Source organism: Helianthus annuus, chromosome 10 (assembly GCF_002127325.2).
Source record: "Helianthus annuus cultivar XRQ/B chromosome 10, HanXRQr2.0-SUNRISE, whole genome shotgun sequence".
Lineage (NCBI taxonomy): Eukaryota > Viridiplantae > Streptophyta > Magnoliopsida > Asterales > Asteraceae > Helianthus > Helianthus annuus.
In genome coordinates, this window is record NC_035442.2 from 102,313,792 (window position 1) to 102,385,880 (window position 72,089).

General features: G+C 37.1%; 1 protein-coding gene across 1 annotated transcript; it reads left to right on the top strand.

The window, feature by feature from the left end:
* Positions 1-9,407: 9,407 nt before the first annotated feature.
* On the top strand, positions 9,408-16,674 carry LOC110885243 (long chain acyl-CoA synthetase 6, peroxisomal). Its single transcript, XM_022132925.2, has 23 exons — positions 9,408-9,739; positions 10,190-10,250; positions 10,319-10,396; positions 10,482-10,553; positions 10,631-10,712; positions 10,804-10,909; positions 10,995-11,071; positions 11,179-11,223; positions 11,326-11,412; positions 11,506-11,595; positions 11,931-12,010; positions 12,423-12,516; positions 12,607-12,695; positions 12,786-12,874; positions 13,491-13,620; positions 13,712-13,830; positions 14,009-14,132; positions 14,226-14,312; positions 14,777-14,880; positions 14,971-15,056; positions 15,301-15,387; positions 15,831-15,917; positions 16,425-16,674. The coding sequence occupies exons 1-23, from the start codon at positions 9,619-9,621 to the stop codon at positions 16,521-16,523; spliced, it is 2,094 nt and encodes a 697-aa protein (XP_021988617.1). The 5' UTR covers positions 9,408-9,618; the 3' UTR covers positions 16,524-16,674.
* The last annotated feature ends 55,415 nt before the right edge of the window (positions 16,675-72,089 follow it).

Sequence of the window (72,089 nt, forward strand, 5' to 3'; positions counted from 1 at the left end):
AGATGTGGCAAACCCGCATTAAGGTGCCTATATATTTAACAAGCGTCTTTATCTTCTGCAATATTTTTAAACTATTTTTGTAGTTTAATATTTTATTCTTCTAAAAAGTGATTAAGACATGTTTATGCATAATTTCTACTTAAGAAAGTTAGGCGAAGTTTGGATTAGATAGTAACCCGACTTACATGGTTCGTTTAGGGGTGTTCAAAATGAATGGCCCCAAGCCAAGAAAACAGAAAATTCGGCCTTGTACCCTTTTTTTGCATCTTGGTTTGGTTCTTAGTGCTAGAGTTTTAAAAAAGCTTTTTTTCCGGTTGCAGATCCGTTTTAAAAGATGTCAATAGATGTATTGCGTATTTGCGTGTGTTAGGCTGCAATCTAGGAACTTTAGCGCTCGTAGCATTGGATTGTTTTACAATGAACTAATGAAAGATGTGCCTACAAAGGAAATCAAATGGGCCAAAGTATGGGTTAATTCGGGTCTCCTAACTACAAACATGTAAATAACTAGATTTAGATACTAACAAAAGCAGGTTAAACGAGTCAGAAGTTGCACAATGTCTTTTTTAATCACTAGGTGCCTTTTTTTAATTTTACACTTGCTTTTAAATGGTTATTTTACATTTAAAAGTAACTTTGATATTTATTTCAATAACAAATGATGTGTTGGGATGGTGGTCGCAAATGATGTATTATATTCTTTGACTGTTATGATATTGTTATGGAACAAATGATAATTATATTATTTTTTTCTGTAATGGGTTAGAGATTAGAATTCAAATGGTGTGAAATAAAAAATATTTATTGAATAACGAGTTTGTTGGAACATGTTAGTGGGTCGGGTTTAATCCGTATAGAATTTTAATCACGAGCCTCACCACTAGCACAAATAGAATTTTGATCTTGATTTTGATGAGAACTTAACATGGAACATGTCACTGGGTCGGGTTCAATCCGTATAAAAGGTTATTTGATTGACTTTCCATGTGGGTACCATGGATTCTTTTGATTAGTGATTCATAATTTAAATTCAAATTTCAAATTTAAATTAATAATGGGGTTAAAGATTTGGTGTAATTAGGGATTGATTAGCTGCATGATTTGATTGTAGATAAAGATGGTATGTTCTTAAAGAGGTGGGTTCAATCAACCTGGACAATCAATGCATAATTATATGTTAACGCTACTTATGTTATACTTCGTATTGATATATTTACATTTAATAATGCATGTTCTCCCTAAAGCTTATGTTATATACAATGTGGAGGGGCGATTCTCTATTTTATTAGAAACCCTGAGTAATCAATTGATAAGTTTAATCACTATGTTTGGGGTTTTATGTTTTTTCTTAAATTTTTTTATTGCAAATATATATAACTCCTCTGTTTTGATGTTTAGATGTACATGTATGAAGGCCCAAACAACGAGGAGTCGTTGTGAGAGGAACACATGCAATGATATTCTTAGTAAGGTACATCATCGATTAATATCATATTCTTCGTTATAATAAGAGGGCTCAAGTTCGAATCTAATCCAAACGGATTTTGTCGTAGTGGGCCTTCGGGCGGCCTTTTGATAGTGGGCTCCTGCTACTCATTTATATATAATTTTTATTTCAATATCATTATACGTTTATATTGAAAAATTCTTTCATTACAAAGTTCATCTCAATGCAAGTAGATATTATATGTTTGTGTTAAGCAACCCGCGAAACTCGCGGGATCTTAAACTAGTTTAAACTATTAATAACTCACATATATTCTTATGTATTTTACAATTAATACTGTTTGTATAGAATCTTAACTCGTTTAACCTGTGCATCCGTCCATTAACTCTTACTTTAAGCCATGCACATAAAAGGTATATACTTTTATTTCATTGTTTTCTCCGCCTCTCCATTTTAATATTGTAACTTTTTGATACCAAATTTGCCTCCTTCGTTTAATACAACTAACAAATAACTTTTTGTTTCCAATTATATATCAATAAAACCTTATCATCCATTTCTTTAATATTTTATATCTTCATCATGTTTGATATTTATATTAACTAGGATTGCAACCCGCCGGAATGCGGCGGGGATTCTTTAGTTATAACTAAGTCAATCTAGGACCCGCACGTTATGTTAAACCTGTCAAACGTGGAAAAAAATAGACGATGTAAAACCGTTCACCCACACACACACGTTGCGTCGTGTTAACTCGCAAAACGTAAAAACGTTAAACCAAAGACGCATGTTGCGATGTGTTAAGTCACACAATTTAGAACCAAGCATAAAGCGAAAAATTTGCAGAAAATGAAAACTATAACGGACCAAAGTTGAAAGTAACGATATTATGAGGATAGATTGCAAAAGATAAAAAGTTTTGGGTTAAAAGTAAAAAAACCAAATAATTTTGAGTTAAAAGTAATTTATGAAATACTTTTGGATGAAAAGTAAAAAAAAAATCAATTTTTTGGAAAACCCCCAAAGCCAACGTTACGACAACCATATGCATAACCATTTTTTCTTTGAAAACCCCGCAAAGCACACCCCGCCGTGCGGCAGAGCGTAAAACGGTGTCAAATAATACTAATGTCACACAACCGTTATCAACCACCAACACTGACTCGACCTAGGATATGTGTGTTGCGACGAACTTGTCAAACATGGAAAAATAGAGGTAAAAACGTTGAACCACACATGCACGTTGCGTCGTATTAACTCGAAAAATTTAGAACTATACGTAAAACGAAAATTTGCGAAAGATGAAAAGTATAAGTGACAAAAGTTGTGAAGTTAAATTGAAAATAATGAAAAGTTTTGGGTTAAAGTTAAAAAAACAAATTATGTAGGGTTAAAATTGTAAAAAGTAAAAACCTTTGGGTTAAAAAATAAAAATCAACTTTTTTTTTGGAAAACACCCAAAACACAATATACAAGTGATAATGCACAAAAAAGTTGCAAACTTGTATATGGAATAATATCTTCAACGTTTCCATATCGTAGGTGTTTGTCGTCTGATCTTGTCTCAAAGTAATAATTTATTTAAATTACTTTTCTGAGTTTTGGCCGTATATTGTTTCCCATATTTATAAACATCAAATCATCAATGATTAATAAAACTTGTTAAGTTTTTATAAAATAACTAGTTTACACTACGATGGGGCGGTTTTTTAAAAAAGAATTAAAAAAAACGCCTAAAAACGTCCGCAAACCATTACATGAGGCGTTTTTTTAAAAAAAAAAATCAAAAAAGCCCCCTTGGTGTGGTTTAAAAAACGCTGAAGGGGGAATGCTTGTCCAATCATATTTCCATTTGCATTAATTGGCCAATAAGAATTTTAAGTTCTTTTTTTAATTTTATTTTATTACAAAAAATAATGCCCAATAATGTCCCATCCCCACTACACCCATTTTAGAAAACGCCCAATAATGCTCATTTGCTGACTGGACCGTCACATGGCGTAAAATGCCCTAGGGTGGGGGCATTATCTTCCCCTTCCACTACACATGGTCTAAGAGAAAAAAAAAACAAAAAGAAGGGCACACACATGCTTTTACTTTCCTTTCAGCACCCTAGTATGCGGTATGGGGCGGGTTGGGGCGTGTGTTGGGTACAAACACCCAAGTCACCATCCCGGGTGGACTTGGGTTTCGGCGTGGCCCCTTGGCGGGGGTTTCAGCCCGGGCGTTGGGCATGTCTAGCGGTCTTCCGTGGCCGGCTATCATTGGCTGGGTTGGCTAGGTCATAGCGGCTAGGTTTAAAATTTAAAAAATAACCGTTTGGCCAAGCCAAACGGTTCACCCAAGGGCAGTGATATAAGTCACGAAGATGGGGTGGCGGTGGCCAACATCGATTTTAGAGGCAAGGAGCGGAATCCGTTTGACAAGCTCGCCCTGTTCGAAATCTACCCAACTCTTTAGGCTTTTTTTTTTTTTAATTTTGTAATCTTTTTTTTTTTGTAGGATTTTGTAATTTTTAGGAAATTTTAATAATAATTTTAGGCTTTTTTTTTTTAAATTTTGTGTGTATTTTTTAATTTTAAGCTTTTTTTCTTTTTTATAACACTGGCCAACCCAGCTTTAAACATTTCTCAATTATGCAAAATTCACTATAAATGGAAGTAAAACTAAAAAAAAAAAAAACAAGGAAAATTAACCGTGTAAACTTCACATCCAAAATTCACATAAATTCTTATTACATCACTGCAAAAAAGTTCCATTGATGATAGTTCACTAAAACATTCAAATACATAATTATAGAAACTTTCTGACTTACTGATAGGGCGGTTGCGGGTTCAGTCGAAGGGTGGTAGAGGTTTCAAGTGATGGGGTCTGGTGGTGTGGCCGACGATCTGAACAAGATGAGAAGAGGGTGTTAGCAATTTCATCAATACTTAATATACATTTTAACGTTAGTAGCAAAATTAATGATGAAGTATTTTATGATTAAGCAAACACTTGGGAATAAAAATGTAATTCTTAATCTTACTACACGAACAATCTATGTAATTAATTCTAGGAAAATTGGTTTTTAATAAACCAACCTTTACCCCATTGGTAAATAATAATCCTACCTACGTAATTGGTATACAATAATCCTACCTATCAACATGTTGGTACTCAATGAACTTCTGTTAATTTTTTTTAACTGAAGTTAGTTTTTAAGTTTTATTTATTACACAAACAGTCCCTGTAGTTGTATTTATTACACAAACAGTCCATGTAGTTGTAAAACTCGAACTAAACCCGAAAACCCGCTGAAAAACTCGAACCAAGCTGACCCGTAGACTTGTCTTGACCCGATACCCGTTGAATCTAACCCGGAACTCGAACTGGCATCTGAGATGAAACTGAAACTGAAATCTGACCCGCTTACGTGAACCCGGGTCCTGCGTCACTGTGATCGGCCAACATCTCCGACGGCCACCGCTCCTGCCGTCACTCTCCAGCACCATAATCGTTCATCATCTTCAACCTTGACAAATCCTCATCATAATCAACAACAGCAATCTCCATCAACAACTGAAAGTAAAGAACAGTGAGAGGGGTTCACCATAAACTTGTCGGATCGAACCACTGCCGCCATACGTCGTCGGGGAGCAAGAACCACCGTCGCCGACGGCGGATTTGTCGCCAGAAAACGGCATCTCTGCGCTCTCTCTCTCTCCTTCTGTCTCTCTCTCTCCCATATCTTCTCAGCTCTCTCTCTCTCTCTTTTCTGTGATATCGCCGCCGGAAATCGAGGGAGTCGAAGGGGTGTTTGGCTGTGGATGTTGTGGTTACCGGAAATAGACGGCACCGGAGTGTGGGTTACCGAGACCCGAGAAGGAGGGAAGGGGGGTGTCGTCGGCTGGACAACCGCCGCCGGCCTGTTAACCGGTGCCGGCTCCCATGCGGCTGCCGATCTGTTATCAAGAGGGGGGTGTAATTAAATTTATTTATGAACTTCAAAGTTATATAGTTTACAAATACAGGGACTGTTTGTGTAGTAAATAAAACTTAAAAACTAACTTCAGTTAAAAAAAATTAACGAAAGTTCATTGAGTACCAATATGTTGATAGGTAGGATTATTGTCACACCCCCAAAAATCCACCTGCGGAGTACCACCGCTTGGGGGCGTGACTGACCAGGATCCAGCCACCAATTATACTGAGCAATTTAATTAATAACATAAGTAATACTCACCAACCACAAGGTTAGCAAGTATCATAGTCAAAGATCAAAAGTTTTTAAGTTCAAATAGTAGTAAGTAGCGGAAGCATAGAACAAGCAGCTTTTAAACAAAATTCATAGTTCAAGTTTATTTAGAACCCAGCACAGGGGTTAGACGACCACTACACATCCCCGAGTAGCAAGCTCCTGAGTCACTGGGTACCTGCAAAGCATGCAGTAGGGTATCAACAAAAATGTTGGCGAGTCCACGAGTTGTCTAGTTTTTAATTACCAAAAACTTGTTTCACTAGTTAATTTACTCATTTATATTATGCCAAGGGGAGCTACCCCTTAAGTAAGCTACTAAACTAGTTTTCCAATACCGAATACTTATGTGACCGTACGTTTCCGTAAAGTGCCCCGTTTGCCAATGTTCTATCATCATTGACGGATTGCCATGGTCTATTAGTTCACTCCCGATCCCATACACGGGCACGATGTGAGGCTGGTAAGACCTAAATAGCGCTATCAACTAATAACCTGTTCGCCAGGCCCCGGCGACTAATCAGTATTAAGTAGTAGGGACTTGAGTGATAGAGTTGCGTTTAGTATGGCTTGTTGCATTCCATATAAATAGTAATTAACTAAAGGTCCCGTACAAAGGGAGAAAAGTAGGTTTGTGTCCCTCACAAGGGGATAGCGTTGCTTTTAGTCCGTTTCCCAACCACCGGGAACGCATGCTTTAAAGTTGTGAACTCACCTTGGGTTGCTCGGCAGACAGTTTACTTGGTCAAGTATGCTGGTCACCACGTCCTAACATGGTTACCAGTATGGGTCAGGTTTGGGTGTAAAGAAGTCACGTATATCCTATACGTATCTAACACATAGCATGCACACAGTTATCTGTTGAGTTATTGGGCCGGCTCTAATAATTGCACAGTCAAACAATAACAGTTAACACATAGTCCAATCAAACAGGCAGCCCAAACAAAACACATTGTGGCCCAATAACCAAGGCAGGCAGCCCAGTCGAGACAAGGTGGTCTCGACTCGAGAACACGCGGTCTCGAGTCACAATTAGGAGATCTCGAGTTATGAACGTCTGGTCTCGAGTGGTGCTGGCATGAGTCGCAACCTCAGGGGTCTCGAGTCCAGTCTCGAGTCGAGATCATGAAGTCTCAAGTTGAGACATTGCCGGTCTCGAGTCCTTGAAGTCTGTCTCGAGTTGTCACGTGTTGGTCTCGAGTCGCAACCGGGTGTCTCGACTCGCAACCACGGATACGTGCACATGAAGTTCTTCTAGAACCTGTCCAACTCGTACTATCCAATAGAATTGTGATTTCATGAAATTGTGTACTAACCAATAGGATTTCATAAACATGTTTTCTTGTCTAAATTCTAATTAAATCAGATCAAACCTCACATATTCAAATGTTTTCAACATTGTTCATCATATTCAACATTTGTTCATCATAAGTTCATATCATACTTAACACATATTCATAATGTTCTTCATGAGATTATTCAAGCATGAAATGTTGTGATCAAGGATCAAGTAAATCTTGCATTATCTCATCAAACACACATTTGTCCTAGAATATCTAACATGAATCGGATAGCAAAAATCATCCTAAGTTATTAATCATTTACCATTCAAAACATCTTAGCAAAACATTATCATACAATAGTTCACACACATTATTCATCATTTAACCATTACAAACTCACTAATCATACAAAGATCATGCAAAAGACCTCTAAACTAGTCATGTTTCTTATTCATTAAGCACACATAACTCTTAACACACATTAAAACACTAACCGGTTGTGTTCCGAGGTGCGAGGTTATGGAGGATCGATGAACGGGCTTCCGAATGATGATTCCAAGCTTGAGCCGAGAGTTCTAGTGTTGCCGATTGGATCCGAGAGAGGAAGAAGATGGTTTTTGTGTTGGTGCTCTAGGGTTTTAGTGATGGAAAGAGTGTGTAGGAGAGTGTGTGTGGAAATGTTGCAAATGGTGAAAAGTGGCAAGGTTGGCCACTCTTATGGGTTTTATACCCGGACCGAGTTGGTGCACCCTAGTGGGTTTCCGGGCGGCATGGCCCAATCCGGCCCAACTGTTTGCTGTTTACTCGAGACCAAGTGGTCTCGAGTCGGGTTCATGGTCTCGGCTTTCCGCATACGAAAATATATATATTTAACCATTCGTTATATGTACACATAATTACACACGAGGATCACATAGCATATCAAGATCAACACCATTTTTCATTTAATAACGTATATACACACAATGTTATTACAAGATATTCGCTCGGGAGAACCTAGAGTGTCACAATTATTGTATACCAATTACGTAGGTAGGATTATTATTTACTAATGGGGCAAAGGTTGGTTTATTAAAAACCAATTTTCCTTAATTCTAAAGATAATCATTGTAATATATAGTATAATATAATAAATATATACCTACAATAAAAATAACTAAATAGTATATATAATGTAAAATATATTATTTGAGTTAGAAATAAAAAAAGTAATTATATGCATGTAAATAAGATTGTTAGAATCTAAAATAAATCATAATTTTACACTAGTAGAGTAACTAAGTAATCACTCTATATTAATTACACATAATTACTCTACTAGAATAAATATACCATTTTTTTTTAAATTTTGCAACTAAACATGATATGCTTTTAAGTAGATGGAAAAAAAATCATCTAATTCTTATGTTTAGTATGTTAAAACTCATTTGTATTTGATATTTACCCTACATAAGCAATCAATAAATGAGATAAGTCCGAATCCAACCCAAATTTAAAAAAAAAAAACTCAAAACTAATTGTGTTCATGAGTTTGTATATCGGTTTATTCCATTCGGTTTATTTGGTTTTCACTTTCTTTTACGTCATTAGAGCATTCATATCTATTTCATCAAATTCTATGACCGTGGTCTTCATATTGTAAAGGTAGCTGTAAGTGATTGTGAGTGTATGAAAGAGAAAATATTACTGTTATCTATACATTTTACATTTGGGAGGATATTGTTCCCCTTTGATAATTTTTTTAATATATTTTAAAAGTTGTTGTGAGTAGGTGAGATAAAATGTAATAATAAAGATATAAAAAAATATTATTTAATTAAAAGGAGAAGAAAATATAGTTGTTTTTATTGTAATTATAACTTATAAGATAGATTTAAGAGTAAACTGCCAAAATGGTCCCTGAGATTTAGTCAATTTTGCTAATTTAGTCCAAAACTTAAACCTTTTTAATCTAGGTCCATGTGGTTTCAATTTTGTTGCCAATTTCATCCAAAATCAAAATTTACTCAGATTTTTTCAGTTAACATCAATTATTCTGTCTTTTCCTCCCTTTTAATAAAGAGCAAAATGGTCAGATTTTTTTTTTAATTTGTTATAATAAAACGTTAAGAGACCATTTTCCCCTTCATGAAAAGGGAGGAAAAAGACAGAAAAAACTGGATGTTGATTGAAAAATCTGACCAGATTTTGATTTTAGATGAAAATGACCATAAAATTGAAACCACGGTGATTCAGATTCAAAAGATTTGAATTTTGAACTAAAATGAAAAAAAATGATAAAACCTCATAAACCATTTTTACATTTTACTCTAGATTTAATGAAATAAAACATGAATGATTTAATCCTGTATAATATACTTTTTATTCAAAACAAATAATTATAAAATCAATGATTAACTTCCAAAGTAGCATTAGTTACCACCAATCTTGTTCGACAAAATATGAATCCTTAAAAAGTTTTGACTCCAATTTACGCCGGCACACATTTCTTGAAAGATTATCTACGTTTCATACTCCCCTCCAAAAGTAGACATCATCTGACCTCCAATAATCCATTCCCATTTTTAACTTCATCCAAATCACCATTCCCCCATTCAAATATTATTTAATTCAATATCAACTATTCAGTTTCAATCTGCAACAACACTTCAATGGAGTCTAAAGCCACTCGCCGTCTTCAAACAATTCACAACCACATTACCTCCGCCGCCGCCGCCGCCGGTCCACCGCCGTTGGTGCAACCCAACCACACTGCCGGAGAGTTCTTCAATGGTATGTTGTCTGATTTGTTTGTGTTAACTTACCCCTTTTATGAATCTCGATGACTTTATTCTGATTTCTCAGATTCCCAGAATTTTTTTGGGGATTATTTGCTTTTAAAGATACCTTAAAAAGTAGGGATTTAATCATAAATTAGGGTTCTGTATGCAAATTATTCTCCTTTTTGATTTGCATTTTATTATCAAGATTTCTGATTTTAATTGTTGTTTTATTCTTTAGCTGCATTTTGTGTTATCCTGATCACTGTACAGTAGATGTCACAAAAAAAAAAAAAAAAAAATATAAAAAAAAAAAAACTGATTGTTGGTTTGTAATATCGGATTTTGATATAGCTGTATTTTGTGTTATCCTGATCACTGTACAGTAGATGTCACAAAAAAAAAAAAAAAAAAAAAAACCCTGATTGTTGGTTTGTAATATCGGATTTTGATATTATTGCAGAGCAAGGGTACAGTGTTGTTCTTCCAGAAAAATTGAATACAGGAAAGTGGAATGTTTACAGGTATTGATTGCGAAAAATCAAAGGTTACATGGGTCGAAGTAACTTTTAACGATTTGGTTTCGTGACAGATCTATAGCTTCTCCTTTGAAGTTGATCACTACATTTCCTGATCACCCCGAAATTCGTACCTTGCATGATAATTTTGTGTAAGTTTGTTAGTTCACAAAGATTTTTGTATAATGCAATTTTTTTTGCTGATTCTGATCGGCTTTTGCTACAATTTTATTATAGGTATGCATCAGAAGCCTTTAGTGATTACAATTATTTGGGTACACGGGTTCGTCCGGATGGAACTGTTGGCGAGTAAGTTAATCAGTCGTCTTACTTGTCACGCAAGTGACGTCCGTTTTTTTTTTTAATCGTTCCGCGTCTGTTTACAGCTACAAGTGGACAACTTACGGGGAAGCAGCCACAGCTCGGGCGGCTATCGGCTCTGGATTAGTGGCCCATGGAATACCAAAGGCATGTCACGCGTATAGTACTTTTTATATTCAAGTTATATGTTATTTTTATTTAAGTGATTAATTTGCCGAATTGGTTAATATTGCATCAGGGATCATGTATTGGAATATATTTTATCAACAGACCAGAGTGGATAATTGTTGACCATGCTTGCTCTGCATATTCTTACGTATCTGTGCCCTTATACGATACCCTTGGTTTGTCGCGTGCTTTTTTTATAAATAATTTTAATCTCTTATATGTTGCGGATGTGTAAAAGTGTAGTAATGCTTAATCTTGTAGGCCCGGATGCTGTTAAGTTTATTGTGAACCATTCTTCTGCACAAGCCATATTTTGTGTGCCACAAACATTGCATAGTGTACGTTTAATAATATCTTATTAGTCAATTCGACGTTTTTTGACTAAAAAGCTATTATGACTTTAGTGAAATTTTAACCGTACGCGCCTAACATTTTGACATTTCAGTTGTTGAGCTTTTTGTCCGAGATTCCTTCTGTCCGTTTGATAGTGGTATAACCGCAAATTATTCGATTTAGTTTCTTATTATTTACAAAAAAAGTTTGTTTCATATTTACAATTTAAAAGATTTAAAATCTTCAAGAACTAATGTAGGTGGTTGGAGGTGTTGATGAGCTGATGCCATCGCTTCCATCAGCAACAGGCGTTAAGGTGGTATCATTTTCACAACTAATTACTCAGGTAATCCAATATCTTTTTTTTTCTTTCGACAAAAACTTGATTTCCGCCTTTTGCTTACTAACTTCTCTGTCGAATAAATCGGTGCTTTTTTAGGGTACTAGCAACCATTACCCCTTTTGTCCACCAAAACCGGAGGATGTTGCTACAATATGCTATACAAGTGGTACAACTGGGACACCAAAGGTTTGTCACTTATACTTTACGGTTAATACCAATACTATAAAAATTAAAAAACCAGTATGCTAACTTATTTTTTTCGAAAAATTTCCAAAACCTATTTTTGGTGTTAAGTTTACCTGAAAAAATTTACATGAAAAAAATCACTAAACTAATGTTTGTGTATTAAAGTCCCTAAACTTGTCTAAAATGCACGTCTTTGTGTATTATTTTTATAAAATAATGACTTGTTTGTTAACTCTTGAATTGGTCAAAATATGACAAAGGTATTCAATATTTCCGAATTCTTTAATATACAAAAACTAGTATTTTGATTTATTTTTATTTTCTTACATTATTAGGGGGCTGTACTTTCCCATGGAAACTTAATTGCAAATGTTGCTGGTGGAAGTCTTGGAATTAGATTCTATCCGTCGGATGTGTGAGTATTAAATATTAATCACCTCGTACGAATAGTTGTTAATAGCGACCATAGCGGTCGCTATAGCGCGCTTTATGGCGATGCGACTATGTGTCGCTATGTTGGTTATGGCGATGAATAGCGAGCTTAGCGACAGTATGGGTTTTTTTTTTGATGTTAATATCAATTAGATATAGCTATAAAATAGCTGGATTTATAGGTTTTTGTTAAATATACATATAAAAATTTTCAAAATTCTTTTTCTAGTGTAATCGCTATTTATAAAATAGCCGTCGCTATTTGTCGCTATTCGCTACGTAGCCTATAGGTGCCTTGTCGCTATTCGCCATCGACAACTATGCTCGTACACTTAAGACGCCAATTTTTCATCATAATCCGAGTTATTTCCTTATAACTTATTCTTATTCGACAGTTATATATCTTATCTTCCCTTGGCACACATTTATGAAAGAACGAACCAGATTATATTGGCGTACTATGGTGGCTCTGCTGGATTTTATCAAGGAGTAAGAAACTAATATAGTTATTTCGGTTAATTACGTAATGAGAAAATATCCCATATTTGTTAGCTTCATGTCGCGTTTTCATTCGTGTAGGACAACTTGAAGTTATTGGATGACATGGCTTTATTAAAACCGACGATTTTCTGCAGCGTTCCTCGGTTATATAACAGAGTATATGATGGGTATGATTAGATGAACAGAATGATTTATTCTGCAATCAATACAGTACAGTTTATTTAATGCTGACTCAGCCAGCCATGTGGTTTTTGCAGCATTATGAATGCAGTGAAATCATCTGGTGGTTTGAGGGAAAAGTTGTTTAATGCTGCATATAATGCAAAGAGGCAAGCATTAATTAAAGGTAACATATATATTTATAAAACTTTAAATATAAATAATATATAAAACAAGGGGTATATCATTTTGGCAAGCGCAACCAGTTAAGTTTATAAGGTTAGGGGTGCAAGCGAGCCGAGCCGAGCCCAAGCTCGAGCTCGTTTAACATATGAAAGCTCGAGCTCAAGCTCGGCTCGATTTGAGCTTTATTTCTAAAGCTCGAGCTCGGCTCGAAGGTAATTTTTCAAGCTCGAGCTCGGCTCGGACTCGACTCGTTTAGTATTTATTAATTAATTTATATTAATTATAATTATTATTCTACATATAATTTAGTTATTTTTTTATATTTATATAAATGGTAATTATTATTCTATAAATATATGTTTAGTATATTAATAGAAAAATATATAAACAGAAAGCTCGTTTAGGCTCGCGAGCCGGATCGAGCTCGATAAGCGAAGCTCAGGCTCGGGCTCGTTTACTAAATGAGCTTGTTTTTAGGCTCAGGCTCGAGCTCGAGCTCGTTTAAGCTCGGCTCGTTCGAGCTTTTTTTCGAGCCGAGCTCAAGTAGCTCGCGAGTAGCTCGGCTCATTTGCACCCCTAGTTTATATTTTAAGATTTCTGATAGTTATTTTTTATAGGCAAGAACGCATCTCCAATGTGGGACCGATTAGTGTTTGACAAAATAAAAGCGAAACTTGGCGGACGGGTTCGTTTTATGGTTTCAGGGGCGTCTCCGTTGTCTGCTGATGTCATGGATTTTCTTAAAGTGTATGTTAGTTTTCAATATTTTATTATTTATCACAAAAGGTCATATATTCATATTATTAATTATTTTAACAGAAAACTAACATGTTTTCAGGTGCTTTGGTTGTCCTGTATCTGAGGGGTATGGAATGACCGAGAGTTCTTGTGTTATAACGTTTATGAATGTCAACGATGTCACCTCAGGTCACGTGGGCGCTCCTAATGCTGCTTGTGGTCAGTTTTTTTCTTTTTCAATAAAATATATTAGAAGCTATAGTTTGCTATTCTCACTAATTTAGTAGGAGTGTTAAAACATATAAAAGTATGAAATGTCAATTATAGTCTCGATCATAAGATAACAATAATAATAAAATTAATATTCTAATTTTTTTTTAATAATTTCTTGTTTCAGAAGTAAAGCTTGTAGATGTTCCGGAAATGAACTATACATCCTATGATCAACCATATCCTCGTGGAGAGATCTGCGTGAGAGGACCGATTGTCTTTCAAGGCTACTACAAAGATGAAGTGCAAACGTATAATTAAGTCTTGATTGTGTATCTTTAAATGTGTGTATTATACCGAGTTTTGTGTTGATTGGTTAATTTACATCTATTTAATTTGATCAGGAGAGAAGTAATCGATGAAGAAGGATGGCTTCATACCGGAGACATAGGATTATGGTCACCTGGAGGCCGCTTAAAGATCATTGACCGGTAAGACATGTCGTCGGTTAACGGGTCTAATAGATTCAGGTCAAAACGGGTCAGTTTTGTATGGATCAGGTCGAATCCATACAAAAATGATTACAAAAACTATATTTATTTCAAAGATAGTTTAATTCTTTGAACATAATGATCTAGGAGGTTTTAACTTTATGCTTTGTTTGACCCATTAGAGATAACGCGCAACCCAAATCCATTTGTAAGTAAACGGGTCGAATTTGCCACCAACAGGATTATGACCTATAAGTATTTTATTAATTATATATTTTCTTATTATCAGGAAATAGAATATTTTAACGGGTCGAATTTGCCACCAATAGGACTATGACCTATAAGTATTTTATTAATTATATATTTTCTTATTATCAGGAAATAGAATATATTAACGGGTCGAATTTGCCACCAATAGGATTACGACCTTTAAGTGTTATATTAATTATATTTCATAATATCAGGAAAAAGAACATTTTCAAATTGGCACAAGGAGAGTACATAGCTCCCGAGAAAATCGAGAACGTATATGCGAAGTGCAAATTTGTGGCACAATGCTTTGTTTATGGTAAGAAATTTAAGGATTTATTAATTTGGTTATATCTTTGTTAATTGTTTCATATTTCTTAAAGTTTTATTTATTATTGGTTGAAAATAGGCGACAGCTTCAACTCTTTTTTAGTTGCTATTGTCTGTGTGGACCCTGATATGCTCAAAGCATGGGCTGCTAAGGAAGGAATAAAGGTGACAATTTATATTTATTTTTGCTTTTGATCTTAGTAGAAATTGAACGGCAGAATATATATGTTTAAACTAAAATATGATTAGGAAATAATTAAACTTCAGTTGCATTTAATATGTTTTATATATTTGACCAAGACGGCAAATTCCCGCACACTGCTTATAACCCTGTTCTTTGAATCTACACTTTGTTACAAAAGATTACAAATTTCACATTTTATATTAAAACTTATTCTATGACTTGTAGTTTGAAAGTTTGGAACAACTGTGCAATGACCCGCGGGCAAGAAAAGCTGTCCTTGCCGACATGGATGCAGTTGGAAAGGAAGCTCAGGTAACGCTTCTCTGCTAACTTGCTTTTGTTCTATCTTATCAGTCAAATGTGATTAGTAAAATCAAATTATTTCAATAATATTATTTTTTTAAAATAAAAGGTTTAAGGGGTTTTATGTATTAAATTAGGCTTTGGCCAACATTCGATTCATATGACATGTTTCCTTTTTACCAATCTTTTTTTGTAGATTTTACCTGTTTAACCCGTTAGAGATATAAGCCTGAATTGACCCATTAGTTAGGAAAATGATTGAAATTGCCACCACTAGAGAAGACCGGCCTACTACGTTTTGTAATAAACCCTCAAGTAATTCTAGTTGGCAGTGTTAAGCTTGATCATTAATCTGTGTTTGTTTCTTTTAGCAAATTAGCTATCCATTTTTACGTATTTATGAATAATTTGTCATCTTTGCTCGATGTCACAAATATTGTTATTGTATGCAGCTGAGAGGTTTCGAGTTTGCAAGATCCGTCACTTTGGTAGCCGAACCATTCACCATGGAAAATGGTCTGCTTACTCCAACATTTAAGGTAAGTATTAACATACCAAATATGACCCATGTGCTTATGAGTGAATTGATACGGGTTTACGGGTCAAAAGGGTAAAATAATAAAAAAAAATTTGAAAATAAAAATGGTACAAATAATCAAACTAGTCAAAATAGTTCAAGTTGCTCAAAACTTATTATATATGTTTCGACCCATTTACTTATTAGTGGGTTAATACGGGTTTTGTTTTATCTGAAACGGGTCAAAAAGGGATAATAACATGTCAGCTGAAAAAAAATAAAAACGAGACAAATGAATCAAATAAGTCAACTAGTTGAAAGTCGCCTAAAATGTATTTTTAGTCCTTTTTTAAGACACTAATTATTATAGAGCATTCAAATGTTTTAGCGAAAAACGACTGACCCATACAAGAAAACACTCGTTTTGATCTCTTGACCCCCCATTTTGCTACCGCTACAACATTTTTGTAAAGATGATTATGAATGTTAAAATTAAAAATTCGCAACTAATAGATGAACATTGGTGCAGGTTAAGAGGCCACAAGCAAAGGCACACTTTGCGAAAGCTATAGCTGATATGTATGAAGAGGTTGCGGCATCCGAATCCTCAGGCAAAAGAGTTCTTTGAAACCAACATGATTCTATACAAAAGCCATATTCATCTTATATTGGAATTTGTAGTATATTCTGAATTTCTGATCATATTGTGATGTTTAAAAACGTTTTTTAAACATATTTTCTCTAAAGACATCATTTTATAAATCTCTTTTCCTAATTAATTTAAAATAAAGAGGGTCTTTTTTTTTTTTTTTAAACCTAACTTATCATTAACATATTTAATCTACAATACTACAACAAAAATTGATAATGTACACAATGTCACAAATAGTACAATTTCGTGACATCCATTTTAGGAGCCACAATAGAGGTCTCACAGATATTCAAATAATGCATAAAAAATACCCTCAGCACGAGTTTGGAGGCTACTCTGATCATGTGAAAGAAGAAAATTTCTTGAATAAAACGAAATAATTTAATAAATTATCCAATATTTCCAAAAGTCAAACAAATCAATTGAGAGGAAGAGATCTTGGTTAAGTCCTGTAGACAAATAGGGGGAATAAAAAGAAATTTGCGATTAAAGTGATCCACATATCTTTGTGTTGACTTTATACCTGTAACTTTATTATTGAATTAATATTAATATTATTAATAATAAGTAATAAATGAAAATAGTTATTAAAAACATATGTCATTGACATTACAAAGAAATCAGATATTCAATAAAGATTTTATAAGATTTTTAGAACAAACTTGACTTCCACAATAACTATGTTTTTTTTTTAACGACGAATTTCTTTTAATTTATGTGGGACTTGAATCCAATACTTCTCCATACTAAGATATTTAAAGATTTTGCCTTTGCCAATGAATCACCATCCCATTAGTCCAAAATAACTATTTTCATCAAGTAAGAATATGCTATGGATATAAAATATAGATTTAATAAAAAAATATGTTACAAGAATAAATTAGGTTTTTTTTTTTAGAAAGTAAATGTTATCTTCGAGTTTCCTTTGAAATTTTTCGAGTTTCCATTCATCACTTATATTGAGGTCAAAAGAACCGCCAAAATCTGCTTCACATAGGCCATTAGCCAATAGAAATTTCATAAATTATAACACAAGCAAAAGTTGTAGTTCTGTAATTGCATAGAGAATACAATATCAGTTGTAATATTATAGTTTTAATTGTGATATATGAGAAAATTGTTTAACCGTATAATTTTCTCTCTTATATATGATCATCCCTACATAAAAATGTTTGACTGATTTTGTTACAAACGTGCTTCATGAGAATTGTGTTCATCATGTAAGAAAATATCTTTAAATAATGATTAATGACTATAAGATAGATCCTCCAAAATGTAATATGAAAATGATAAAATAGGAGGCTCCACCTCAAATCTCATTTGTTTCACTTTGTCTACGGTAGAGATACCAAGCATAAGGAATATTTGGCCTCAAATACCATAAACATGCTTCAGCAAACTCACACTACTTCTATATACGTCCAATTCAGTCCAGAGAAATAAGAGTCACATGGAAATTAATACTCCAAACTTATATTGAAGTCAAAAGAACCGCCAAAATCTGCTTCCATAGGTCATTAGCCAACAGAAATTTGATAAATTATAACACAAGTAAGTTATAGTTCTGCAATTACATAGAGGAATACTATATCAATTGTAATATTGTTGAAATATATAAATATATATGTTTTATTCAATTCAATATCTAATATATATTTCCTCCCTTTTGTTTTATGTTTTGTTTTGAGGTATTTGGACTGCTTATAAAGTTTGGGTTGCTTTGGATGGCTTAGGGCTCACGTACAAGGGAATCCTCCGACTATTTATCACTGCCTTGGGATCCTGGCTGAATACACAACAAATCTCTCACATCTCTGTTGTCTTCTTTTCTCCCTTGAACATTCATCTCTTAGGGTTTTTGTCCCTTTGTCTGTTCGAGAGATTCTTGGTCTTGTTTTGATCAATACTTTGTGCAGATCATACAGTTGATGATCTGCCCAGTTTAAGCTTTGTTTCAACGGTGGTTTGTATCGTTTTTTGTTCTTTGTTTTGCTTGAAGACTTCTGTACCTACTTGGTCATTTTATAAGAGATTTGCTGTTCTTTATATCGTGTTTATCACATGGTATCAGAGCCATAAGTGGCTCTTGGGTGATTCATCTTCCACTGCTGCTTCCATGAAGTATATCAATCGTAGATCTGTGTGCGATTCAAGGGAATCCAAGGAGTCTTGGTGGTTCCTTTGATTCTGCCGACTCCGGATTGTCTTTGTTGTGTCCGTGGTTTTCGTGAAGCTGTGTTTGGGGTTCTTCCTCAATTCCAGTTGATCATTTTTTGGTGCTCATGCATCTCAGAAGATTGAAACCCTAATCTAGGGTTTCCGCGTGTCTATTGAAAGGGTTCTTGTTGGTCTCTTTTACAGGGCAAACCAACAGAACTTTCATTGGTATTCTTAGCTTATAATCAGGCTTGTAACCCTAAGTGAAGGTTACAAGTCTGGTTACTAGAGTTACACACACCCATTGTGAGATTGTTCTATGTCTGTCCTTTTATTTTATTTTATTTTTATCCTTTTTTGCATCACTGAGTCTGTGAGTCTAGGCATATTGATACCGGGTTTAGCAAGATCGGTTTGATTATTGGGATACAGAGAGAGTCCACTCTATCATTTGTTCTGTTCAGTTTGTGTGTTAAAGCTCCCTGAATACTGTCTGCGGAGGCACCTTTGAGTGACGAACCTCTAATCGGATCGTTGTTTAGGTTTTGTTGGTCTTTGTGTTATTAGTGGTTGTTTATTGTCTTGATTGTTTCTTGACTGGTTCTATCTGCCTTACTTGTGTTTTTTTAATTGTTATTCTGTTTACTCTATTTGTGCTATTCTGATTGATCTATTTTATCTACTATGCCTGGCGATGATAATGTGATTATTACTGATACTGTGACATCCTCTAGTGCTACCCTAGTTAACAAGATTGATGCTGGTGATCCATTGTTCCTTCACCCCAGTGACTCTGCCAATTTGTCTATAGTTAGTGTGAAACTTAAAGGGTCAGAGAATTATAGGATTTGGCCCAATGCTATGTATCTTGCCTTACATGTTAAGAATGGGTTTATTGATGGTACTTGTCTTAGGTCTAAAATTGATGAGGTTTTGGGTAGACAGATGGATAGATGCAACTCTATTGTTCTTACTTGGATTCTAACTCTGTGTCTGAAGAATTGTATCTTGGTCTAGTTTATTCTAAAATTGCTTCTGATGTATGGAGAGATTTAAAGGAGACTTATGATAAGATAGATGGATCTGTTGTGTTTAATCTGTATCAAAAGATCAACTCTTTTAGTCAAAATGGCATGCCTGTCTCAGAATATTATCGTAAGTTGAATTGCATGTGGAAGCAATTAGATCAATTACTTGCTTTACCTGCCTGTTCTTGTGATGCATCTAAACAATTTAATGATTTTAATCATCTTATAAAGCTGATGCGGTTCTTAATGGGTCTCGATAGTTCATATCAGTCTGTGAGAACAAATTTGTTAACTAAAGAAAACTCTTCCTTCTGTGAAGGATGTTTTTTCAGTTATCTCTAAAGAAGAGTCTCATCTACATTCTAAACATTTTTCTGATAAAAACCCTAATAGTGCTGTTGGTTTTGCTGTTAAGGCTAATCAAACTGTTGAGTCAAAGAAAAAAGGTGTAAAAACTCCTAACCCTAATCTCAAATGTTCTCATTGCAATAAGACTGGTCTTACTATTGAGAAGTGTTTTGAACTTGTTGGCTATCCTTCTTGGATGAAATCAAAACCTGGTGGGAACAAGGGTAACATGGTTAGTAATAATGTTAATGCTGATACTACTGATATCTCTTCTGTTGTGAGTTCTCTAACAAATATTCAGATAGCCCAACTGCTTTGTCTCTTGAATGATAAACCTAGGGGTGATTCTCAGGGTAGTAATTTTGCTGGTATGTCTATTGTTTTTCAGACTTTGTTGAAAATGGAAAAAAAAGTAGGATGGATAATTGATTCTGGGGCTAACTAACATATGATAATGATTGATGATTGTCTTATTAATCAAAAGGATGTCACTGAATTTAATATTAAAGTTAAACACCCTAATGGCACTAGTGCCTAGGTAACTAAAATTGGGTGATATTAAATTAAGTGACAGGGTCATTCTTTACGATGTGTTTGTTGTGCCTAATTATTGTGTCAACTTAATCTCTGTTCATAAACTTGCTAGAGATTGTAAGCTTATTGTTTCTTTTGATGAAGATAATTGCTATATTCAGGATTCTCAAACAAAGAAAGTCCAGGTGATTGGTAATCAGTTTGATGGTCTATACTTCTGTGGTAGTTCTTCTGTTTCAAATAAGGTGTGTGATGCTAGTTGTGATGTTAACCTTTGGCATGCTATGTGACAACTCGTATTTCCAAACCCTTTCTTCCTGTACTGATCTTTTTATGTCTCGTTGTACATTATGATTTGATGATTGTAATGTGAACTAAAATGTATGTGCTAGTTGTATGTTTGAATTACTTGAATGTTATAAGTGAACTAGTGTCACATGTTCAATCGCACAAGACCTTTGAGTTGTACACCCCTACTCGACCACACACTCTCTCGTCGATATAATCCATGATTCTCGGCCCAAACAACTCATCAAGCCCAATACGTCCCAGGCCCAGAAACCCCCCTCCCCTCCTGTGCGCATATTTGTAGAAGTAAGCATAGTATTTTGGAGTTTTAGAAACATAATCAAACCCTAAGCTCTCCTCTTCTCCCTTACATACTTGACGGCTGCCATATTCCTTTCTCGAAGATTTTCGTGGCCTTCATCTTCTTTCTCTCAGTTAGTATATCGTTACCATTGCTTTATTCAATTCCCTGGTTATATGTGATTATATTGTTACATGCTATTGTGTTAAATTGTATCCTTACATGATGAGTCGTACTTAGGGTTGTATGCTCATAGAATCATCGATGAAACCACTTGAATCTAATCTAAAAGGACGATTGATGATGAATACTCACAAAACATATGGTTAGCCGTATCATGTGTTGGTCCGATTTGATTAATGATCATATATTTTAATAATCCTGATTGTATATGGTTATTATATGATTAAGGGTATGTATTTCAGTGTTATTAGTTCTGATGATGATCGACAATTAAGGTTTGTTTGAACATGAAAAATAACTGTTGTTTGATCCGATAAAACATGCCAAATTTGTTAACTGATGTTACGAGATTAATGGGGAATAAAGGAGGAAACCGGTTACAATGTTTGGGGTCTCGACAGAGATTGCGACTTGCAATCTCCGGTTTCGACTCGAGACCTTCGCGCTTTCGACTCATCATTAAACATCACAAAGCTGCAAGACTCGAGACCAGCTGGTTGCGACTCAAGACCAGCTTGGTCCTGACCCGAGACCTGACTCGAGACCAAGAGGTCTCGGAACAACGGTTTTGACTCGAGACCGCTATAGTTGCGAGTCGAGACCTTTTGTTCTCTACTGAGTTTCAATTTGCATGATTAATGGGCTACACATTCACTACATGGGTTTAGGTGAATGGGCTACACATTCTGAATGGATTGTATGTTACTGGGGCGCAATAGGGTGTACAACTGAGTCGTTATGTGCTTATGTGAACTGTGTGTGTAATGTGAGACCATGTATGCTTGATTCAATGGCTGGAATACGTGTATGTAAGTGTGACTTGATTATACGTATGACACTAATTATTATTAGGAACTACGTTAGGGTTTGGTTGACCGACTTGGAATATGTGACTTAATTTACCGAGCAAATCTAAGGTGAGTTCGCTACTCTTTGAGTATGCGTCCCAGTGGGTGGGACAATCAAATGGGTATTCCTGAGAGGAATATGTCTTTTCTGGGTTAAACTTGGATGTTGGATAATACACTCACTCCTATCACCCTAAGTCCCATCTTATACCGAATTAGTTACCTGAGAGGTAACGGGGTATTAGTTGATAGCGCTATTAGGCTTGGCAACCTCACACCGTACCTGAGAGGACGGGCATGAACTAATGACCTTAAAATCACGACTAATGTTCAACAGGACATTGGGGACGGGCAAACAAACTGACGCCATCTTGTGGTACTCGAGTTATTATCAACATTGTTTTAAACTGAACTAAACACTTGGCAACTAACGTTTTTACAAAACAGTGAACTCGCCAGCTTTGTGCTGATACACTTGTTGCATGCTCGCAGGTTGTTAGATTCTTGGATATGGAACTTGCTGTCTGGAATTGTTGGAGTGGTCATGGGTCGAGAAACTTGGAACATGTGACAAGACTATTGGTTTTCATACATCTAACTTTTGAACTTTGAACAATGATTTACATTATGCTTCCGCTGAACATGTTAACCTTTAAGTCATGTTTTGAGAATACTATAACATAATAAATGGGAACTTTTATCTAATATTTTGTTATTAGTTCAATGTGAATGGTGGCTGGATCCTAGTACGTCACACGCCTAGCAGAGTTTCCGCAGGTGGTATTTTGGGGTGTGACATGCTAGGTTAGGACATCTTACTGAACCAGTTCTGCATGTTTTAAAAAATAATTTGAATATTAAAACTAGTACTAAATTAGACACTTGTGAAACTTCTCCTAGAGCTAAATAGCATAGGGAGCCTTTTCCCTTAAGTGACCGTAAATCTAAGTTGTTGGGTGATCTTGTTCATCTTGATGTTTGGGGTCCCTATAGGGTTCAAAGTAGGGTTGGTTTTAGATACTTCCTTACTGTTGTAGATGATTTTACTAGGACTGTGTGGGTATTTCTCATGAAATCAAAAGATGAAGTCTTTTACCATATTAAAGGTTTTCATAATATGCTTAAAACTCAGTTTAGTAAAATAGTTAAAGTATTCAGGAGTGACAATGGTACTGAATTCACAAATAAACAAATGAATAATTTTTGTTATGAAAATGGTGTTATACATCAAACTTCATGTGTTCATACCCCACAGCAAAATGGGGTAGTTGAAAGAAAACATAGGCACCTGTGGAATGTGGCTAGAGCTTTACTCTTTCAAGGTGATTTTCCACTTAAGTTTTAGTCTGAATGTGTTCTTACTGCTACTTATCTAATTAACAGGACCTCTTCATCCGTTTTAAATGGGAAGTCTCCATATGACCTAGCGTATGGTTTTGCTCCTGTGTTAAGTCAACTTAGGGTTATAGGGTGCCTTTGTTTCAGCACCGTGTTAAATAATTTTGATAAGTTTAGCATACATGCTGAAAAATGTGTTTTGTTTGGATATTCAAATGAAAAAAAGGGATATAAACTTTGGAGTCTTGATCAAAAAATAATGTTTTATTCTAGGGATGTCAGGTTTTATGAAACCGTATTTCCTTTTAAAGAAAAGAAAATGTCTTTTGATCTTGATACTTCTTTTGAAGTTAATACTTTAAATTTCTTTGATTTATCTGATTTAAACAATACTCAAAGCCCTAACATTGATCCAATTCCCAATGATGACAATATTCAAACAAGTACTTCATCAGGTCATGGGTCTGAGTAGTCTGGGATGGATTTAGATGTTACTTTAGGGATGGCTGATAATCAGCAACCTAGTAATGAAGAATCAGGACCAAATAGGGCTGAGCATGATACTAAATATGAAGACCATAATAATTCTGAGGGAGGAATTGAGGATCAAACTAGCACTGCTCTTAGGAGGTCTTCTCGAAACATTAAATTTCCGTCTAAACTTGATGATTATGCGGTTGATGGGAAAGCTAACTATGGTCTAGAAAGGGTCTTAAATTTTGCTAACTTGTCCCCTGAAGGTGTGTGTTTTGCTTCTGTCCTAAATAAAAGTTGTGAACCTAAAAACTATTTTGAAGCAAAATATGATAGTAATTGGGTTAATGCTATGAACTTAGAACTAGAAGCTTTACATAAATTTAACACTTGGAAAATTGTAGACTTACCACCTAATAGGAAAGCTATTGGGTGTAAGTGGGTTTATAAGATAAAGTACAAGTCAAATGGTGAAATAGAGAGATATAAGGCTAGACTTGTTGCTAAAAGGTTTAGTCAAAAGGAAGGCATTGATTTCTTTGATACTTTTTCACCTGTTGTAAAAATGGTCACTATTAGGTGTGTTTTGTCCATGGCTGTCCACTTTATCTGGGAAATATTCCAACTTGACATTAATAATGCTTTTCTTTATGGTGAGCTTAATGAAGAGGTTTATATGTGTTTGCCTGATGGTTATCGTCAATCTGTTAGGTCTAAAGTTTGTAGATTAAAAAAGTCTCTTTATGGCTTAAAACAAGCTCCTAGGATGTGGAATGAAAAGCTTGTTTATGTACTTCTTAATCTTGGTTTTGAACAAAGTAAGTGCGATCATTCCATGTTTGTTATGACAAAAGATTCTGGGTTTATTATTCTTCTTGTCTATGTGGATGATATTATTATAACTGGTAGTTGTTCAAAACAAGTTGATGAAATCAAACTTTTACTTAAGTCAAAGTTTTCAATAAAAGACTTGGGAAAGTTGCAATATTTTTTTGGGTAGTTGTTAGAAATACAACTAGTTTATGTTTAACTCAAAGAAAATATTGTTTAGATTTACTTGCTGAATTCGGTATGACTGGTTGTAAACCAGTCAGTTGTCTATAGACGCAACTCATGTTTTAACTCATTTATGTGAAAAGGATAATCAACCATTAACCAACATAACTGTTTAACAAAAACTTGTTGGAAAGTTGATTTACCTTTCTCACACTCGACTAGATATTGCATATTCTGTGCATTATCTTAGTCAGTTTATGCATTCGCCTACTCAAGCTCATTTTAAAATTGCATTAAGGCTGTTAAGGTGCTTAAAAGGTGCTCCTGGAAAGGGGATTTTGTTTAAAAAAGAGGACTCGTTGGGCATGAAGGCCTTTTCTGATTCAGACTGGGCTAAATGTTTAGGGTCTCGAAAGTCTATTACTGGGTTTTGTGTTTTTTAGGTAATAATCTTGTGCCATGGAAAAGTAAAAAGCAATCAATCGTTTCAAGATCTTCCGTTGAAGCAGAATATTGGTCAATGCGTGCTGCGACATGTCAGGTTATTGTGACACCCGGCTCTCAGGCCGTACCGTACAATAGTAATCTGTGTAGTGAACATGTAAAATGGCTGTTTGTGACTGATTGTGATGTTAATATATGATATTTGATGTGTTGGTAAATTTAGATGTATATAAAAATTATGTTGGCAACGATAAAACTAACGCTTATCGCGTAATGATTAAAATGCGAAATGAACGTCGGTGACCACCCGATCAGTGTTAAAATCCTAAAAATAGTCTGTTATGATTAGAATAATAATTTTAATCATATCCGCGAGGAAACATAAATTAAAACGCTAAGAAACTCTATTTTTCGAGTTTGAGCGCGCACCGCGCGATACTGCACGAATTAGACAAAATATTGTCAACGCAGCCTGTCAAGGCAATTGGTAATTATTTCAGTAATAATTTTAAGTGATTATTTTTATAGAATGATAAGAATTATTTAAAACGCACTAAAACGGGATTAAAACGCAAGATAAAATACCCGGTGTTCAGTAAAATACCTGTTTTTGAGCTAATATACATATAATATATGTATGTATGTATATATTTTATGTGAGAGAAGGGGGCTTAGGTGGCGGCATATAGGCAGCCCACCTTTGCCATATTTTTTGATTTCTTGCCAGGTGTTGTCTTGGAAATACAAGTTATCATTTAAAACATTCTCTACACTCTAAACATTCCATAAACCAAGATCAAAACTTCATTCTCTCTCTCTCTTACAAGCTCACGGCCGAACGCCCCCATGAACACTACCATTTCAGTTTTAAAATTCAAATCTTGAAGATTCAAGGGCTTTAAATGGTGATTTCAAGCTCATAAGGAAGTTTGGAGGTGATTTCAAGTGGATTCAAGCAAGAACAAGCCTCATATCACCATCTTTTCTCAAAAACCCACTTAGAAACTTTGGAGGTATAAACTTATTTTTAAAAATCACATTCTTGATTTTTAGTGATGATGGAGATGTTAGATGGTTTCTCTTGAACTTGGAATGAATCACAAACTTGTATCAAATAAAGAATGAAAGTTATGAGTGTGTGTGTATTTAGTTGTGTTTTGATTTTTGTTAAATGATCTTTGATTGATTTGAGTTGAATCTTGAAAAATGGATACATGCATGTGTTAAAAAGATATCATAAAAGAAGGTTCTAAAAGGGGTCATGTGATTGATGATGAATATGATAAAAAGAGAACTTTTGGAAGATCATATATGTGTATATGTGTGCCGTATATATATGTATATATGTATGCATGTATGTAAGCTATGTCACATGTACATTAATGAAGGAATATTTGCATTTATATGAAAATGATTTGGTGATAGTGAATGGATATGTTTTGATTCATATGAACATGACATAAATATGGTCTTTTGATGCATATTAAGATCATGTTAGATGATAATGTTATGACATGGGTATACTAGATGCATATACTTAGACATGCATGATGATATGTGATCTTAAAAGGTGATTTGAGTATGATTTAGTAAAAATCAGTTATGAGCAGATTATAAGCACTAAAATAAAGATATTTTAAAGTGTTCAGTGAGTTATAACTTTGTCATAATGTTTGCTAGCTTTGCATGTTGTACTTGGTGCATTAAAAGTTGTAAAATACGTGAAATCGCATGATTTATGTGACTTACACAAAAACTGAACTAATATGATTATAACCACTATTTTAATCAGTAACTAACATGTATTGTGTTAAAATATCAAGTCGTTTCGAGTTGGGATGATTATAGTAACGTTTAATGCAAAACTATGCGTTAAAACGGTCAAAAATCGGCTTTTCGAGTGATTTTTATAAAAATGATTTAGATCAGTAAGTAAACTGATATTTTTAGTTTAAAATAAGTATTTTAACTAATTTTAAGTTTACTTGGTGATTGGTTGGCCATACGTGACTTCTGACGCCCGAAAACGTTACCGAATCGCTAAAATACGCATTTTTCAATGTACACTAGTATGGGTAAAATTTTGGGTAAACCTTATGTGTTAAAATGTGTTATGTGATTTAAACATGAGAATGTGAAAGTACGTTAAGTTTTTAACATGATTTTGAAAATTTGGATTATGCATGTATACTTGTGCTTTTTGTGCGGTGAAAATCGCGTTAAATGTGTAACTTGTTTGTCGAGCATGAAATCTGATACATATGAGGAATTTTATGTATATTTGCTTTAGAAATGACAAAATAGATAAGTTAACAAGATTTCGCGTGTTTCGATGATAAATTATGTGAACGTTTATGTATATATATTACGACGCGCAAATCGTAGATATATTGCGTATAAACGGGAGTGTTAACGGATTTACACAATAATGGTCACCAATAAAATCGTTCAAGTCGCAAAATCATAAAAGTATATATATATGGACTCATATATATATATATATATATATATATATATATATATATATATATATATATATATATTAACGTGCCAACATAATAAAAAATGATAACTTTTCCAGAAAATCTCAAAGTTGTGAGACAATTCTAAGAAAACAGAGAAACTTAGGATTTTTGTGATGAATATTGATTTAAAAATCATTCCTCTATATATATTAGGACGTGTAGAAATCAATCGCTGGGATTGCGCTATATAAAATACGCACCCAAAGGTGAGTGTCACTAAACCCCTCTTTTACTGCTTTGTATATATTTTGGGGGTAGAACACACCAATAAAAAGGGTTTAATAATGTTTTTGGAATAAAACATACCTTTTTGATATAAATTAGAAAAATATGGATTTGTGAAAATATATGTTTCGGGGATGAAACGGTTTTTGTTGAATATGTGTTTCAGGGATGAAACGGTTTTGTTGAATATATTTGTTTCGGGATGAAACGGGGATTGGTACGGTGTTTCCGAGGCAAAACAGACCGTAAAGTTGGGACGGATGCCGGCCTGGTCTCAAGGGAAGGGGATTCAGGGGATTCGTACAACTTCGTGTATTAAATTTGTCATATTAGTAGGATATATATATATATATATATATATATTGTACGTGAGGCAGACATCATATTGGTCTCGAGTGGACCATGCACCCATGATGTCGTTTAATCAGCTAAGTATTGCACGCGAGGAATTGTTGGTAGATCTATCGGGTTGACAACCCCGTCGTGACCGGTCGCCCCGTGTCAAGTCAAACGACGAATTGATATTCTGTTTATTGTCTAGCTTTGATTATCCCTGCATGGTAAATATATAGTTCGTATTGTCTAGCTAACATACGAGTCTGAAAATTGACGCTATGAATTTAATATACTAAACCTGGGTAAGAGTGTTATTGTCGGGTTGTTGAACCGTGACGGAGGACCCATGGATTTTATTAAGGAAGTAAAATGGACTTTCTAAAAATTATATGGATGTTTTCAAATAAACACATAATCAGAAAGTTTTTCCTTTGGAATGAATTGTTTGTATGAGAATATGTGAACTACCTTCCTTTGTGTTGACACTTGATTTTAAAGTGTTCTACAGGTACTTGAGTTCGGCTTCGAGAATCATGGCGTATCTTGTGTTTGATGATGCATGTTGTTTTGTTTGAATATGTTGGATAACTTTTAAACTTTCTGGTACGTTTGTAATAAGATCCGCGAGGATCAAGACAACTTAACTTATGTGGTTGTGTCATGGTTTTTAAAATGTAATGTTTAATAACTTATGTTTTAAAATATGTCGAAATGTCCAACAAATAAGTGCATCGTTCAAGAAGATATAAATGGGCACCAACTTCCGTCACCACTACGTTTAATATTCCGCTGCGACGTTTTTGGGGTGTGACAGAAGTTGGTATCAGAGCCAATGGTTGTTTGCGAACTAGATGTTTTCGAGGGAAACACCAGACTTCAACCGAAGAATTTTGAGATATGAAGTCCAAAATTATCGAAGCCAAGAATTTTAAATAAACATGGAAAATTTTTATCATGTATGAAAACCATTATGTGTTTATGTGCATACGTGATTTTCTGTTTATTTGGCCTTATGTGTTACTGTTCATTTTGATTACGCACTTACTTTTACGGTTATATGTGTGCCACAGATGTCGCACGAACACGAGGTCATCAAGATCCACGACTCAGGTTACGAGCCAGATTTCGAGACTTCACCCAGACCTATGCTGCCAGAGACACCTATCACGGCTCCTCAGATGGTTGGTACTACCGAGCTTACCTCATCTTTCCACGTCGACCCAGCTGCTTTTGCCAGCCAGGTAGACCCCCGATACGCTTTCACTAGCAATGGGTGGATAGATGATGATGTACCTCTCTCAATCCACGAGACGGGATGATCATCTGGCATTGTACCAGTTATCGGTGACGTGATCAGGAGTGTGCCTACTGTCGGAGGATCTCTTAGTATTGCACAAGTGGTGGACACCACTATTGTCACGGCTCGACCATTAGAGCCATCAGTCGTCCCACATGCTGATGTGATCGAGCTTGTTGCTGAGATCCCTCCGCTCGTTTTGTCTGAGTCTTCTTTGCCTGTCTTAGAGTCACGCACTCCTGCTACGCTGCTGTTAGTCTAGTATCGTCTTAGGAAGAGGACTAGGCCCGCTAGGGATATCGCATCTACGTCATGTGCTGAGACGATACCTGCTTCTAAGAAGCAGAAAGGAGATAGGGTAGATCGATTGTGCCACTGCGATCAACAGCTCGCCAAACTACGCAGAGACCTAGACTCAGCCAAAGGAAAGGCGAGGTACTTTGAAGGACAAATGGACGATCATGAGGAGTTGAAGGTTATAGACGATATTGCGAGAGATGAGATGCATTGGAGGGTTGTGGATTTAGAGAAACTTGTTCAGGAGATGTTAGAGTCTCTAGGTTTGAAGCGTTGATGTTCGTGGTTATTTGTTTGTTTCGTTGTTGTTTGTTTGTTGGATTGTATTATTAGACATTTTTGATGCTCATTTTGTTTAAGGCCTGTGTGCCAGTTACATTTTTGGATATTATTTGGAAATTTGTGTGAACTTGTTATGGGTGTCGATGTAGACATGCCAAGGATAGTCATTTTGTACTGAAAATGAGTTTAAATAATTTCTATAATAAATATGGATGATATGCTTTTGGTTTAAAATTTTTTCTCATTAATATGTGGATATTATACATGCGCAATGTTTGGTCCACTAACATTTAATGATTGAATTATTTTTGGTTATCATCTTATGTGGATATTATTGTTGTAATAATAGAAACGACAAAATGCCGCCAAAAGCAAGGCAGGGTACTGGATTACCTACCACACCGGAAGAGTTGGCTCAACTCATAGCCCAACACGTTAATACTGCCATGGAACAGCTCAATGCTAACCAAAATGATGGTCAGGGACGTGGACGTGGTGCACATGGGCAAGGTTTTGGTGGGGCACATAATGGAAATCCTCCAGGTAAAATGTGATCAGAATGTTTTAGTAGTTCATGTGTTATGATATCATTGGAATGTATTCCTGATTTCCATTAACATTATTGAACAGTGCACGGATGTACATATAAAACATTCCAGGGCTGTAACCCACGATCATTTACCGGTGCTGAAGGACCCTTAGATATCACCCGATGGATTGAGAAGATGGAATCTGTCATGGCAATCAGTGGTTGTGCTGCTAATCAATGGGTGACATATGCTTCTTGTTCTTTTCTTGATGAAGCACTGTCCTAATGGAACTCGCAAGTTCAAATTTTGGGTGAAGACGCTGCCTACAGTCTGACCTGGAACGAACTTAAAGAGATGCCCCTGAAAGAGTACTGCCTGCACAGTGAAATTCAGAAAATCGAGACCGACTTCTGGAACCTAACCATGGAAGGTCTGAACGTCAGAGCTTACACTTCTCGTTTTAACAACTTGACGAGGTTAGTTCCACGAATGGTTACTCCCAAATATGTAAAGGTAGAAAGGTATATCTGGGGATTGTCGCCGCGAATTCGCAGTATGGTCACATCCGCGAAACCTACCACCTACCTAGAGGCTACTACAATGGCAAAATCATTAGCCGATGACGCTGCTCGCAAAAGTGGTGTTGATAAAAAGGAGGAAACCGGGAAGTCATCGGGCAAGGCCAAAGCAGACGTGAAATCTGAACGGTTGGGGCGTTCTGAGACTAAGACAGAAGATTCAAAGAAACGCAAGTCCGAGAGCTCGAGGAAGGAGACTGATGAGAAACGCGACAGGAAACGCAGTTCGAAGAAGGCGTATACAGCAAGTTCTAGCAGTTCTAGAAAGGATAATGCCAGGGATAGCCGAGGTGGTTCTGAGAGGAAGACTCACGAGGATGAGCAGAAGAAGTGTTGCGATGCCGACGAAATGGAGATATTGCCCGCGAGTGCTATGCCAAAAGTACTCTGGAAGGAACGAAGCTTGAAGGATGCTTCCAGTGCGGGGAATAGGGACATTTCAAGAAGGATTGTCCTAAGGCGGGAGGTCAGAATGCATGGGGTAGAGCGTTCGAGCTAAACGCCAGGAAGGCACGTGACGATCCTACTGTTGTCACTGGTATGTTTTTGATCAATAACCATTCCGTGTTCGTACTTTTTGATACCGGAGCTGACTTGAGTTTTGTCTCGAAATACTTTGAACTATTTCTGTGTTCACCTACAACTCTACAAGTAAGCTAAATAAGAAGTACTCGATAGAACTAGCAAATGGTAAACTGATAGAAACTAGTGAAGTCGTTCACGACTGTAGTATTCCGTTAGACGATCATAAATTTAGTATTGATTTACTACCAGTGGAGTTGGGAAGCTTCGATGTAGTTGTGGGGATGGATTGGCTGTCCAAGAACAAAGCGGAGATTGTTTGTTCGGAGAAGAAAGTGCGGATACCTCGTCTTGGTGGTGGCAAGGCGATAGTTGTCTTTGGAGACCGATCGAGTCGCGTGTCTAGTGTTGTCAGTGTTATGAAGATATCGAAGATGTTGCGAAAAGGTTATCCTGCGTTCTTAGTCAATGTGATGGATACAAAGGCCGAATGTAGGAAGATCGAGGAGATTCCTATTGTTCGTGACTATCCAGAAGTTTTTCCTGAAGACTTACCTGGATTACCCCCTGCGAGACAGATCGAGTTCCGAATCGATCTGGTGCCTGGTGCTGCACCGATTGCAAAATCTCCTTATAGATTGGCACCGTCTGAAATGAAAGAAATGTCGAACCAGCTTCAAGAGCTACTAGACAAAGGTTTAATTCGACCGAGTTTTTTTGCCATGGGGTGCACCTGTCTTGTTCGTGAAGAAGAAGGATGGATCCTTCAGGATGTGTATAGATTACAGGGAGCTAAACAAGTTAACTATCAAGAATCGGTATCCTTTGCCGAGGATTGACGATTTGTTCGATCAGCTTCGGGGATCTAGCTACTACTCGAAGATCGATCTGCGTTTAGGATATCATCAGTTGAAGGTTGACGAAGATATTCCGAAGACGGCCTTTCGAACATGATATGGCCATTATGAGTTCCTAGTCATGCCATTTGGTCTAACTAATGCGCCAGCTGTGTTCATGGATCTCATGAACAGGGTATGCAAACCGTACTTGGACAAATTCGTGATAGTATTCATCGACGATATACTTATTTATTCGCGAACCAAAGAAGATCATGAGCATCATTTGAGGTTGATTTTGGAGTTGCTGAAGGAAGAGAAACTGTATGCCAAGTTCCCTAAATGTGAGTTCTGGATTCGAGAAGTTCATTTTCTTGGACATGTCATAAATGAGAAAGGTATACATGTAGATCCATCTAAGATTGAAGCGATTAAGAATTGGGAAGCGCCAAAGACTCCGTCAGAGGTGCGACAATTCATAGGGCTTGCTGGGTACTACCGGAGGTTCATTGAGAACTTCTCTAGAATAGCGCAGCCATTGACGCTATTAACCCAAAAGGAGAGGAAGTTTGACTGCACAGAGAAGCAGGAGGAAGCTTTTTCAGTCATTGAAGGAAAAGCTCTACAGTGCACCTATTCTTTCCCTTCCTGAAGGAAGTAATGATTTCATTGTTTACTGTGATGCTTCACGTTTGGGCCTTGGATGCGTTTTAATGCAAAGAGACAAAGTGATAGCTTATGCATCCAAACAGTTGAAAGTGCACGAGAAGAATTACACAACACATGATTTGGAGCTTGGAGCTGTTGTGTTTGCCCTGAAGATCTGGAGACACTACTTGTATGGCACGAAGTGTATGATATACACAGACCATAAGAGCCTCCAGCACATCCTCGATCAGAAGGAGCTCCATATGCGACAACGACGTTGGGTAGAGTTACTCAACGATTATGAGTGTGATATCCGTTATCACCCCGGGAAAGAAAACGTTGTTGCAGATGCGCTCAGCAGGAAGGAACGGGAAAAGCCTCTACGTGTGCGCGCTTTGGGTTTGACCATACAGACGAGTTTGACCGATCAAATTTGTGATGCACAACGAGAAGCTTTGAAGGATGAAGGTTTAAGAAGATAAGGTTTGAAGGGGTTAGAATGTAAACCGATACCGAAAGCGGATGAAGTAATGTACTTCATGAACCGAGTCTGTGTTCCGCTTAAAGGTAACCTCCGTGAATTGGTTATGAACGAAGCTTATAAATCCAAGTATTCCATTCACCCAGGTTCTACCAAGATGTATCAGGACATTAAGGAGTTTTACTGGTGGCTGAAGATGAAGAGAGACATTGCGGCCTATGTGAGTAAATGTCTGACGTGCTCTAAGGTTAAAGCTGAGCATCAGAAGCTGTCTGGGCTTCTGCAGCAACCAGAGATTCCTAAGTGGAAGTGGGAACATCTTACGATGGACTTCATCACCAAGTTACCCCGTACGTCACATGGACACAATATGATCTTGGTAATTGTGGGTCGATTGACAAAGTCTGCTCATTTCCTGGCACTTAAGGAAACAGACAATACGGAGAACATATTGCAGTTGTACCTTAACGAGATTATAGCCCATCATGGATTACCAGTGTCAATCATTTCGGATAGGGACGGACGATTTGACTCCAGGTTTTGGCGATCTCTTCAGAAATCGTTGGGTTCTCGTTTAGATATGAGTACTGCAAATCATCCTCAAACGGATGGTCAGAGCGAGAGGACCATTTAGACGTTAGAGGATATGCTGAGAGTGTGTGCGATTGATTTCGGTGGAAGTTAGGATACTCATTTGCCTTTGGCAGAGTTTTCTTACAACAATAGTTACCACGCTAGCATAAAAGTCGCTCCGTTTGAAGCCCTATATAGAAGGAAGTGTCGTTCACCGCTCTGTTGGGCTGAAGTGGGCGAGAAGCATTTGACCAGACCCGAGCTTATTCAGGAGACCACGGACAAACTCATCCAGATCAAGAATAGGTTGAAGGCTGCCGCAGATCGACAGAAGAGTTATGCCGGAACCGGAGGAAACCGCTAGAGTTTCAAGTCGATGATAGAGTCATGTTGAAGGTATCGCCATGGAAGGGCGTTGTGAGGTTTGGGAAAGGGGGAAAGTTGAGCCCGCGTTATATAGGTCCTTTCGAAATCGCATCTCGAGTTGGACCAGTCGCGTATAGGCTCAAGTTGCCACAAGAACTGAGTGGAGTTCATGACGTATTTCATGTCTCCAATCTGAAAAAGTGTCTGTCCGATGAGACACTAATTATACCCCCTAGAGAGGTTCGAGTGGACGATAAACTGAGGTTTATCGAAGAACCAGTGGAGGTTCTGGATCGGAAAACCTAGAAACTCAGGAGGAGTAGGATTGAGTTGGTCAAAGTCCACTGGAATTCTAAGTGTGGACCCGAGTTCACCTGGGAGTGACAGAACCAAATGCAACAGAAATATCCTCATCTCTTCCCACCGAGTGCGAAAACGAAACCTGTGAAATAGAATTTCGGGGACGAAATTCCCTAAACAGGGGGAGAGTGTGACACCCGGCTCTCAGGCTGTATCGTACAATAGTAATATGTGTAGTGAACATGTAAAATGGCTGTTTGTGACTGATTGTGATGTTAATATATGATATTTGATGTGTTGGTAAATTTAGATATGTAGGCAACGATAAAACTAACGCTTATCGCGTAACGATTAAAATGCGAAACGAACGTCGGTGACCACCCGATCAGTGTTAAAAACCTAAAAATAGTCTATTATGATTAGAATAATAATTTTAATCATATCCGCGAGGAAAAATAAATTAAAACGCTAAGAAACTCTATTTTTCGAGTTTGAGCACGTATCGCGCGATATTGCACGAATTAGACAAAATACTGTCAACGCAGCCTGTCAAGGCAATTCGTAATTATTTCAGTAATAATTTTAAGTGATTTTTTTTATAGAATGATAAAAATAATTTAAACGCACTAAAACGGCATTAAAACGCTAGATAAAATACCCGGTGTTCAGTAAAATACCTGTTTTTAAGCTAATATACATATAATATATGTATGCATATATTTTATGTGAGAGAAGGGGGCTAAGGTGGCGGCATATAGGTAGCCCACCTTTGCCATATTTTTTGATTTCTTGCCAAGTGTTGTCTTGGAAATATAAGTTATCATTTAAAACATTCTCTACACTCTAAACATTCCATAAACCAAGATCAAAACTTCATTCTCTCTCTCTCTTTCAAGCTCACGGCCGAACACCCCCATGAACACTACCATTTCCTTTTTAAAATTCAAATCTTGAAGATTCAAGGACTTTACATGGTGATTTCAAGCTCATAAGTAAGTTTGGAGGTGATTTCAAGTGGATTCAAGCAAGAACAAGCCTCATATCACCATCTTTTCTCAAAAACCCACTTAGAAACTTTGAAGGTATAAACTTATTTTTAAAAATCACATTCTTGATTTTTAGTGAAGATGGAGATGTTAGATGGTTTCTCTTGAACTTGGAATGAATCACAAACTTGTATCAAATAAAGAATGAGATTTTAATCAAAGTAAAAATGAGTGTGTAAATGTGTATGTGTATAGCCGAAAGTTATGAGTGTGTGTGTATTTAGTTGTGTTTTGATTTTTGTTAAATGATCTTTGATTGATTTGAGTTGAATCTTGAAAAATGGATACATGCATGTGTTAAAAAGATATCATAAAAGAAGGTTCTAAAAGGGGTCATGTGATTGATGACGCATATGATGAAACGTGAACTTTTGGAAGTTCATATATGTGTATATGTGTGCCATATATATATGTATATATGTATGCATGTAAGTTTTGTCACATGTACATTAATGAAGGAATGTTTGCATTTATATGAAAATGATCTATTGATAGTGAAATGGATATGTTTTGATTCATATGAACATGACATAAATATGGTCTTTTGATGCATATTAAGATCATGTTAGATGATAATGTTATGATATGGGTATACTAGATACATATACTTAGACATGCATGATGATATGTGATCTTAAAAGGTGATTTGAGTATGATTTAGTAAAAATTAGTTATGAGCAGATTATAAGCACTAAAATCAAGATATTTTAAAGTGTTTAGTGACTTATAACTTTGTCATAATGTTTGCTAGCTTTGCATGTTGTACTTGGTGCATTAAAAGTTGTAAAATACGTGAAATCGCATGATTTATGTGACTTACACAAAAACTTCACTAATCTGATTATAACCACTATTTTAATCAGTAAATAACATGTATTGTGTTAAAATATTAAGTCGTTTCGAGTTGGGATGATTATAGTAACGTTTAACGCAAAACTATGCGTTAAAACGGTCAAAAATCGGCTTTTCGAGTGATTTTTATAAAACTAATTTAAATCACTAAGTAAACTGATATTTTTAGTTTAAAAATAAGTATTTTAACTAATTTTAAGTTTACTTGGTGATTGGTTGGTCATACGTGACTTCCGACGCCGAAAACGTTACCGAATCGCTAAAATACGCATTTTTCAATGTACACTTGTATGGGTAAAATTTTGGGTAAACCTTATGTGTTAAAATGCGTTATGTGATTTAAACATGAGAATGTAAATGTACGTTAAGTTTTTAACATGATTTTGAAAATTTGGATTATGCATGTATACTTGTGCGTTTTGTGCGGTGAAAATCGCGTTAAATGTGTAACTTGTTTGTCGAGCATGAAATCTGATACATATGAGGAATTTTATGTATATTTGCTTTAAAAATGACAAAATAGATAAGTTAACAAGATTTCGCGTGTTTCGATGATAAATTATGTGAACGTTTATGTATATATATTACGACACGCAAATCGTAGATATATTGCGTATAAACGGGAGTGTTAACGGATTTACACAATAATGGTCACCAATAAAATCGTTCAAGTCGCAAAATCACAAAAGTATGTATATATGGACTCATATATATATATATTAACGTGCCAACATAATAAAAAATGATAACTTTTCGAGAAAATCTCAAAGTTGTGAGACAATTCTAAGAAAAGAGAGAAATTTAGGATTTTTGTGATGAATATTGATTTAAAAAATCGTTCCTATATGTATATATTAGGACGTGTAGAAATCAATAGCTGGGATTGTGCTATTTAAAATACGCACCCAAAGGTGAATGTCACTAAACCCCTCTTTTTACTGCTTTGTATATATTTTGGGGGTAGAACACGCCAATAAAAAGGGTTTAATAATGTTTTTGGAATAAAACATACCTTTTTGATATAAATTATATATTTTCGTTGAAAATATATGGATTTGTGAAAATATATGTTTCGGGGATGAAACGGTTTTTAGTGAATATGTGTTTCGGGGATGAAACAGTTTTGTTGAATATAGTTGTTTCGGTATGAAACGGGGATTGGTATGGTGTTTCTGAGGCGAAATAGACCGTAAAGTTGGGACGAATGCCGGCCTTGTCTCAAGGGAAGGGGATTCAGGGGATTCATACAACTTCATGTATTAAATTTGTCATATTAGTAGGATATATATATTGTACGTGAGGCAGACATCATATTGGTCTCGAGTGGACCATGCACCCATGATGTCGTTTAATCAGCTAAGTATTGCACGCGAGGAATTGTTGGTAGATCTATCGGGTTGACAACCCCGTCGTGACCGGTCGCCCCGTGTCAAGTCAAACGACGAATTGATATTCTGTTTATTGTCTAGCTTTGATTATCCCTGTATGGTAAATATATAGTTCGTATTGTCTAGCTAACATAAGAGTCTGAAATTGACGCTACGAATTTAATATACAAAACCTGGGTAAGAGTGTTATTGTCGGGTTGTTGAACCGCGACGGAGGACCCATGGATTTTATTAAGGAAGTAAAATGGAATTTCTAAAAATTATATGGATGTTTTCAAATAAACACATAATTAGAATGTTTTTTCCTTTGGAATGAATTATTTGTATGAGAATATGTGAACTCACCTTCCTTTGTGTTGACACTTGATTTTAACGTGTTCTACAGGTACTTGAGTTCGGCTTCGGGAATCATGGCGTATCTTGTGTTTGATGATGCATGTTGTTTTGTTTGAATATGTTGGACAACTTTTAAACTTTATGGGACGTTTGTAATAAGATCCGCGAGGATCAAGACAACTTAACTTATGTGGTTGTGTCATGGTTTTTAAAATGTAATGTTTAATAACTTATGTTTTAAAATATGTCGAAATGTCCAACAAATAAGTGCATCATTCAACAAGATATAAATGGGTACCAACTTTCGTCACCACTACGTTTAATATTCCGCTGCGACGTTTTTGGGGTGTGACAGTTATGTGGATTTCAAATTTATTAAAAGAATTAAAGGTTGATGTTAATCTGCCTGTTCAGTTGTTTTGTGATAACACGGCTGCTATCTCTATAGCAGCCAATCCTGTGTTTCACTAACGCACAAAACATTTTGAGATAGATCTTTTTTTCTTAAGAGAAAAAATCTCTAAAGGCGTTATTCAAACTATGGGTATTAAATCTGAGGATCAGGCTGTTGATATTCTTATAAAAGGATTGTCTATGGGTCCTAATGAAAAGCTTTGATCTCTTCTTAACATGTTTGATTGTTTCAAATATTGAATTGAGGGGGGGGGGTGTTGAAATATATAAATATATATGTTTTTTTCAATTAAATATCTAATATGTATTTCCTCCTTTTTTTTTGAGGTATTTGAGCTGGTTATAAAGTTTGGGTTGCTTATAAAATTTGGGTTGCTTTGGATGGCTTAGGGCTCGCGTACAAGAGAATCCTCTGCATATTTATCCTTGCCTTGGGATCCTGTCTGTCACACCCTAACCGATGGCGAAAACATCGGGATGAGACGGAAACGAGATTGTAAGAGGCTTCATAACACTATGTGATAATATAATTAGAATTCAAATTTCATAAATAGACTAATTGTCATACAAGAATTCAAAGAAAGATAACATTGTTCAACAAAACATAACATCAAATTTTAAACTAAATTTTAGGTGTATATCTAAGTCCACCTAGTCTTTATTGTTCATCGCATCATCATCAAACTATCAACCTGCAACATGTATTAAAATATATCAACAAAAATTTGGCGAGCATACAAGTTTGATTACATAGCATAATATAGACTAAGTTACTTATATCCAACATGAATCATAATATGCGAGTTACTAGTGTGCCTAGATTGTGTAACAATATGTTCAAACTCAAATTTCCAACGCGTTTAATTTTGCCTATCCCAAAGTATCGCGGGAGGTTAACATGTTTAACTTAACAATACCCCAAGTCTCGTGGGCGGTGCGTTAATCCTATAGCACTATAATTGTTAAGGTAGGCTAGCAAAGTTAATGAACATATATCAACACAAATAGTTTACATGGCATACGAGATTACCAAGCATCACACCGTTGATTTAGCTATCACCATGACTCGCCTCAGGGATGAAGCCGTACAAGGGAACCGCTCCTTGGTGCAATCAATGCAACCGTCATCATCCGAATCAAATACCCTGCTTTGCTATCCAAAACAAAGCTGTTGCAAATCCTGCTGCTGCTCAACCTCCTGCAAGGAAACCTTATGCCGGTACTGCGCCGATGTGCAACAAATGTATGCACCTCACCGAGCTTACCTGCAGTGTCGTCTGTGTGCATCATATGGACAACTCGGTCACCTGGCAAATGCTTGACGATTCAACTCCAGCCAAGGTGGTCCAAACCAACCCCAAGTCAACCCTGCTCGTATGATTGACTTAACATACGTAGTACCCAACCTCCAAATTCTGCTTCATATGTCGCCTTGGCATATCTAGCACCTCAACTTCATGAACTTTCCACCTTATGTATCGACTTAAGCACGTCTAGTGCAAGGTTTCGAAACACCTCTCGTTACACAAATTCCAAAATCCATATATGATCTTTCTATCCACATAATTAGATCCTTGTGGATGATTATCGCTCATCGGAGCCCTTAATTGAATTCTTTGTATGCTTTAATATGTATATTACGATTCAATAAGGATAACAGCCGAATTCCTCTTAAGATCTTCCTATCTTCATAGATAGATTCTTGAAGATGTTTAAAGTGCTAAATGAAATCCATAGATTGGATTCCTGGTGTGCTTTAAATATCCGTGTCCAAAGATAACAAATTAAAGGTCAAGTTAAACAATTATGTGATTATGTGCTTATGTGTTTTCTTTTATGTTTTTGTGTGATCAGAATTTTCGTTATCCATATCCTCGTAGAATCTTCCATATCTTCGTATAAGGGATTCATAGTAGGATATCCAAAGGTACTACCTCAAATCATTAATGGGCTTCTACGTAATAGTTAAGACCCTTGGATTATATAGTACCATTCCATAGTTCAAAAGAGACCCCTCGAGTGGTCTAGTAAAAAAGATTGATTCAAATCAGGCTGGGAATGTGTGACACCTGTGTCTGTAATCATTGTAAACAGTTCAGTTATCAATTAAATAATGTTATTTGACCCCAATGTTAGTTTGTTTATGTTCGACATTTTTCATGTTTTGATTTTTGTTTAATTTCAAACTCTATATCGCTTTCTGGAGAGTTATACGCAAACTGGTGCGTAAACGTAATCAGTTTAACGCGACAAATACTCCGGAACATCAACATATGCTTATCATACCTTAAATAACCTTTACATAAGTTAGAAATAAGTTTTGAAGGCTTTGGTATGGCAAAATCAAGTTTATTCGCTTACAGGGACTAATTTCGACAAACTGTGAAAGTATACCGATTCATACTGTAATGAACATTCTGGAATATGATCATAAGTTAAACATACCATAAATATCCTTTACATAGCTTAGAAATAGGCTTTGAGGGGTTCGGTGTGCTAAAATAAACTTTATGCTCATCCAGGGACTAAAAGCGTCAAAAAGTGCATAAGTTTGCATTTTCGCGCATATCTTACGTTCTGAATACATACGGACATCCAAAAATTTATGTAATCATTAAAATATTTTATTTTAGTGATTGGCATCAGAAAATTCCATTCATCGTGTAATTTGGAACGTTTTTCGCGTCCGTTCGTGTTTCGTCATAATTAACCAAATAACGCAATCGTACGACCAAACGAAACAACATCCGAGATATTTTTGAGCACATTTCATGTTCCCTATACTTAAAATTCATTATTGAGCCTTGAAAATGGGTTAACGGGGTTTAAACACATCAAAATAGGCCTTAAACATGTGTAGGGACCAAAACTGTAAATATTTGAAAATTTCTGGAACTGGTACCTGGTGGCGTCGTGCGACGGGTAAACCCCTTAGCTGTGGCGGCACACCAACACCTCATCTGGGCAGAAACTCCATTTCAGCATTTGCAGGTCTATTTTCAGCACTTATCTTGAAGTTTAGGGGCTATTTTGTAACATTTTCAATACCATTGAATGGTTTTGAGGCACCCCTAGTTTTCCAAAACCTTGTGCCCACTTGGACGGTCCAGATTAATGCTCGTTTATCGAGGAACGATCCTAATGGTCTTGGTTTTCCTATAAATAGCAACACCCACTTCACTCTCAAACTCACACCTTTGAATCTGAATTGGTTCTCTCAGTTGATGTGTTTATCACTTCATACCTGAGAATATTCGGATCAAAGCTTCCGTTCTTGGACCCGTTGTAAGTCCTCTTTCGTTCTTTTATGCGTTTTGAGCACGAAAGTCAAACTGTGTTTGACTTTCAGCTTTGACCAGTTTATGGTCAACACGAAGTTCGTTTGAACTTCACAACGTCAGCGTAATCACAATAGTTATAGTCCCTAGTGACTATACCTACTGATTACCATGTTGTTTAGGTATAGTGACGAGTCGTAGTTTCGGCCAAAATGCGTATTCTTGCGTATTTTGTAACCAAACTACTTTTGGTTATCAAGACCCTTTGTCTTGATATCAAACTTGTTTTCAAACCTCGTTAAACATGTTTTAACATGTTTAACTCGTCACTTTTAGATTTGTGTGTTGGACCGTTCTTTGACCGAAAAGTCAGTCAGAGTAGTTCATCTTCATGTATGAAGGCGGAATCAACATATATGAAGTTACAACAGCTTATCCTTTCAATCCTGATCTTTTTATTGCTTTCTGATGAAATTTTGACAGAGTTTCGGCTCCTAAGCACACACATACATCCTTTTTCACTAATGAACCGCTCAGCCTATTTATAGAGTTTTTGGTCCGCTCATAAGACATGCCAAATGAGCGGTCCAGAACACTTGACATAAAAGCGATCCACAAAATGACATATGAGCGGTCCAGACTAATGACAAATAAGCGGTCCAAGATGATACATTGACTAATAAGCGATCCTAACTCTATTTATCACAATATTTACATTTTGACCCCCTGTTGACCAATCTTGACTTCAGACTTTTTGTAGACGCAGTCAACAGACATTCCGTGCATCAACAGACTCCCCCTTGGATGTTGACGTAGTCTTTTAGCATCTTCAGATCCGTAGTCTTTAGTCTTTGTCTTTTCACCAACTCTGTCTATCCTCTCAAGCATTCTTCATAGGTTTCAGCATTAACACCTGTTTCTAGCATTAACTTCCCAATAGCTGTCGATCCAGACTCCCCCTTTTACAGACTCCCCCTCACATTATGCTGGGATCTTGAAATATCTGGTTCAAGCTTTGACAATTTGCCTCTGTTGGGAAATAAAGTCCAAACCTGTTTCTCAACCAATAACATTACAATCTATCTTTTTCAAGCAATAAACACTAATTCAAACAGCTTTAGAAATCCACTCAAGTTTTCAAGTTCAAGTTAATGACCCTGAATACTTGATTAATCTACCAAGTTCAATTTAATGACCCTGGTTGATCTTTTGACGAATCAAACTGATTTAGTAAAACTATTTTTCAATTTTTTCAAAAATTTTTAAAATAACAAGTATCAATTTAATGAACTTGTTTTGACTTTGAAAACACAACACATTTGCAACAATGTAAGCTCTCCTCGATCTTCAGCTCAGAATCTCCTGTATCTGCTTCATCTTTCTAGAATCCGACAATCAACTTTCTACTCTGGTATGTCTAAAATAAAGCAGAAATAAAATCTTTTTGGATTTTAAAATGATCTAAACTAAGAAATGAAATAACAGAAAACTTAAATTGCGGAAAGTAAACTATTTACAAGTTTTATTTTTGGTGAGCGTGTCAGGGAATCATATCAGCTTTTCAGACAGATTACAAGTACCGTTAAGCTACATTACATACTCAGACTTAAACAATTCACCTCGATTGTCGATATACTGATCCATCTTAAATTCTCACACAAACTTCAATCTATTCAGGATACCGTTTAAGTGTTTTAAGAACTTAGATCAATTCATGTGCCCCACCTCTTGAATATACTCCCGTATCCAGAATCTCAATATTCAGTCTTACAGGCAAGAATACTACAATGATGTCTGTACATAAATTAGGGGTTAAATGCGAGAACTGAGGGATCTCAGGTCAGAACTTCCGTTCAGCAGAGAGATATCAGCTTCGACTTAGCAGTGTGTCCCCTTTAGAGGATCTTTTCAGCTACAACAACTGATTATCAATTTTATTGTCTAATCAGCTGAGGGCTTCATGCTATATTTCAAGCATTTTGGATAAAGTATTAGCCAAGGACTAGGTCAGAACTACCGTTCAGCAGAAGTCCCGGAATAATACCCAAGACATCATAGAGTATAACCACCTAGTATATCAGAATACGAGACCTTTCAAACGAGATTTCAGGGGTTACCTATATATCCAAGTAGTGTTCCCCACGAATTTCACCAGTTTGAAATTTTAGATTTATATCCCGAATAAATTTACTAAATGTACGAAAACCTATCGACACATCGTTAGTGAAACTGTTTAACTCATTTTGACTTTCCAAATCTTTAGCATACTGTAATTGTCTAGCTGATGTACTATCATTTTCCCTATATACACAAGCTCTTTTTCAATTTTATCATGTTTTTGTATTTTTGAATTTTTTACTGTTTTTGTATTTTTCTGAAAATAAACTATGTACAACTATCTATCTCCCCCTAAATACCAAAACACGTAAAAAACCGACAAACCATCGCAGATTGTTTCTCATCTTCATCCGCAACAGTACTCTCATCAACGCTCACAACCCCATCTGACACCGAAAGCAATTTCATACCATTGAGTTTTAACAAATAAAGAAACCGATTTTTATCAAAAGCTTTCGTATGTAAATCAGCTTTTTGTTCGTCAGTGTGGATTTTCTCAATTCGTATCAACTTTTTCTCGAAGCAATCGCGAATAAAGTGATGACGAATCTCAATATGTTTAGTTTTAGCGTGATGTACTGGATTTTTAGTTATATTAATTGCGGCCTCATTATCAACAAACAAAGGTGTGTTAAGAAACTGCAAACCGTAGTCGCGCATCTGTTGCTGTATCCACAGGATCTGAGAGCAGCAACTGCTAGCAGAAACATACTCCGCTTCACATGTAGATAGCGCCACAGATGTTTGTTTCTTACACTGCCAAGTAACCAATCTCGGACCAAAGAACTGGCATCCTGCAGTTGTTGATTTCGCGTTGACTTTGCAGCATCCAAAATCTGAATCGGAATACCCTTCGAGTGTAAAATCGCCTTTTCTAGGATACCATAACCCCAATGACGGAGTACCTTTCAGGTAGCGTAATATCCTCTTGACAATAATCATGTGCGATTCTCTTGGGTTAGACTGATATCTTGCTCCGAGGCACGTTGGATACATGATGTCAGGACGTGAAGCAGTTAGGTACATCAAAGAACCTATCATGGAATGGTAAAATGTTTCATCAGCCCTATCTCCGGTGAGATCTGGGTGAATCCCATGATTAGTCGCAAGTGGGGTAGCAGCTGGAGTAGAACTTGACATTCCAAATTTCTCTAGAATATCATGCACGTACTTCGTTTGATGAATGAAAATTCCTTCAGGAAGTTGTTCAACTTGTAATCCCAGAAAGAATTTCATCTCCCCCATTGAAGACATTTCAAATTTCTGCTTCATCACCTGTTCGAAATCTTTGCATAATTTCTCATTTATTGACCCAAAAATTATATCGTCCACATAAATTTGTACTATCAGAAGATGACCATCAACGACTTTAGTGAAGAGAGTGGCATCCACTTTTCCACGTATAAACTGGTTAGCAAGTAGGTGTTGAGACAAAGTCTCATACCAGGCTCTCGGCGCCTGATGTAGACCATACAACGCTTTGTCCAGCAGATAAACTTTGTTCTTGTGGATTGGGTCAGTAAAGCCCGGCGGCTGACCAACATAAACCTCCTCTTTGACCTTCCCATAAAGAAACGCTGATTTAACATCTAACTGAAATACTTTGAAATTCTTCCAAGACGCAAATGCTAGGAAAATTCTGATAGCCTCTAGTCGTGCGACAGGAGCATAAACTTCGGTAAAATCAATCCCCTCCTGTTGACTAAAGCCCTGAACAACGAGTCGAGCTTTGTTCCTTACAACCACTCCTCTATCGTCCCGCTTACATTTGAAAACCCATTTTGTATTGATTTTCCTTTGACCATCCGGCAAATCAACTAACTTCCACACTCCCAACTTTTCAAACTGACTTAACTCTTCTTGCATCGCTATGACCCAAGAGTCTTCAGTAAGCGCCTCTTTGTAAGTTCTTGGTTCGACCTGCGAGATAAAACAACTTAATGAAAATTCAGTTTATAAAGGTACCACTGTAGAATAAAAACATGTTAAGCCCTGGTCGATTTGACGTCTCGTCCGAACGCCCGTTTGCAATTCTCCTATAATCAACTCCTCTGGATGATAAGAAAGAGTTCGCGGCATCACTTCGCCTGGAACTTCTACATTTCCCTCCAGATTAGTAACATTCTGCTCTGCATCTTGATCACCAACTTGGTTTGTTTGACTTGACAGCTGGATCTGCTCCCCCTCAAGATCTGAATCACCATGGTAAAAAACTGGCATATTTTCAGCTTCTTGATCATCATTCACCTCCGACTGATTACCAGGAGCAACTTCATCATCATGTTCACCAGCATTACTAGGACCTGCTTCATCGTCATTTGAAGTTTCCCGAGGTCTTCTAGAATACTCTGCTGGAAACCTGAGCTGTGACTCATACTCTCGCAAAATATCCAGCTCATCAAAGAAATCTTCTTCTTCCTCTGATTCTTCTTTTATGTCAAACGAATCCCAAAGTTTGTCATAATGATAACGCCTTGAATCACCAGGATTCTGTGGCGGCATAGTGTAACCTTGACATTCAACATTTGCTGCCTCAATAATCTGCTTGTCGCTTGGAATGAAAACGCGTCGCAAAGGACTTGAATAACCCACAAAGATTCCCTCAACGCTCTTCAGACCAAACTTTCCTTTAGGCTCTATCACCGTACAGGGTGACCCAAACGGTTCTAGATACTTCAAATTCGGCTTGCGTTTATTGAGTAGCTCAAAACACGTCTTGTTGAATTTCTTTACAGTAAGAACTCTGTTGAGAGTATAATATGCAGCAGAAACAGCTTCAGCCCAGAAATTAATTGGTAACTTAGAGTCTGCAAGCATCGTTCTGGCTGTCTCGATTAGCGTTCGGTTCTTGCGTTCTGCAACTCCATTTTGCTGAGGAGTGTACGGAGCACTAAACTCATGCAGTATACCTCTTTCATCACAGTATTCCTCCATCTTACTGTTTTTGAACTCAGTACCATTGTCACTCCGAATTCTACAAATCGGTCTCTGGTACAGATTCTCAATTTTCTTAAACAATACCATCAAACTATCAAAGGTTTCATCTTTCGATTTCAAAAACATAACCCACGAAAATCTGGAATAATCATCAGTCACGACCAAACAGTACGAATCTCCTGTTATACTCTTGACATTCACCGGACCAAACAAATCCATGTGAAGTCTTTCCAAAGGTCTTGAAACTGAATTGACTTGCTTTGTAGGGTGTGACTTTTTCTTCTGTTTGCCTTTGACACAACTTATGCACACCCCTTCCAGATGAAAACCTTTAATATTCACTCTAGTGACCAAGTCGTTATGCACTAAGTGATTCATTTTCCTTAGGTGAATATGCCCCATCTTTCGGTGCCATAACCTTGACTCTTTTTCCGTTGCTCTGGACACAAAACAATGAGCCTGACCCGTGGTTGTAGTAGCAACGCTCATGTCCAACACGTACAGATCGTTGACTCTTGGTGCCCTTATGATGATCCACTCTTCAGGTATCACAAATCCCGGTTTCAAGATCAAACATTCTTTGTCGGTGAAATGAGTAGTATACATCCTGTCACAGATCTGGGAGATACTTAGCAGGTTGTTCTCCAGCTCAGTGATGTAGTTAACTCTTTCAAACGTTATAATGCCATTTGACAATGGTCCTTCACCTATGATCCTTCCTCCTTGATTACCCGCAAAACCCACATAACCACCGTTAATGCTATTCACATCATACAGCAATGCGGTCTTCCCTGTCATATGCCTTGATGCTCCACTATCCATTATCCACCTGGATACAAGTTTTGGAAGATCCTGCACATAACAAATCATCACTTAAACAACTTCAAGAAAAATGTCGATTCATGCTTCGCGATCCAGGAAGCTCCGGCAATTCAAACTGTTTAGTCAAACATTGAGTCCACCCAGGCCTCATCAGCCTTAGGTGCAACCTTGACTCTCGCAATTTGAATTTTGAAATTTTCAGCCTTGAGTGGCGGAAAATTTGCATCATAATCAACAATAATTGGCTCTTCAGCCTTTTTCTCTTCAGAATTTGAAACTTTCTTCTCAACCTTTGATTCAATTTTTGGTTTCCACACCTGTTGAGGTTCTGCAACCCTTTTATAAAATTTATCATTTTGAGTTACCAATTTCTTTACGGGTTCAGTTTTTGCTTTTACTTTGTTGATTTTAACGTTTTTCTTCTCAACCACTTTCTTCTCAACATACATTGGTGCTTTACCCTTCACATCAACCTTCTTTTGTTGAACCTTCACAGCTTCAGTCCTAGGCTTCACATATGTACACTTTCGTGCAATATGACCAACTTGTTCACATCTAAAACAAGTACGAGTATCAGCTACCCGACTCGTGCCTTCAGACTGAGCCTGCGAAGCTCTCTTCTCAAAAAATTCTTTGTTTGATTTTAAAAAAATTTCTTTTTCTTCATCAGCAAGTGAACTTGAACTGTTCACAAGTTTTTTCTTTTCGACAAACCTCTTGTGTGAAACATTCCTTTTCTGAAACAGTTTACCTCCCTGATAACCACCCGACCAATTGTTTCTATTGTTATTGTAAAAACTCGGTGGATAACCAGTTTTCTTGTTGTAAACCCTGTCTTTCTTTCGACTCAGAGTATTCACTGCTGACAATTCGACTTCAACAAGTTTGAAAACATTTATCAATTTGTTCAAGTTAACATTCTCGACCGGAAACTCTGAATCCGAAAACAACTTATCCGAACCCATCATCTTGTACATGACAAGGTTTGATTCTTCATCTAAGTTGTTCTTGGACTTTTGTTTCGGAATGTATCTGTCTAGAAAACACCCATCCTCCTCAGAAGTGTCACAATCCGGTTTAAGCACTTTGTCTACCACACTTTTCACCACATCACTTTGGACACCCTCGTCATTGGAAGACGTGAACGTGACATCAATGTTTTCAGGAAGTGTAACATCACTTTCTTCCTCAAGTTCAACCAACCCAGATTCCTTTTTAGTGTAATTGTGCAAAATCGGCGGTGGAACTTTGTGAAACCCTACACCGGTACCATCTGAAAAAACATCCTCGCCAGCTTTGTTTTTTCCTATAGGTTTAGGAACAATATGCTGCAACACAAAGCTTGCAGAGTTATAACTGTTAAGTTTCAACTGAATTCGCTCATTCTCTATTTCAGCTTCTTGAACTTTAAGTTTCAATTTAGCAATCTCATCCCGTTGTTTATTAATTGATTCTTCTTTTATTCTCACCACAACTCGCAGATGTTCATTTTCTTTAAACGTTTTACCATTTCGTTCATCACTTTCTTTAACTGTGGTTTAGAGCTTTTCAAATTTTTCAGAAATTTTACGGTTTTCAAGAATTAACTTTTCATTTTCAGTTTTAACCTTTTCATGATCAATTTTATTTTTTTCCATTTGAGAAGTTAACTCTTTGATCCGTTCAGTTGAAGCTCTCACAGTTTTGTCACGACCGAGAATTTGATCCTCAACACTGCTGACCTTGGCTGTGAGGTTTTTAATTTTCTCATTGTTGAGGTACGTGACAGTACTACAGAAATTGCATTCTTTTGTGCAATTTTTGCAGTCAATGTTTCCATCAATCTTCTTACCTGACGCATTAGCTGACACATTTTGACTGACCTGATCCTTAGACTCAGAAATAGAATTAGGATCTACCTCAAGTGCTTTTGCAGCTAGCACTTTGTCAACCATCTTTCCCAGATTTTCAGCTGTCAACTCCTGCGTAACATCGATCAAACCTGTATCAATCTTTTTCACTTCATTTATCTCTTCTTCTTTCTTTTCTTTCTCCTCTTTTTCTTTCTCTTTCTCTTCTTCAATCATCTTTGATGTTGGTGTTCCCCACCACTTGTGCTGCCAATATTCATCTTCTTCTTTATACTCCTTGATAATGGCCTCGATATCAAGCGTTTTGTCATCAATTGCAATGTTGCCATACTTATCAAGGTAGCACTCTCTGTCTGGATCCCATCTATTCGCTCTTTTTGCCTCTAGATATACACCAGACAATCTGATAATCTTGTTTTCAGCAACCATCTTTCGGTATTTATACTTCTGTTCCTCTGTTCGATTATCTTTCCATGGAATAGGCTCATTCTTTGCCATGAAAGCATAACCAACAGCATCTTCTTCCGGTAAAACCTCTTTGCTCCAATCGTAACCCTCATCATCATAAATCACAGCTAGAGCCCTCGATTTGTCTCTGTTCTCTTCCTGTTGCTTCAATCTGGGCGGCTCGGATTTATTCTGATGGTAGATTGCCTTCTTGTAATAGTCGTCTCGAAATGGATTCTCTGATTCATCTGCATACGCATTTCTGCACTCCCTCTTGAAATGACCCTTCTGTTTACACTTAAAACATGTCACCTTTGACTTATCGAACCCCAGCTTTGTAGACGGACCTCCGATTGTCTTCCTCCCGGTAATTTCCATGAAACGCTGAGCACGTCGAACAACACTTGCCATCGCCCAACGAATATCTATCAGTTCCATTTCCTCCGGGTCTATCTGATCGTAGTCTTCTTTTGTCAAATTTGTGTTCCCGATCTTTCCGGCCACCAAACCTTCATAGGACTCCAACACAGACGCCAGGAAAACCATTTGTTGCTTGGCCGACTCCTCATCAAAGTTCTGTGCGTTCTTCAGATCTATTGCGATGTTGCACGAAAACTTCGCATCAGAACGATTTGTAGAAGACGTAGATCCACTGTGATAACCACTGTGGCTTCCACTGCTTGAACTGCTTTGACTTTCTTTGTTTGCTGAAGAAACATTCTCAGCAGAAAATGCAGTTTTCGGAGAAGTAGCTTTCTGCATCAAGCTTTTCGGATAATAAAGATCCAAGTTTTGCTGATAGGATGAGTGATTGACTTTGTAAGTTTTCTTCAATTCAAGCTCATGACTTTCAAGTCTCTCAATCACCAAATCCAGATTCAAATTTTCAGGAGAAATAGTGTTCTTCAACATTAATGCGTAATATCTCCAATCCACTTCATCTGGTAAGGAATCGAACAATTTGTCAACAAGTTCTTCCGGAGAATACGTGATCTTATGTCGTGCAAGTTCCAGCTTCAGATGACCGAACCTTTCAATCATTTTACAAACCGATTCATTTTTAAGACAACCAAACATATCAAATTCTTTTCTAAGCAGTTTCGTCTTATTTTTTACAATCTCATTACTCCCTAGACACTTTTTCTTGAGTTTTTCCCACAAGTCTTTAGCATTGGAGTAGTCTGTCAACGAAATGATGTCTTCCCGCACCGACTGAAACAATAAAGCCACACACTTTTGTTCTGCCACAAAAGATTCAATTTCGTCAGCTGATGATAAAGTTTCTCCACTTTTGTCTCCATGATCATATCCATTTTTCAAACTCTTCCAACTTGCAAACACAAAAGCCATCAACCAATCTTCAAATTTTCTCGACCAACGACTATATTCATCTATTGCCATAAGCTTCGGAGGATTGTTGAATGTACCGAATGCACTCTCAGACTCCTAAACTTCCTTCTTTTTCTCCTTTGATTGATTCTCGTTCGTATTGTTCGACGTCGTATCGTTGTTTCCTGAACTTCCCGTGAATGCATACATATCGCTGAAAGGATTCATGAAAATATCATCCATTTTGATCATACCTGCAAAATCAACCAACACTTAGAAAAATTTTCGAGATTTTTGAAAAACCGAACCACAAAAGTGGATCTATCTGTAAGATTGACAAATAAACAGAACTGTTTGATCCAAATAGGCGAACCAAACAATGTTCTCTCGAGCAGACCAGACCAATAAAATGTACTAAAAAGCGAATCCAACTATGTCCGAATACGCGGACCAAATAAGCGAGTCAACAGTTCGAGCGGTCCAGGCTATGATTGTTCGAGCGGTCCAGGCTATAATCGTTCGAGGGGTCCAGGCTATAATCGTTCGAGCGGTTCAACCCAATTATGTCTGTTCGAGCGGTTCAAACAAATTCTTTCGAGCAGTCCTGAATGTTCGAAAACGCGATCCTTAGTTTTTAGCCTGTTTTACCCATTTTTATTCCGAATTTCACTCTAAAACTTTCTAGGGTTTGTTATTAGTGTGTTTTACACGTTATACTCAAATTTCAGACAATTTTGACCGTTGGAACCACTAGAAACTGAAAAAGTATGAGAGAAAGTGAGTAGAAAAGAGAGATTTCTGCAGATCTATGCTGTAGTAGTATGAACTCCTCGTCCTGAGCTCTGATACCACTTGTTGGACCGTTCTTTGACCCGAAAAGTCAGTCAGAGTAGTTCATCTTCATGTATGAAGGCGGAATCAACATATATGAAGTTACAACAGCTTATCCTTTCAATCCTGATCTTTTTATTGCTTTCTGATGAAATTTTGACAGAGTTTCGGCTCCTAAGCACACACATACATCCTTTTTCACTAATGAACCGCTCAGCCTATTTATAGAGTTTCTGGTCCGCTCATAAGACATGCCAAATGAGCGGTCCAGAACACTTGACACAAAAGCGATCCACAAAATGACATATGAGCGGTCCAGACTAATGACAAATAAGCGGTCCAAGATGATACATTGACTAATAAGCGATCCTAACTCTATTTATCACAATATTTACATTTTGACCCCCTGTTGACCAATCTTGACTTCAGACTTTTTGTAGACGCAGTCAACAGACATTCCGTGCATCAACATTGTGCTTATATAGGGTCGTAAGGTAAGCGATCTAAACAATCGCTTATACTTTCGAACCCGACCCGTTTAGTCGATCATTAGGATCCGACCAAACACATTAGGTGACCAGAGTTGTATAGGGAATAACCTTCCGAGGTTATACCTTATGGTCACTTCGTTTAAGTAGTTGTATGATAGGTAGTATATATGCCTTAGGTAAATGACCAAAATACCCTTTTTGCGCCAAAATTCATTTTAATCATATGTAATATAATTTTTGACATCTAAACTGATTAGACAACAATATTAGTGTAGGATCGATTGCTGACCCGAATGAGTCGTTCAGAGGTTGTCTCTTGCGTTTCAGATGCGGAATAATAAGAAATGCAAGTAGATATAGCCTGTTCTTCCTCCTAACTGCTTGTTTTATTGATTTGAAACGTTTTACAGCTCAATCTTCACACCGGCAGAGCTTCGGCGTGGAATTCGTCTAAATCTTCTGAGGATCGCTCAAACAGCCCTATTTATAGGCAGTTGGATCCGCTCATTTGTCACATGTCCATAAGAGCGGACCACAACTGTACACATAAGCGAACCAGCATGTCACATGAGCGATCCTGGAACCTCATGTCCCTATGAGCGAACCTAGCATATAAAACCTATACAGACTCCTGTTTTCTCGTATTTCGCGCCCTATGCTATGCAATACGATATAAGACCTGATCCTAGACACCTAGACGCAATCAACAGATGTAGTGCACTAATAGACTCCCCCTCAGATGTTGATGGAGTCGCCAACACACCTTGACTGCAAAACTGTGTCTTCACATCTTCAGTCTAGATCAGTCTCTGGGCTTTATCTTCTTTCAATCTTCAGACTCCCCCTCTCGATTTACTGGCATTCTCTTGTTCTTCAGTAACATCTTCAGAATTGTTGTCTGGCTTTAAACACTCTAATTCTCTTGATCAGATCTCTTGATTCCTTAAGTTCATCAGCATCAACGATAGACGTGATTTTCAGGATCAGAATCCGACTCTACTCATTTTTCAGAATTGATTTCCAGGATTGAAACTTGGCTCTCTTCCATCATAGATCTTCAGGAATTGAAACCTAGCTACCTGCACAATCTCAACCCCGAAATACATTTTCTTTCACAAACATTTCAAACCACTTTGCACCAACACATGATTACTCTCATATGACTATGATGAACCATTTGAAGAAGATTAGATTAACAAAAACAGTTAGATTTACACAAACACTCCCCCTCAAATGCTGCTCATCATGTTTAGCACTCGGAATTTTGAAAATTAGTTTTCCAACGTCAGCTGTCGAAAATCTTTTTGACGTTTTCAAAATTTATGCTAAAACACACTAAAATCTTTTTGGATTTTCAATATGATGAAGTAAAATGCAAAGAATGAAATATTTACAAACAATATTTTTGCGAGTTTGTGCAAGAGGATCATATCAGTTTATGAGACCTATCACCAACACCGTTAAGCTTGATTTCATTTTAAGTTTTAAACAATTTACCTAGATTGTCAGTATGTTTGTCCACTTAAATTCTCACACAGATTTCAATCGATTCGAGATACGGTATTAATGTTTTAGAGACTTGAACTTAATTGTGTATCACTCCACTTGAATATACTCCAGTATCCAGATCCCAAATATTCAGTCTTACAGGTGAGTATACCACAGATGATATCTGTAAAGGGGTTATGTGCGAGGGCCGTGAGAGCTCAGGTCAATACTTCCGTATACGCAGAGAGATGACGGCTTCGACTTTTGGTGGGTCCCCTTTAGAGGATCTTTTGATTACAACAGCAGCGACTATCAATTTTATTGTTTCATCAGCTTGCTGAGGGCGATGCTATATTTCAAGCATTTTGCGAAAAGTATTATCCGGGGACTAGGTCAGTACTTCCATACAGCAGAAGTCCCGGGATAATACCCCAGATATCACTAAGTATAAAGACCTAGTATCTCAGAATATGGGACCTTTCAAACAAGATTTCGGGGGTTACCCATATATTCAAGAATAGTTACCCACGAATCAAACAAGTTTGAATTTAGGTTTATATCTCGTTTCAATTTACTAAAAGTGCGAAAATCTACTGACACATCCGCAGTAAGATTGTTTATCACATTTTTAGCTTTACATTTCTTTAGCGTGCCGTGATAGTCCACTGATGTACTATCATTTCCTCTTTTTCGCAACAAAACTCATTTTTGAATTTTATCATGTTTTTGGCTTTTCAAATTTTCAAATGTTTTTGGATTTTCCGAAATTTCCCTACTCCCCCTAAAATGCAAACACATTTCAAAGAAAATTTGAAAACTTCTAGACTCTTGACCTTCTAGAAACATGAAAAGTAAAACAAAACTGTACAGAAACTTGACAACTGACATCGAATCACATCAAATCGCCATTCACTAGGCATAAACAATCTGAACTCCCCCTTTCAACAAACCATTTTCTCATTTAGATCTCAAAACACTCAAGTTTGTTTTAATCGAAATGATTTTTCCGGAAAATGATTTTGTGTTGATAATAACCATTTGTAGGTCTATCATTTTTTTAAAAAACGGGGATGTGGTTCATCATCTTGTCTATCTTTTGTCATGAATAGTAAATCAAGTACAATTTAATGTCCCTGATTTACCATTTAGATTTTAGAACCTTCTGTATCACTTGTAAAAATACACACATCTCAAAATATAATCACAAATACTACTTGCAAGATCAAGGTTACCACTTGTAGGAATGTTACATCTACATCACCATTTTACCAATCAGGATGCCGATTCCTGCTTCGCACTTGCCAACCTGGAAGCTCCGGCGTAGTTCTCTCACCTGCAAAACATTAACAACATTATTCAAAATCTTTCAAACAATCTCTTCAAACACTAGAAAGATGCCGATTCCTGATCCACGATATATCGGCTTTTAGCTCCATTCTGATCCACTGATATATGTTATCTAAGAGATAGTCCTTTGACTGATATATGTTATCTAAGAGATAGTCCTTTGACTATCATGGGAAGCAGACTTCCATCCAAGTCTTTTCAGACTTGATGGCTTTTAGCTCTTGAGCCGTAGGGTTATATGTTGCCTTTTTGGTCGCGTAAAAATCTTTTACCCCTTTAGCTCTCCCACTCAACATTTTCCCAAATATCTTTTTAACATTCCCGTTGAATGTTTTCTCGACATCAAATTCATTCTTTTCTTTGTAAAACTGATTAGAAATTTCAGTTTTTCCGATTTTTTTCTTCACTTCCTCAAACTTTAATGATGGAAACTCTTCATCATTCACTGAGATTTTCTTCTCAACCTGTGGATCTTCTGGCTTTGTGGAACCAGATTCATCGCCGACATTCACTTCACCTTTCTTTGCAACCCACACCTGGTTGTCTTTTCCTTTCTTTTTGTAGAAATTCTTTTCCGAACACTCACCAACCTCAAATTTTGAATTCTCAAAAATTTTAGGTCTATTGGTTGGTGTGTCAACATCAACAACTTTCTCTTTCAACTTCTGAGAAACTTCCTGTTTTGATTTCTCACTATTCGAACAATTCCATGCAATGTGACCAGCTTCATTGCATCTATAACAGGTTCTAGTCTCTCTTAGATAACATATATCAGCTCCATTCTTCTTTCTCTTTGCAAGAAACTCTTTATTAGACTATCTCCAGAACGGTTTCTGCTGTTCCTCCTCAGCACTTCCACCTGACACAAATTCAGATTTTGTTTTAGAATTTTTCATATTTTTATCATTTTCTTGTGGAACAAAACCAAGACCTTTCTTTTTGTAGCTACGATTCTGGTTAGGTTTCTTTTGAAAACTAGGACCAGAATTGTTGCCCTTTTTCTTATTTAAACGTTGCTGAACTCTAGAAGTATATTTTTTAGATTTTTCAAAACTTTTCAAAACTTTTAATTCTGGAATATTAATCTCTATTAGTTTGAAAGTTTTGTTTATTAGTTCCGTTTTAATGCTCATTATTGGGAACTCTTTATTGTAGTATAATTTGTCCGAACCATTCAAAGTATACACAACTTCGAATGTTTCATCATTCAAATCTGCCTTTGACAATAAAAATTCTTTACTATAAGACCGTTTATCCGACGAATTCGGACTGTTGACTGACGACTTTGAATTTCCAGACCCAGATTTCGACTCAGACTCCTCATCAGTATCCAACACCTGATCGACCACCTTTTTGATTAATTCAGACTCATGATCAGTATCGGACGAGGTATACGTGACATCAATATTATCTGGTAAAACGTCAGTTGTATCGGTTTTAAGCTTTATATTGACTGCTTTTTCCAATTGCTCCTCATTTGGTCTCCTAGGTGAATAACCATCCCAAATCGAAGGCGGACATTTGTTGTAACTAACAGTCGATTTCTTACCACAGACTTTCTTGTCTTTTAGCTTTTCATATTTGAAAGCTTCCATACCTGCAACAGTTGGGTAAATACGATCAATGAGATAATCAGAACTAGAATAACTTTGCGATAAGCGTCTAATTCTCTCATTCTCTATCTTTTCTGTCTCTAACTCTTGCTTCCACTTAGCACTCTCTTCGATGTAGAAGTTTATTGCTTTTTGTTTTGTCATTAATACAGCATTCAACATCGTCAGTGCTTGTTCTCTTTCTTAGATAGTCTTTTGGAGACCATTTACTGTTTTATTCAAAACATCATATGATTCTTTCACATAGTTGAGGTTAAACAATAACTGCTCCTTTTTCTTCTCGTACTCAGCTATGATGTCGTCTTTGGCTGCACAATTTTTGCAAGCTTCCAAGCACTTTTCACACGGCTTGACAACTTCAACAATCTTTTCAACTTCGATTGTTTTAACAATTTCAACCACCTTTTCTTCTTCTTTCACAACCTCGGTAATCTTCTCAGCAACATTCTCAGCATTTTGAGTATCACCTTCAGATTCGGATTGTTGTTCTTTAGCAGCTCGTCTCTCCTTCAGTTTCTCCATTCTTTCTGCAAAATAAAAATGAAAACTTTCAGGAGAAAGATGAGTTTTTGCAATATTTATATGTTTTTCTTCCTCATCATCACTGCTGCTATGATCAGGTGATTGATCAAACAGTACAGACTTATCAGAATCACCATCTGATACAACCGAATCAGACGGTGTTTTATCAAAAACAACTTCCTTTTCATGAACATTTTCATTCTGTACACTTTTATCAGAACTTTGTAATTCTTCATCTGAACCCTGTAAACCTTCATCTGAACTTTCTGACACTTCCCCAGAAATTTCTGAAAGTTTATCAATACTGTCTAAACTTTCATCAGATGACACAGACTTTTCATCTTCACTTTTCACAGGCTCTCCAATTGATCTTATCCAAGTAGCAAACAAATCTGGCTCTCGGACGATCTTGGCAATGAAAGCTTTAAACTCTCCCTTCTTATCCACAAACATATTCCAACTGAAACCTTCTGGTAGTTTCTCATCATCTTGATCACAAATGCGTGCTGCTGTGGCTTCAGATGATATGTAATTACTCCAGCTGAAATCTACCAAACATGCTCTTTTGGGATCTTCAATCTTTCTCCCGTGAGCTGTCTGTGATTCTTGGGATTGACCAACTTGCTGATAGATAGCTTTGCGGTAGTAGTCATCTCTCCCGAATGGATTCTGTGCTCCGCTAGCTTCTCTTCCTTTGCACTCCCGCTTGAAATGGCCTTTCTCCCTGCATCGAAAACAAGTAACTTTAGATTTATCAAAACCTAAAGTAGAAACATGTGCATCAAGAAAGTCATTTCTCCCGGTAATGGTTTTGAATTTTTCAGCTCGTCGAAGAACACTTGCAAGACACCATTTAATATCCATGAGTTCCATTTCTTCGGCGTCTATCTGATCGTAATCCTCTTTGGTAAGCATAAGATTTCCGATCCGACCAGCAACAAGACCCTCATAAGATAACAGAACTGAACCCAGAAGTGCCATGTGATCTTTAGCAGTGTCTTCAGAGAAACTTTGACCTTCTGGAAGATTAAGAGCTATGTTGCATTGAATTATGTATCCATTTCCGGTTTTTGTACTCTGAGACTGAAAACTCGTGTTGGTCTCTTTCGGATTCACACTTGGAAATGATGAAAACCCGCTGCTACTCTTGTTCGAAACCTGATCAGCTTTCTTAGATGAATCACCAGCACTGAATGCAGTTTGTATCTTTGGACTTCTTTCAGACTCAGTGACTGGAACACTACCCTGGTAGTACATCTTAACATCCTGTTGACCACTTGGACTGTTCATCCTTGCGATCTTTTGCTGTTCAAGATCCTGACTTTCTATTTTCTCAATGAACTGTGAAATAGTCAGCCCGTCATACACACCAGTATTTTTCAAGATCATCAAATATGTTCCCCACTCTTTCTGAGGTAACGCGTCAGCCAATTTATCCACCCATTCTTCACGAACTTTTTCAACTCCCAACATCGATAGCGATCATACCAAGTGACAGTATCTCTCAATCAGCTTTTTAGTATCCTCTCCTGGTAAACTGCTAAACAAATCAAACTCCTTTTTAAGCAACGCTTTCTTGCTTTTGATCATATTCTCGCTTCCCTCAAACTTGACTTTAAGAGCATCCCATATAGACTTAGCAGTTTTGTCGTGCTGTAACAAGATGAAGATATCTTCTTTTATTGCCTGCTGCAACAAACTGATCATCATTTTCTCGGCTTTATACATTGCTCTTTCTTGTTCAGTAAATTCTGATATCTCTTTGATGACTTGTAAATCTGTTCGAGGAAACGTGTACTTATTTAATATACATTCCCACGATCTGAGATGATTTGCCTGAACCTAGTTTTCAAACCTATCTTTCCATCCATAATACTCCTCAATGCTCATCAATCTAGGGGGCTTTTGAGTCGTTCCCGTCTCGTTTTCTAAATTCATTGCTTGAGCAATTGCGGCTGGAGTAGTCGATGTAGCAAAAGCGTTGTAGAACTCAGAATCCATACTGACTTATAATCGAACTAAACAGATGATCGAAAAGCGAATCAACTTTGCGCAAATAAACGAACCAGATGTTCACTCGAGCGAACAGTACTTTGGAGCGAACCGTATAACAACCAAATGAGCGAACCGAGTCACAACCAAATGAGCGATCCTGATATGTACTCTTGAGCGATCCAGAAATTGTTTTGGAGCTGTCCACAAATAATGTCCGTTCGAGCGGACCAGAGTCTGTTCGTTCGAGCGGACCAAGATAATGTTCGAATGAGCGATCCAATCTATGATTTTGAAGCGAACCAGGACCAATTTTGAGCGAACCAACTGAGGTGTTGTATGAATGAGCGAACCAGGAAGTGACCTAAGAGCGGTTCACGATGACGTCAGTACGAGCGATCCACATATCGAACATGATTTGACCTGTAAAAACTTTGAAATTTGACACAAAACTTTCCAGGGTTTATCTCGATACAATTTCGCATAATCTGTGAAAATTTGAACAAATTCCGACCGGGAAATCTTCCCGAATCAGTAAAAGAAGGTGTAGAAGTGAGAAGAAATGATAAAATCCGGCTATAAACTGCAGAAAACCTCCTCCTAGGCTCTGATACCACTTGTAGGATCGATTGCTGACCCGAACGAGTCGTTCAGAGGTTGTCTCTTGCGTTTCAGATGCGGAATAATAAGAAATGCAAGTAGATATAGCCTGTTCTTCCTCCTAACTGCTTGTTTTATTGATTTGAAACGTTTTACAGCTCAATCTTCACACCGGCAGAGCCTCGGCGTGGAATTCGTCTAAATCTTCTGAGGATCGCTCAAACAGCCCTATTTATAGGCAGTTGGATCCGCTCATTTGTCACATGTCCATAAGAGCGGACCACAACTGTACACATAAGCGAACCAGCATGTCACATGAGCGATCCTGGAACCTCATGTCCCTATTAGCGAACCTAGCATATAAAACCTATACAGACTCCTGTTTTCTCGTATTTCGCGCCCTATGCTATGCAATACGATATAAGACCTGATCCTAGACACCTAGACGCAATCAACAGATGTAGTGCACTAACAATTAGACATGTTAAGGCATATCTTACTTGTCATAGGACTAGTTAAGCGGTCCAAACGCGTTGTACGTGAACGACGCGTTAAAGTAGCGTAAGCTACCTAAACGGGTCGTAATGGGTCGAAAGCACTTAGGTTAGGTTTCATTTTAGAATGTAGGCTTTGTTAAACCATATTACATGAGTTCCTATACTCAATTGGTTTACGAACCCTCATTCTATCCAATCCACCGATTTAGGTCCGGTTTATTAACGTAGTTACCTATATTATGTGCCGTGTGATTCCACGATCTTTATTGCTTTGCTTGGTGGTTATCTAAAGACTATTGAGCAATCTCAAGTGAGTACATAGACCCCTCTTTTATTGTTTTTCAAACATTTTGGGGTGAAACACATGTGCCTACTTGTTACTTTCGTGCTTTTAATGTTTTTATATCCTATACTTGCTATGTTCATTAGTACAATTATAGTACATGAATTCATTGTGTTTTTGCTATGTATGTCCTTTGTTGCATAATTAGTACATTTGATTTACATTATATTTCATGCTATGTATGCCCATTTAGTGCATACCTAGTGCATTGTTTTACATTAACTTTTCATGCTATGCATGTTCATCATACTTAATACATTTGTTTTACATCACATGCTATGTATGTTCATCATACTTAGTACATTTGTTTTGCATCACATGCTACATATCTTCATCATATTTAGTACATTTATTTTCATCACATGCTTACATTTTGGTATGACATTTGGTTTGTTTAAATGGGACCAAAATACATTCATTATCATTGATCACGTCGTTCGTTAGTAGGTAGTGGTACCATAGGAATTGACAACTCCCATTCCTGACATCCTAGGTATGTTTGGATGAAAGGAATGACCGAATTCGATATACATAACTCATATAAATCTTTAATTTGTTTAAGGATTTATCGCCACAGTCACAAGGCATGAATGTATGCATTTTCACAATACCGCGTAGATGTTTGTATCAGCATAGCATGCATTTCCACAAAACATAACTTTGATTTAAACTAAGTTTTACTTCAATACCTTGTTTTTGGGCATTTTACCTATGGTTTAGTTGATGTATTTCACATGCCATACATGATATTTTGGATACACATTACATGATTTACATTTGACACATGAACATTTTGACATTGGTTATACATAACATGATTTACATTTTGACATACACAATTTGATATGGTTCACACAATAACATTTGACAATTGGTTTAAACATAAACATTTTACATTAAACATTTTACATTGGTGGTTTGGTTTGGGTAAGTGATTTAAGTAACGAGGCGTGTGTAATATGATACAAGCATGATGGATACGCCGCTGGTACTTCCTATATATAAGAACCACTAAACTTGAGTGGTTTAGCCGAATTGAAACTCTTGAAATTGCATGGAGCATTCTGGTTATTGTTGGCTTGGTTCACTTGAGCAATAATGTCTGGGAGTACAGCAGCCATATGCTGCGTCATGATATCTCCCATTTCGGCGTTAGATAGCGGATTTTCGCGTCGAGGAGGCATTCTAAAAGAGGAAAACATGAGAGGAAACGAGTGAGATGATTAGATGAAAAGAATGAGATGAAACAAAATTGACAAAAGCAAAGATGGTGGTCATTCGTCCGTATCACAAAGCAAACAAACGACGCACAGTGACTAATCAAAGTAAATGGCTGCTGGTACTTATATATAGGAAGTACCAGCGGCGTATCCATCATGCTTGTATCATATTACACACGCCTCGTTACACAAATGACATATTTTTCACAAGACATTGTTTTACAAACAGTTTATTTCATACAATTCATTTTACTTGGTTATTTAATTAACCTTACGTCATTATTTTATATAATCTGATTTTCTTAACAAGTTTTCATATGATTTATAAAAGAAAACACCTAACAAGGTTCATGACAAACTTTCATTAAACATTTCTTTAAACCTGAGTCATAAATCCTGTTTTTATAAAACCTATGTATCTCACAGGCATTTTTATGCTGACATACCTATTTTCACATGTGTTTCAGGAGCTAATGCATAGGTTTGTTCAAGATACACTAGGGTGGACTCGGGCCTTAGTGACATAAAAGAAGCAAGATTAGTTTAAATAATGTTATGTACTCTTGTTTTCCTTGTTGAGACAATGTAATTACTCTTTGTTTGATAAATAAAACATAACTTTAAATGCCATGGTTGTGAAACAATAATTCTGTTACAACACTCCCCGACGTTTCCGCCATGATTTGATGTTTTACGTGGTCGGGGTGTGACAGAAGAGTTGGTATCAGAGCCAATGGTTATAGGGAATTAGGTTATTAGTAATGCTTTGACCTAGACTATAACCTTTCTAGGACCCTAACACAAGTTATCTTGTGTTTAGATTTTAAAACATGCACTTCACCTATCCTTAGGTGATTGCCAAAACAAGAACCCAATTTTCCGAAACGATTTTTGAAAATCAATCTTCTGTTTTCAATTGATTTGTTATAAGGTTTTGAACCCTTCCAGTTTGATTTTGGCCTTGTGCCTTCCAAGTTTTCAAAATGTCGTCAAAGTTATGAGTTCTAAATAGTGTGAACACGTGCAAACTGGAATAGTGAATGCCTGTACCCTGGGTTTTCTGTCTAAGGCTAGAGTGTTCGTACAAATCCACATAATCGGACCAGTCACTCTTACCTGGGAACTCTTGGGGTGAGTGTTCACTTATAGGCGAGCATGTCTTCGCGATACATTATTTTTGACCCATTTACTTTGATTAGTCACTGTGCGTCGTTTGTTTGCTTTGTGATACGGACGAATGACCACCATCTTTGCTTTTGTCAATTTTGTTTCATCTCATTCTTTTCATCTAATCATCTCACTCGTTTCCTCTCATGTTTTCCTCTTTTAGAATGCCTCCTCGACGCGAAAATCCGCTATCTAACGCCGAAATGGGAGATATCATGACGCAGCATATGGCTGCTGTACTCCCAGACATTATTGCTCAAGTGAACCAAGCCAACAATAACCAGAATGCTCCATGCAATTTCAAGAGTTTCAATTCGGCTAAACCACTCAAGTTTAGTGGTTCTGAAGGGGCAAAATGGGCTCCTACAGTGGTTCGAGAGCATTGAGAGTACGTTCCGTCACGTTCAGTGTCCTGAAAATCGAAAAGTCGAGTTTGCTTCCAGTGTGTTTCAGAAGAGGGCTCTTACATGGTGGAACGGGGTTATGAGAGACCGTGGTGCTGAGGTTGCGTTAGCACAAACATGGGCTGAGCTTAGGGCTCTTATGATGAGGGAGTTTTGTCCTCGTCATGAATTAAGGGCCTTAGAAAGGGAGTTTGATGATTTAAAACAGGATAGTGGTGAGCACCGGGCATACACTGACAGGTATGAGGAGTTGAGTTTACTTTGCCCTACCATGGTTACCCCACTCGAGAAAGCTATCGAGAGGTACATTGATGCCTTACCTGACTCTGTTCAAGACATCATTACTGGTAGTAACCCTACCACGGTTCGCCAGGCAATTGAGTTAGCTGCGACATTGACTGAGTCGTAAGTTCGAAAGGGTAAGTTACATAGGAAGGGCGACAAGGGTAAGAAACAATCATCTTACAAGGGAGAAAGCAAAAAAGGTAAAAACAAGAAGGGTAAGGAATCTGGTTCCTCGAAGGGGTCAAGGAAGCGTAAGGCTTCCCAAAATTTTGCTGTCACTGCCCAAGTAAATCAGGCAGCTCCCGATCAACCTGCACAGCCACCAGCAAAGAAGCGGTATGCGGGGAATGCACCTTTGTGCAATAGATGCAATAGTCACCATCAACCGCCACTTCCGTGCCGTTTCTGTACTAACTGTGGGAAGTCAGGTCATCTTGCTGATGTTTGTCGTTTTGCTCAGAATCAGGCAGCACGTAACCCAGCTCAGCAGGCTGCCCAACTGCCTGCTCAACAGCAAGCACAAGCTGCACGACCTCATTTTCCTCCTGGTTCGTGCTATAATTGTGGAGACCTGACCCACTATCGAAACCGGTGTCCAAGGCTGGTTAATGCAAATCAGAATCAAGCTCAGGCTCGTGGGCGAGTCTTTAATATAAGTGCTGTTGAGGCACAAGCAGACAACGAGGTGGTGAACGGTACGTTCTTTGTTAACAATCAGTCTGCTTCTGTTCTTTTTGATTCAGGTGCCGATAAGAGTTTTGTGTCATTGTCTTTTGAGCCATTGCTTCGCGTGTCTAGAATGAAACTAGGTAAGCCTTTGATAGTAGAAGTTGCTAGTGGTGATCCCATTGTTCTCGATTCTGTTCTTCGTAACTGCCAGTTGAACCTTAAGAACCATCTTTTTCCCATTGACCTCACGCCAATGCAACTTGGGAGTTTCGACATTATAGTGGGTATGGATTGGTTAGCCAAGCATCATGCAGAGGTAGTTTGTTTCGAGAAGATTGTTCGTATTCCGCTCTCGACAGGTGAGATCCTACAGGTTCGTGGAGAGAAACCTGCTAGTAGCCTCAAACTCATGTCTTGTTTTCAAGCTCAGAAGTATCTGCGAAAGAATTATGTGGCCTTCTTGGCACATGTCGTAGCAGATAAAGGCAAAGGTAAGACTATTCAAGATATCCCTGTTGTTCGGGATTATCCTGAGTTGTTTCCTGAAGAGTTACCTGGTTTACTCACGGCACGCCAAGTCGAGTTCCGTATTGATCTTGTACCTGGTGCAAATCCTATTGCCAGATCTCCATATCGTCTTGCACCGTCTGTGATGCAAGAGTTGTCTAAGCAGCTTCAGGAGCTTTCTGACAAAGGTTTTATTCGTCCTAGCTTTTCACCTTGGGGTGCTCCCATTCTCTTTGTTAAGAAGAAGGATGGATCTTTCAGAATGTGCATCAATTACCGTGAGCTTAACAAGCTTACCATCAAGAATCGATATCCCCTACCTCGCATTGATGATCTCTTTGATCAGTTACAGGGTGCTACTTGTTTTTTGAAGATTGATCTTCGTTCTGGGTATCATCAACTTCGTGTGCATGAAGAAGATATTCCCAAGACTGCTTTCCGCACTTGATATGGGCATTATGAGTTCACAGTTATACCATTTGGTTTGACTAATGCTCCTACTGTTTTCATGGACATGATGAATAGGGTCTGCAAGCCTTATTTAGATAAGTTCATCATCGTTTTATTGATAACATCTTGATATATTCTAAGACGTAAGCTGATCATGAACAACATCTACGTCTTACTCTGGAACTCCTGAAGAAAGAGCAACTTTTCGCCAAATTCTCTAAATGTGAATTTTGGCTTAAGGAAGTTCAATTTTTGGGACATATCGTCAACGAACAAGGTATCCATGTAGATCCCTCCAAGATCAGTGTGATTAAGGATTGGGATACACCTACTACTCCTACTACTCCTACTGAGGTTTGTTCTTTTCTTGGTCTCGCGGGTTATTACCGCCGCTTCATCGAAAACTTCTCGAAGATTGCAGTTCCCCTAACTGCTCTAACTCAGAAGAACAAACCCTTTGAATGGGGAACCAAACAAGAAGAAGCATTTTAGACCTTGAAGTAGAAGCTTTGTGATGCGCCTATTTTATCTTTGCCTGAGGGCAATGATGCTTTTGTCGTATATTGTGATGCATCAAACTTGGGTCTTAGCTGTGTTCTCATGCAAAGGAACAAAGTCATAGCATATGCATCAAGACAATTGAAGGTACATGAGAAGAACTACACCACTCATGACCTCGAGTTAGGTGCAGTTATATTCGCTCTCAAAATCTGGAGACACTATTTGTATGGAACAAAATGTGTGGTTTTCACCGACCACAAAAGTCTTCAGCACATCTTCAATCAGAAAGAACTCAACATGAGGCAACGACATTGGGTTGAACTTCTAAACGACTATGATTGTGAAATTCGCTACCATCCTGGTAAGGCAAATGTCGTGGCTGACGCTTTGAGTCGTAAAGAACGTGTCAAGCTTCATTGTGTTCATGTTCAATCTGATATTCAAGCTCGATCTGATATCCAAACCCGCATTTCTCAAGCTCCACATACTTGTGTTTCACAAGGTTTGATGGGTAAGGAATTACCCTATCACATTAAGCCTGATCTTGAACTGAAGGACAATGGATCATATTATTTCATGGACCGTTTATGGGTCCCAAGCCAAGATGATCTTCTCACATTGCTTATGGATGAAGCCCATAAGTCTCGTTATTCTATTCATTCTGGCTCAGATAAAATGTATAAGGATCTTCGTACTCAGTATTGGTGGCCTGGTATGAAGAAAGACATTGCCTTGTACGTTTCAAAATGCCTTACTTGTCTCAAAGTTAAGGCTGAGCATCAAGATCCTTCTGGTTTATTGGAGCAACCAGAGATTCCAGTTTAGAAATGGGAAAACATCGCTATGGATCTTATTACCAAACTTCCGCGCACTAAGAAAGGTCATGATGCCATCTGGGTAGTTGTTGATCGTCTTACAAAGTCAGCGCATTTCTTGCCAATCCGTGAGGATTTATCTGCTGACAAGCTTGCTAAAATCTATGTGGATGAAATTGTATCTAGACATGGTGTTCCTTTGAACATTATTTCTGACAGAGATGCTCGATTCTCGTCTCGCTTTTGGAGAACCATGCAATCTGCTATGGGGACCCAACTTAATTTGAGCACAACTTATCATCCACAATCAGATGGCCAAACTGAAAGAACAATCAGACTTTGGAGGATATGCTTAGAGCTTGTGTGATCGATTTTGGTGGTAGTTGGGATTCGTATCTTCCATTGATTGAATTCTCCTACAATAACAGTTATCACTCCAGCATCAAAATGTCTACTTTCGAGGCTCTCTATGGTCGAAAATGTCGTTCACCAGTCTACTGGAATGAGATCGGTGAGGCTCAGCTTGCTGGACCTGACCTCGTTCTAGAGACAACAGATAAGGTTAAGAAAGTTGGCGATAACCTTCAGACAGCGCGAAGCCGTCAAAAGAGTTACGCGGACTGACAACGCAAGCCCTTGGAATTTCAAGTCGGTGATCGTGTATTACTTAAGGTCTCACCTTGGAAAGGTGTGATCAGATTTGGAAAGACAGGAAAACTTGCACCTAGATACGTTGGACCATTCAAGATCGTCGAAAGAATCGGTAAGGTAGCCTACAGACTTGAATTCCCTCCTAAACTTGGAAATGTCCATCCAACCTTTCACGTGTCCAATCTCAAGAAGTGTTTGGCTGATGAGAACCTCCACATACCACTCGACGAAATTCATGTTGATAACACAATGCATTTTGTTGAGAAACCTGTGGAAATCATGGACCGTGAAGTCAAGTGGCTAAAGCGCAAGCGCATTCCTTTGGTTAACGTTTGATGGGAGTCTAAACGTGGACCAGAATTTACTTGAGAACGTGAAGATCAAATGAAGACGAAATATCCGCATCTATTCTCACGAGTCTCCTCTAAACAAATTTCGGGATGAAATTTCCACAAGTAGGGGAGACTGTGACACCTGTGTCTGTAATCATTGTAAACAGTTCAGTTATTAATAAAATAATGTTATTTGACCCCAATGTTAGTTTGTTTATGTTTGACATTTTTCATGTTTTGATTTTTGTTCAATTTCAAACTCTATATGGCTTTCTGGAGAGTTATACGCAAACTGGTGCGTAAATGTAATCAGTTTAACGCGACAAATACTCCGGAACATCAACATATGCTTAACATACCTTAAATAACCTTTACATAACTTAGAAATAAGTTTTGAAGGCTTTGGTATTGCAAAATCAAGTTTATTCGCTTACAGGGACTAATTTCCACAAACTACGAAAGTATGCCGATTCGTACTGTAACGAACATTCCGAAATATGATCATAAGTTAAACATACCATATATATCCTTTACATAGCTTAGAAATAGGCTTTGAGGGGTTCGGTGTGCTAAAATAAACTTTATGCTCATTCAGGGACTAAAAGCGTCAAAAAGTGCATAAGTTTAAATTTTAGCGCATATCTTACGTTCTGAATACATCCGGACATCCAAAAATTTATGTAATCATTAAAATATTTTATTTTAGTGATTGGAATGAGAAAATTCCATTCGTCGCGTAATTTGGATCGTTTTTAGCGTCCGTTCGTGTTTCGTCGTAATTAACCAAATAACGCAATCGTACGACCAAACGAACTGACATCCGAGATATTTTTGAGCACATTTCATGTTCCCTATACTTAAACTTCATTATTGAGGCTTGAAAATGGGTTAACGGGGTTTAAACGCATCAAAATAGGCCTTAAACATGTGTAGGGACCAAAACTGTAAATATTTGAAAATTTCTGGAACTGGCACCTAACGGCGTCGCGCGACGGTTAAACCCCTTAGCTGTGGCGGCATGCCAGCACCTCATCTGCGCAGAAACTCCATTTCAGCATTTGCAGGTCCATTTTCAGCACTTATCTTGAAGTTTAGGGGCTATTTTGTAACAATTTCAATACCATTTGATGGTTTTGAGGCACCCCTAGTTTTCCAAAACCTTATGCCCACTTGGACGGTCCTGATTAATACTCGTTTATCGAGGAACGATTCTAACGTTCTTGGTTTTCCTATAAATAACAACACCCACTTCACTCTCAAACTCACACCTTTGAATCTGAATTGGTTCTCTAAGTTGATGTGTTTATCACTTCATACCTGAGAATATTCGGATCAAAGCTTCCGTTCTTGGACCCGTTGTAAGTCCTCTTTCGTTCTTTTATGCGTTTTGAGCACGAAAGTCAAACTGTGTTTGACTTTCAGCTTTGACCAGTTTATGGTCAACACGAAGTTCGTTTGAACTTCACAACGTGAGCGTAATCACGATGGTTATTGTCCCTAGTGACTATACGTACTGATTACCATGTTGTTTAAGTATAGTGACGAGTCGTAGTTTCGGCCAAAATGCGTATTCTTGCGTATTTTGTAACCAAACTACTTTTGGTTATCAAGACCCTTTGTCTTGATATCAAACTTGTTTTCAAACCTCGTTAAACATGTTTTAACATGTTTAACTCGTCACTTTTAGATTTGTGCTTATATAGGGTTGTAAGGTAAGCGATCTAAACAATCGCTTATACTTTCGAACCCGACCCGTTTAGTCGATCATTAGGATCCGACCAAACACATTAGGTGACCATAGTTGTATAGGAAATAACATTCCGAGGTTATACCTTATGGTCACTTCGTTTAAATAGTTGTATGATAGTTAGTATATATGCCTTAGGTAAATGACCAAAATACCCTTTTTGCGCCAAAATTCATTTTAATCATATGTAACATAATTATTGACATCTAAACTGATTAGGCAACAATATTAGACATGCTAAGGCATATCTTACTTGTCATAGGAGTAGTTAGGCGGTCCGAACGCGTTGTACGCGAACGACGCGTTAAAGTAGCGTAAGCTACCTAAACGGGTCGTAATGGGTCGAAAGCACTTAGGTTAGGTTTCATTTCAGAATATAGGATTTGTTAAACCATATTACTTGAGTTCCTATACTCAATTGGTTTACGAACCCTCATTCTATCCAATCCTCCGATTTATGTCCGGTTTATTAACGTAGTTACCTATATTAGGTGCCGTGTGATTCCACGATCTTTATTGCTTTGCTTGGTGGTTATCTAAAGACTATTGAGCAATCTCAAGTGAGTACATAGACCCCTCTTTTACTGTTTTTCAAACATTTTGGGGTGAAACACAAGTGCCTACTTGTTACTTTCGTGCTTTTAATGTTTTTATATCCTATACTTGCTATGTTCATTAGTACAATTATAGTACATGATTTCATTGTGTTTTTGCTATGTATGTCCTTTGTTGCATACTTAGTACATTTGATTTACATTACATTTCTCGCTATGTATGCCCATTTAGTGCATACCTAGTGCATTATATTACATTACCTTTTCATGCTATGTATGTTCATCATACTTAGTACATTTGTTTTACATCACATGCTATGTATGTTCATCATACTTAGTACATTTATGTTGCATCACATGCTACATATGTTCATCATATTTAGTACATTTATTTTCATCACATGCTTACATTTTGGTATGACATTTGGTTTGTTTAAATGGGACCAAAATACATTCATTAACATTGATCACGCCGTTCGTTAGTAGGTAGTGGTACCATAGGAATTGACAACTCCCGTTCCTGACATCCGAGGTATGTTTGGATGAAAGGAATGACCGAATTCGATGTACATAACTCAGATAAATCTTTAATTTGTTTAAGGATTTATCGCCACAGTCACAAGGCTTGAATGTATGCATTTTCACAATACCGCATAGATGTTTGTATCAGTATAGCATGCATTTCCACAAAACATAACTTTGATTTAAACTAAGTTTCACTTCAATACCTTATTTTTGGGCATTTTACCTATGGTTTAGTTGATGTATTTCACATGCCATACATGATATTTTTGGATACACATTACATGATTTACATTTGACACATGAACATTTTGACATTGGTTATACATTACATGATTTACATTTTGACATAAACAATTTGTTATGGTTCACACAATAACATTTGACAATTGATTTAAACATAAACATTTTACATTGGTGGTTTGGTTTGGGTAAGTGATTT

Excerpts from the sequence above, each read along its gene's own strand:
- LOC110885243 (XM_022132925.2), top strand. The coding sequence starts at position 9,619 with ATGGAGTCTAAAGCCACTCGCCGTCTTCAAACAATTCACAACCACATT. Across the intron at positions 10,554-10,630 it reads CCGGATGGAACTGTTGGCGA|CTACAAGTGGACAACTTACG; the intron begins GTAAGTTAATCA and ends GTCTGTTTACAG. Across the intron at positions 12,517-12,606 it reads CTGCTGGATTTTATCAAGGA|GACAACTTGAAGTTATTGGA; the intron begins GTAAGAAACTAA and ends TCATTCGTGTAG.